The sequence below is a fragment of the Podarcis bocagei genome, assembly GCF_964188305.1.
Source record: "Podarcis bocagei genome assembly, chromosome: W".
NCBI lineage: Eukaryota > Metazoa > Chordata > Lepidosauria > Squamata > Lacertidae > Podarcis > Podarcis bocagei.
The window spans coordinates 92,359,172-92,431,260 of NC_138131.1; positions in this window are offsets into that span (position 1 = coordinate 92,359,172).

The following is a 72,089-nucleotide window of genomic DNA, read 5'->3' on the forward strand; positions in this document are numbered from 1 at the left end:
CCTGCGCCCAAGGCTCTTCGGCGACTCCGGAGGCAGCGAGCGCGCCCCCCCCCAGATGTTGCGCCCGGTGCGGCTTGCACCCCTTGCACCCCCCACGCTACGCCACTGCAACACAAGAACGGGCCTTATCTGCAGTGGCTCCCTGTTTGTGGAATGCTTGCCTGGCACCTTCATCATACACCTTTAGGCACCAGGCCAAAAAGGGAAATAGATTCAGGAGCAGTTGAGACGAATAAGGAGTACCCAGTTCCCTTTTTCTCTCTAAGCCTGACATTGTTTAAAGAAAATGTGGGGTGCATTTTACAGGCACTTACAAGAGTGATCTTGCTGAACTCAGTGGGGCTACTCAGTGAGTAAAACTGCTCAGGGTTGCACAGCTGGTCAATTAAATGTATGTGTTTTAGCTGATTGACCACTTAATTTCTTAAATTTGGCAAAAACTTGCCCCTGGGTAAAAAGTATTCTGAAAGATGCTTAAGCTTTCCTTTTTCTTGGGTACACAGGTGTACACCTGTAAACAGGTGCCCTATTGTGTTAGAGCATGTGCAAGACAGGAGCATGGTCTTGTGTGACCCACATTGTTCCCCATTGGGACCTTCAATGTGAACAGAAGAAGTTGCCTCCTATCCGGAGAGGACACTTGAAGGCACAGTGGAACCTTGGGTCTCAAATGGCTCAGTTGACGAACAAATCGGAACCCGAACGCCGCAAACCCAGAAGTTAAATGCTTTGGTTTGCAAACTTTTTTCGAAAGCCGAATGCCCGATGTGGCTGTCGGCTATTGTTTCCAGGGCGCCGGCGCCAATTGGAAGCCGCACCTTGGTTTTAGAACGTTTCGGAAGTCGAATGGACTTCCGGAACGGATTACATTCGAGAACCAATGTACCACTGTACTATCAAATTCCAAATCCACATGGGAAAAAACCCTCAGCATTCTAGCAGATTCCTTACAGGACTATAATTCCACACTGTATATATCACAATAAGAGACAGCATGCCTTCAACACATGGGCATCCCATCAGATTGTTTCTGGGACAGAGTTGATCCTTGTTCTCCTTTCCTCTTGAAAGGCTACAAAATGGTTATCCTTGGGATGAGACAATATGTACATTAAAACATATACTGCAATGCCCACCATCCCTGACCATTAGCCATGCTGGCAGAGACCATCTGTATGGCCACAGATTGCCCGTCCCTGGTATTTTATTTTTATGGGTTTTCCACACACATCTGCTCAGCTTCTGTGAGAACAGGATGCTTGAATAGTTGGGCCATTGGCCTGATCCAGCAGGCTCTTTTTATGTTCTTACGTTAGAGGTATGCTGCCTTTGTGCACGGCTGTTCCGCTTACCTCTCATGTTCAAGCCATCATAAACGAGTGAGTGCCTGAGCATGCGCAGAGTGCCACCCTCCCTCAGTGGTGAAATAAATAATCACTACTTTTACTTGAAGCCCTGATAGCCATCGCACCCAGCAGCTCTGGTATGTTTCGTGCACACAATAGAGCACCCTTGATGGATCAAGACCGATGAGACAATGCCACGTTGTGTTTCTGTTCCGTAGAAGTTGCTTCAACTTTCGTGCACGCAATTTCTGCTTTTGATGGAGACCTTGGCATTATGATAAGAGAAACAGGAACAGCACTTACGGCGCCCAAACAAAAGTGAAAGCAGAACAAGTTTGGACAAAACAGCACAGCAGTGTGTCAAAGTTCCCTGGAGTCCCAATTGCACATTTCCTCCCCTGCCAGGTAGATTTCTTCTTTTTTTTAAAGAAATAAATTTTTATTAATTTTCCAAACACATAATAAAAACAAACTATAAATAAGACAATAACAATAACATACAAACAAATAAACACGTATAATTTCTTAGCCTTATTTTCATACACCTTGCTTCCCGGACTTCCCCATACCTTCCCTTTTCTGCATCCTTGTTTCACATTTCTTCAGCAACTTCTTAAATCTAATTTAAACCAATCACTTTCATTAGATTTTTTTTCTTTAACTTATTGGTTTCAGCTGCAATTCTCTATTTCTTTGTTCCTTAACATCTTAACACTCCTCAATTTTACAACAGTTTTTAAGATATGTTTTAAATTTCTTCCAATCTTCTTCCACTGTCTCTTTCCCCTGGTCACGGATTCTGCCGGTCATCTCTGCCAGACCCATGTAGTCGATCACCTTCGTCTGCCATTCTTCCAGAGTGGGTAGTTCTTGTGTCTTCCAATACTTTGCCAGAAGAATTCTCGCTGCTGTAGTAGCGTACATAAAAAACGTCCTATCCTTCCTTGGCACCAATTGGCCGACCATGCCCAAGAGGAAAGCCTCAGGTTTTTTAGAAAAAGTCCACTTAAGGACTTTCTTGATTTCATTATAGATCATTTCCCAAAAGGCTTTGATCTTCGGGCAGGTCCACCAAAGGTGATAAAAAGTACCTTCAGTCTCATTACATTTCCAACATTTATTATTGGGCGAATGGTAAATTTTTGCAAGCTTGACTGGGGTCATGTACCACCTGTAGGTCATTTTCATTATGTTTTCTCTTAAGGCGTTACATGCCAGGTAGATTTCGGCAGTTCATAGTCTATGTTTTATGTGGATCTGCCCACATATAATTAATGGAAAGGTCCATCTCCTGTTCCCATTGCCGATTGATATAAGAGGTGTGCTCAGTTTGTTTTTAGGGCGTCCTTCTTTTTGCAGGGAATGGGGTGTAGTATTTTTTGGTATTAATTCCTATACTATTTTCATCATCATCATCATCATCATCATCATCATCATCATCATTTATTACTTATACCCCGTCCATCTGGCTGGGTTTCCCCAGCCACTCTGGGAGGCTTCCAACAAAATATTCTGGGGAATTCAAGCAAAGAACGAAGCGTCAAAACAGAGCTTTGTGGCTTGAGTATGACTTGATCTCAGTCCAGACAGATCAACCATATGTGGCCAGTTTACAAGCCCCCCTACCCCTGGTACCCTTTCTCCCTGCATTGCTGCTCCAGAACTTTTCACTGCTTAGAAATGTAGGACACAATACTGGATTGTCGCAGGGGTTGGATTCCTATTGGATCGGTTAGTCTAGGCTTAGCAGAGTGAGCAGGGCAGGCAGCCCCTAGTGCCGTATTTACATGTAAGCTAAACACGCTATAGTTTAGGGCTATAGTGCTCGGTCCCGGCTCCTGCCAAGCTAGCAGTTCGAAAGCACGTCAAAGTGCAAGTAGATAAATAGGTACCGCTCCGGCGGGAAGGTAAACGGCATTTCCGTGCGCTGCTCTGGTTCGCCAGAAGCGGCTTAGTCATGCTGGCCACATGACCCGGAAAAACTGTCTGCGGACAAATGCCGGCTCCCTCGGCCTATAGCGCGTGATGAGTGCACAACCACAGAGTTGTCCGCGACTGGACCTAACGGTCAGGGGTCCCTTTACCTTTTAGCCATCACAAATAATACTGCTTTCTCTCAAAGTTGACACCTTTCACGAAAACTGATAAGTTACCTGTTGTAGGGAATCATTTCTCCTCTTTTCTTAATCCAAACCCACACTTTTAAGCCACTTACTTAAGCAAACTTAGACAAATTCTTTTCGAAGAATAACAAGGGTTGAGAGGAGGACTAGATGTTACCTGGTTTTCAAAATCGTGATAGAGCACCAGCTAAATTTTGAGGCACTAGCTGGCTTCACAGTTTTTCCCGCATGGTGATTTTTGCATAGAGCACACACACATACTTTAAGGCTGGGCAATGTATCAATACATTTGGGGTGAGGAAATAAGTTTGAAGTCCACAGCGTGGTAACAGTGCCATAATATTAATCACAATGTGTGCGCGTGCCGTGTAAAAAACCATTATGTGGGAAAAACCGTGAAGCCAGTCATCGCTTCTCTCATGGTTCCTTCTGTCCCTGTTGCTCTGCACTAGAAAATAACAGTTGTAAGTGTGTTAAAGCTAAGTAAAAATGTATCTGTTTTAGACCCCTAAGTAGCAGCAGTTTTCAGGACCTTACCCCCTTCACCTCTACATAGAGAACCCCTAGATATGCCTCTGCGCGTAAGATGTGATTATGCTGTAGGTACAGTCGTACCTCGGAAGTCGAACGGAATCTGTTCTGGAAGTCCGTTCGTCTTCCAAAATGTTTGGGAACCAAGGCGTGGCTTCCAATCGGAAGCCTCGTAGGCCGCGTTGGACGTTCGGGTTCCAAATAACGTTCGCAAACCGGAACACTCACTTCCGGGCTTGCAGCTTTTGGGAGCCAAAACGTTCGACTTGCAAGGCGTTCGGGAGCCAAGATACGACTGTAAATTTATTAGATTGCCACATATTAAACAACTGAATCAAGCAAGAGGAACAAACCACAAGGACACATTTGGCGAAGAACAGTGAAACTTTATTGCATTTACAAACACACTGGGAAATCAAAGGCAAGCCCCAAAAGCTTGCACCAATTTATGGATTGTACTCTTTTTATTTACTGTTTGCTATATATAAAAAACATCTGCTGCTACTTTAAGTGAATGGATAGGACCACATTAGGGTGTCTCAAGAATATGGTGGATAAAATGCTAATGATTTGTGTTGCTGTACTGTAAAGGATGGGGGGCGGGATCCAACACATTTTTATATGAACAAGTTTATGCCTAAACATTAATTGTACCCTTTCATTATCTGCTTTTCAAAATCAATCTAGGGTTTCCCACTTTACTCATTTTTTGATACGGCCTTTAAAAAGAAATCCTGGAACACCTCCCCGATTTCTTTGTTATACTGTAAATTTGTAAATAGCTACTGCAATCGATTTTAGCTCATTGAAACAAGTATCATGTTATATATATTATATATGTTTTCCATTTTTAAAAACTTTGTGTCAAGCTAAAAACCCTGTGCATCAAAACCGTGGTCAGTTTAGCAGTGATACCCGAGACAAGTGACTGTCCTTGAAGGATATCAAATTACACAGTAGGCGGGTTCCATTCAAGCTGCAGCAGGTGCAGAAGTCTGCTTCAGAAGCTGCCATTTGGGATCATCTGGGAAGTGCTAATAATCAGAACAGGGTGGTTGAGGAAGTAAATCACATGGTACCTGAAAAAGAGAGGTCAATAGTGCAGTATTTAGCAACACTATCTAAATCAGCAATAGGGGCAAACAAAGGTATCTAAGGTAGAGCATGGAATACTTCCAGACCCAGTTCAGATGTCAAGTGAAACCATGGTTTAGTATGCTGGGAATGAGCCAAAGCAAGCCTTGGGCTCACACATTCCCCCCCTCCTCCCTCTACACAAGCGGTGAAGAGTTTGGAAACTACATCCTCGTTAGGCTTAACCACAGCTTGTTGCCTCACCCAAATCTGATGAACTATGCTTATTGTTAACCCTGGTTGATTGGTTTGATAAGCCATCTTTAAACCACGGCTCATCCAGCTAGCTTGTTTAAACTCTTAATCTCAGGGTCGTGGGTTGGAGCCTCACACGGGGCAAAAATAATAATCCTGCATTGCTGGGGGTCAGGCAAAATGACACTTGTGGTCCCTTCCAACTCTATAATAACTCTATAACTTTATAACGTTAACCACAGCTGAGAGTCTGGGGTGGTGTGCTAAACCAGCCTTCGCCAATCTGATTTCCTCCAGATGTTGCTGAATTCTTATGTCCCATCAACCACATGATAGTCAGGGATGATGGGACATCATCATCATCATCATCATCATCATCATAATTTATTACTTATACCCCGACCGACCGCCCAACCAGGTCTCCCCAGCCACTCTGGACGGCTTCCAACAGGAGCTTAAAAATACATTAAAACATCAGTCATTAAAAAACTTCCCTAAACATCAGATAGTTGTTTATTCCTTTGACATCTGATGGGAAGGCATTCCACAGGACGGGAGCCACTACCGAGAAGGCCCTCTGCCTGGTTCCCTGTAACTTGGCATCTCGCAGTGAGGGAACCGCCAAAAGGTCCTCGGCGCTGGACCTCGGTGTCCGGGCAGAACGATGGGGGTGGAGACTCTCCTTCAGGTCTACTGGACCGAGGCCGTTTAGGTGGCTTTCAAGGTCAGCACCAACACTTTGAATTGTGCTCGGAAATGGACTGGGAGCCAATGTAGGTCTTTCAAGTTCTGTGGTCTGGGCGGCCGCTCCCAGTCACCAGTCTAGCTGCCGCATTCTGGATAAGTTGTAGTGCAGGACCTCTGAAAGGGCCTCTGGTTCTCCATCCCTGTTATATACACTGCAGTAACAGCTTGTACATGAGGCTGATTGTGGATGTAACTGTGATATCAAAGGGAACAAGACAGATGCTTCTAATTGACTTTACCCATTTTCAGTGGTTGATGTTCTTATGACTGCGACGGTCAGTCCTTCTGCATTTAAGTCAGATCATGCCGATGCTCCAGTGTCACCGTCTGTTTCAGAAGCTGCCACTTGGGGTCCTCAGGGAAGTGCTTCTTAATAAACAGAGCGGGGCGAGTAAGGAAGTAAAACTCATCGTACCTGCAAAAGGAGAAGGCGCAATAGTCTAGTATTTCATAATAATGCCTAAATCAGCACCAGGGCCAGACAGGCAAACAGAGTGGTGATCCAGAGCAGCTGGAGGGCATCTGGTTGAGGAAGCTGCTGTGTTGCAACAATCCAGCCTCCAGAATCCCCAGATTTTACACATGTAGCCCAGAATAAGCACAACACTCCAGAACTGTTCAAAGAGGATGAATAGATGGTATCTATCCCTGCCATCAGGACACTCCATGCCCATGGCATAATAATAATAATAATAATAATAATAATAATAATAATAATAATAATAATGATGAAATATTACTTATACCCCCGCCCATCTGGCCGGGCCTCCACAGCCACTCTGCACGGAATAACACTTCAAACATGAAAAACTTCCCTAAACAGGGCTGCCTTCAGATGTCTTCTAAAAGTCAGATAGTTATTGTATTTCCTTGACATCTGATGGGAGGGCGTTCCACAGGGCGGGCGCCACTACTGAGAAGGCCTGGTTCCCTGTAACCTCACTTCTCACAGTGAGGGAACTGCCAGAAGGCCCTCAGAGCTGGACCTCAGGCTGAAGGATGGGGGTGGAGACACTCCTTCAGGTATACTGGGCCGAGGCCATTTAGGGCTTTAGAGGTCAGCACCAACACTTTGAATTGTGCTTGGAAATGTACTGGGAGCCAATGTAGGTCTTTCAGGGCCGGTGTTATATGGTCTTGGCGGCCGCTCCCAGTCACCAACCTAGCTGCAGCATTCTTATTGCACTTGCTTACATTAATCAGCCCTGCGACCATCAAATTGCAAACTCTGACAAGTGGTTCAAGCAAAACAAAACCACCTGAAAGCAAATGAAGTTAACTGTGAGAGCCAGTGTGGTGTAGTGGTTAAGAGCGGTGGACTTGTAATCTGGGGAACCGGGTTCGCTTCCATGCTCCTCCACCTGCAGCTGCTGGGTGACCTTGGGCTAGTCACACTTCTCTGAAGTCTCTCAGCCCCACTCACCTCACAGAGTGTTTGTTGTGGGGGAGGAAGGGAAAGGAGATTGTTGGCCGCTTTGAGACTCCTTAGGGTAGTGAGAAAGCGGGATATCAAATCCAAACTCTTCTTCTTCTGCTATCCCCTCAGTGTGTCCCACGCTCTGCCTGGTCTGCCTAACAGCGTACCTGAAAGTGAACTTGCTAAAAGCAGTATTCACAGAGCCACTTCCCCAGGTGCAGTCTAAGAGATGCCACCTTCCATCAATGCGGACAGCATTCCAGGCATGGTCGCTCTTCCCCTTTACGCTGCAGCTGCCTATCAAATACTGGCACTGTATCCCTGCAATACTGAGAGGGGAAGGAAGGTATTCAGGAACAGTGTTGCTACCAAGAGGACAAGTGGTTGCTTTCACCGCTTTGATAGGCTGGATTGGCCGTCCTTCATTTTGCTGGATCAGAGAAAACAGCAATCAGGTTCTCCACAGATTCTCATTTGCTCCAATTTGGCAGGAAAACACAAGTTTTCCTGGGATGAAACAACAACAACAACATTTGGACACGGACCTGGAAAGCCAGGAACTGTGCCTATAAAGCACAGAGCAAAGCTAAGTATGGATGAGGAACTAAGTCACACAGGGAAGAGACCCATTAAATTCAAGTAATTTTTAAGTCTATGGATTCCAGTGGACCTACTCAATTCAATGCAGCCCTATATATGCAAGTTTGCTTCAGGATCATTCACAGTGTGGGCATTCCTCCACTTACATGGTGGGTCATGTTCCGGAACCCCATGCACATAAGCAAAAATTGTGTAAGTAGGGTAAAGGTAAAGGACCCCTGAAAGTTAAGTCCAGTCACAGAAAACTCTGGGGTTGCGGCACTCATCTCACTTTACAGGCCGAGGGAGCCGGCGTTTGTCCGCAGACAGTTTTTCCGGGTCATGTGGCCAGCCTGACGCAACAGAACACCGAAACCAGAGCAGCGTGCGGAAACGCCGTTTACCTTCCCGCCCGAGCGGTACCTATTTATCTACTTGCACTTTTTGGCATGTTTTCGAACTGCTAGGTTGGCAGGAGCTGGGACCGAGCAACGGGAGCTCACCCCGTCATGGGGATTTGAACCGCCGACCTTCTGATCGGCAAGCCCAAGAGGCTCAGTGGTTTAGACCACAGCGCCACCCGTGTCCCTGTGTAAGTAGGGAGCACACACTAAAAAAAGCTCATTTTTTCCTGCTCTCCAGCTCTCTCTCCCCACAACACTCTTTTCAACTAGAGGTGAAGCTCTGGAGCTGGCTGGAGGACCTGTGGAAAAGCAACAGCAGCTGCCATGCTGTGACGTGTGTCAGCTACTAGGTGGGGAGGCTGAGCAGCCTAAACAAAGCCCCACTGTGCCTCCGTTCTCTTTGGGGCTTCCTCCGCTCCCACTGAAGTCCTCTTTGGGTTCTGGGGAGGGTCTCCTCATGAGCCATGAGGACTCTCCAGCTCTCTCCCGCCATTTTCTGCTTAGAATCTATTGATTTACTTATTTCCGAGGGCTGTCACGTGCGAGTTGATCACGCCTAAGCATGGAGATAGCTGCCTAGGGTAAGGGGTGGGGAACCTGTGGCTCTCCAGATCTCCTATCGCTACAGCCAAGTAACAACCACTTGCCACGATGGCTGGAGCCAACAGAAGTTACCTGCACATTTCTTGAAAGAGTCGAGCATATCCACCGCAAATAGCCTTTCCTGACTGAAGGACATCAGCTGGTTTAAATGACACCTTGTCCAGGTTATAGCAGCCTTCCACATCATATTCTGTAGAAATAAAGACAATGAGCACCCATTCTGATTTGCTTGTGGGGTGGCAACACTTTGCAACACTTTCCATCGTGTTTCTCGATATCTTTCCTGGTTGCCAAAATCTGATTGGGGGGTGGGGTGGCTTGTCTTGCAAGAGCTCCAAATGAACTTTTGATTGCACAACATGAATTTGCCCATATGTGTTTGAATCGCACCTCGAAAGAGAAAGTCTGGAAGCACTCGTAAATCTGCTTTGTGTAGACCCAGGGTCTTGTTGCCAAATAAAAATGCACACTGGTGCAAGGGTTAGGAGTCGGGAGACACCTCCTCTCCTCCCGTGCTGCGACCTTTACTTTATTTTGACAAGGTAATAAGAATAAATAAATAAGAATAAAAATGTGCACCCCACCAGCGAGACCATTCCATTGTAACTATCCAACCTCCCAAAATTTCAACACCTCTAGCGATGGTTTGACCCCTTTCCGTTGTAACAGTACAAATTCTACAGACACCCTCCATATCTCCTCAAAATCATTCCTCCTGCATATTCCCCGTCTTACCTTAATGGCACATGTTCATTTATCATTAATAGCTATATCTCCCACACCTCTTCATACCATTTTTCCATTTTATATTCTGCTTGCCCTTCCACTTGCTAGCTATCATAATTCGTGCAGCTTTCAATAAATTTGTGAGCGAGTCCTTCATAGCCTGCAAACCTTCAACCCCATCGTAAATTGATAATAATGCTACCGCGGCACTTTCAGTGAGCTTTAACCCAGTGATTTCTGTTATCAGTGAGCACCTCCTGATCCCTTCTGAGATTCATGGCTGAACAGAGATCCCAGTCAAGTTCTGTGTGAGCCAAACACCAAATCACTGATCCACACAGGTTACAATCCAGAATCCTTTGTGCAAATGGAGCTGACATGACTGGCTATGAAATGGTGAAAATGCCCGAGACAGCTGCAAAGAAGCCATGCTCGGAGTAGACCCACTAAATTTAATGTCCATGAGTTACTTACATCCTTTGATTTCAGCCGGTCTACTCTGAATATAACTTGCTTTGATATGACCTTACGTATCCATCTTCCTTGGCTGGCAATCACTGGACTGGGTGTCTGCTAAAGAACTCTGCTACAGAGCTGGATTCATGGGCGCAGGGCAGTGACAAAGGCTGATCTTTTAATACCGGAAGTTGTCAGAGGCAAGGGGACTCAAGTATGCAGAAAGGTGGTACCCCCACCTACCTATATGGTGGCAGATCCACATCCAAATGGCTCACACTTTCTCCAGGTCACTGTGGGCTTTTTGGAGCAAGACACTCACCAGGTTTTTCACGCTATTCCTGACATTCACCTGTTTCACAGAAGGTAAATAGACTTGGAAGCAGTTAATATGGACGAGGGGGTACCAGTTCCTTTCTTCTACCTAAGTCCACTTGTTTAAAGAAATTTTAGGGTGCAATCCTGCGTGCACTTACAAGAGTGTCCCTTGCTGAATTCACTGCGATTGCACAGTTAGTCGATTAAGTGTATGTGTTTTACTTGATTGATCAAAGAATTTATTATACTTGTCAAAAATGTACCCTTGGGGGGGAAGTTGTTCTGAAGGGAGACGCATGATTAACCTTTCCTTTTTCCAGGGTTCACAGGCATGTTATTTCTACAATCTTCAGCTGAAACCCAAATCCTCTTTGCTACTGTCTCCCCACAAGTGCAGAGTTCCCCCATTGCTACTGGCAGAGGAACGGGGGGGGGGAGCGCACTGCCCCCGGCACCATCGGGGAGGGGGTACCATTGCGGCTGCACCCGCGGCTGCACCCGCGCCCCCCGACCGTGCCGCACGCCACGCCCTCAGGGTGCATGTCACGCTCCCACAGGCGATGTGCCACGCCCCCAGGACACACGCCAGCCACGCCAGAGCTTCGCCACTGCCCATTGCACCTTTGGGTGGGTGGAAGTACAACTGGGGGGGCATTATGGGGGCAGGGAGGGACCAAGGCAACCCTGGATCCTGAGCCGGCCCTACTGTTGTCACTTGACAGCACTGGGGGAAACCCAGGGCTGATTACTGCACCAGTATATTAATTTTATGCCAGTTTAATTCTGGCGAGGCCCCCCAGAGATTCCTGGGAGTTGTGGTTTGGCAAGGGCACTGAGAATTTTCTGTTAATGACTGCTAGCCTTGTTCACAGAAGTACAGTACTCGGAGTTCCCTGAGGAGAGGAAATAACTACCAAATCAATTTCAGTCTGTAGTATAAATACGATCGAAAGTGAATTGTGAAAGAGAGAGGAGTCGTTCAAACCCTTTCATATTGCCTATGATTGCTAGCTCTCCTCCGAACTGACTTTGGAGCTGTCTCCTGAATTTTTAAAGCAAAGCAATGCTGCAAAATAACTAAATATGGGTGTATATACATGCATTTAATTCACGCACGCACACAGAGAGAAAGAGAATCCTGTGGTTTGTTAAGGGTTCTAGGTGCTCCACCGTGTTAGTTTTCTGGAAAACAGGAGCAGGGTCTTGTGACTCATGATGTTCCCAGTTCGGACCTTCCATCTGAACAGAAGTAATTGCCTCCTATCAGGAGAGGGCACTTGAAAGCACTCTCAAATTCCAAATGCACCTTAAAAACCTCAGCATCCTAGCAAATTCCTTGCTGCATATATCACAATAAGAGACAGCATACCTTCTGTGCATAGGCATCCAGTTCCTTAAACTTTGCCAAGTCTATTTGTATTGATTTCTGATTGGATTTATCCCATGGATAATCTAGGAACAAAAATGGAAAAGTCATTCTTGAAACAGTGGGGAAAGGGAGGGGGAGCAAAGGATGACCTATGATGTGATTTAAAGGGTTGGAATACAGGGAACCAATAGGGAATAGAGATAGGGAGCCTTTTCTGCTTCTCCCCAAGGGAAATACAGCAGCAGGGAGTAGACCAACGTTGCTCTGCTTAAAAGGACACAGACAGAAGGAAGGAGAGGGAGAATGCTGAACCAGGTAGGATTTTGATCTGATCTTGCAAGACCATTTTGAGTACAGTACACAAGGCGTATGGCATGGTTTGCACTTCCCACTGGAAGAGCCGGTACCTCCTTAGAGAAGCCCTCTTCGCACCAAACATCTGGCTTTGATAGGAATCCCTTAACCCCGGCTGCAAATTTCACTGCATCCGCCTGCAATATGCATTCAACAGAACGCCAACTGCCAGCTCATTTCAGGAACTATAATGGTAGCATAACAAGAACACAAACAGGGCTGCTTGAGGTGAGGGAGAAAATGTACCCACCCACCCACATGCCACATATTGAAGCTCCAGCCTTAGAGGAAAAAAATATAGTGCAGCTTTTCCCCCCAGCCAGAACTCACTGGAACTGAGTTCTGGCGCCTCTCAGGTTGGTGCCATTGCCATTGTAAAAGAACAAGGGAAGCGTTCGTGGTGAGTTCTGGCACCTCTTTTTCTAGAAAAATAACACTGAGCGCAGTTAATTTTTACCATTCAAGCCTTGTTCCCAGGATATCCCAAGAGGTGGGTGCAGAGATGTAGCTGGGGGGGGAGGGGGGCACTGGGTGCCACACCACAGGGGGCAGCACTTCCCGCGGGGCCAGAAGCGCGCCCGAGCCACGCATCTCTCCTGGGAGTGACGTGGTGGCTTGGGCCCCTGAGCGGCTAGCTACGCCACTGGGTGGTTGAGTGACGGGCTCATAAAATGATTTCCTAAGATACGCAGCACTACTAAGTAGTATTAATATATACAGCAGGTGTAGGGGATCTTTGGCCCTCCAGATGCTGGGGAACTACAGCTCCCATAATCCCTGGCCATGCTTGCTGGGACTAACAGGTGTTGTCACCCAACAACATCTGGAGGGCCAAAGGTTCCCTGCAGCTGACACAGAGGATCCAGATCAATAGCCATACATAAGCTTCTATTTACCATACAGATCTTCTTCCTGAGGCAGCATTGATGCTTGTACTCCTCCCATCTTGAAAGCCTACTTGAAAGGCGCTCCTTGGAGGAACAGTTAAGTGCTTCGAGCCAGGAATGAAATGCCCAACTGGATGGATGAGGGAAGAGCATGGCTTGATCTGGGTTTATCAAACCCTTGCTTGGAGACCTTGGCATTAGGAGACGAGTAGCAGGAAGAGCATCCATGAAGTCAAAACAAAGGGGGAAAGCATAAGCTGTTTGAGCAAACCAGCGCTGGAGTGTGTCAAAGTTCCCTGCATGGGGAAGCGCAGATACAGAAGGTGTCCCCATTGCTCATTTCCTCTCCCCTCCTGTGGTTTCCAGCAACTGGTATTCAGAAGCATTTCTGCCTCCAGCTGTGAAGGCAGAGCATAGCCATCAATGCTAGTAGCCATTGATAGCCCTCTCCTCCAAGGACGTGTCTAATGCTCTTTTAAAGCCATCGATGTTTCGAGGCCTTCACTGTCTCTTGTGGGAACAAGTTCCATAGTTTAACTATGTGCTCCATGAAAAAGAATATATATTTAGTAATTAGATGCTTTTTTTAGGTTAGCTATCAGGCGCATCAGCCTTGTTAGAATTTCTCTTTCGCTGCCAGGCCCCCACCCTATTTCTTGAAGCATCTAGATAGAAGCTTGTGCCAGCTTCCTCAGGTTGGCTCTCTCCAGCTAGGCTGAATAGGTGGGAAACTTTTGGACTCCGTGTGCCAGATCCTTATTGGGATCTGTATCTTGGGTCAAAACCCCTTTCACTACCAACAAAGAGGCATCAGGCCTAAAAGGGAGGAGGGAAAGAGCCTAATATCACTACAGTCTTGGAGAGTCTCCCCCTTTTAGGACTGCAGTGAGATCAGGCTTAAAGGAAGGAGGGGAAGCCTTTGGGAGCCCCCACCTCTCTCTTGGAGAGCTCAGCAAGCTTGGGCTTCACAGGGAAGGGAAGAAACCTCTCCCTCCTTTTTTAGTGCTCAGAAGGATCTGAAGGGATGGGCAATTCTACTTAGTACTGAGTATTGGCTCACCAAAGAGCTCTCTGCCAGGAGTGCCATGGCTCAGCCCAACTGAATGGGATGTTCTGCGCTGATATGAAGGGGGAGCCATCCTGCTTAGCAATGGGTCCCTGGTTTCTGCATTTCTTCAGAGGATCCTGACAACTAGTCCCATGCTTTGAGGGCTGTGCAAAGAAAGCAGCTTTGGAAAGCCATGTCCTATCAGTCAAGCCTCACCCCTTACCTGCATGTGAGAATGGCCTCATGGACCAAATGGGGAAGACTTGGGGAGGGGGCAAGATGTGCTCAGAGGTCAGACGTTCCCCACCCCAAAATTTCACCTCAGGAACTGATGGACTCTTACTTTGCCTCACAATCGTTTTGAAATGTGCCGGGTTTTCAACGTTCGGGAGCCGAAACGTTCCAAAACGCAGGCGTTCGGGAGCTGAGGTTTGACTGTAATATATTGGCGTCCGCATGAAATCCGCCCCATCCCATTGTTGTCCTGTGTCTTTAAATGCAGGGTTTCCCCATCCTTTGGAAGTCCAAAAGGGGCATGATCTTTGTACTTAGCACACGACTGAGTGCTAGCAGTAGGAGGAAGTGCAGGGGCTGAGCCCCAGAACAAAATTTCCCCCATCACTGATTCTTGTTTCTTTTCTTATCAAGGCAAAATCCTACGTGTCTTTGCTTTTCGAAAGATCTCCAAGGGTACAAGGGGATCCCTCAGCTCAATTCTAGCAGGCGGGACAGTTCTTGAGTTTTGTGGTTACACATCAATAGTCAGCCAGTCTCCTGAAAATGCCATGGGGCCTGTTATGTATTCAGTGGTCTCGAGTCTGGACTAAGGATTCTGAGCTCCTGTGTTCTGATTCGATACATGATATCCAATCACAGAACATTTCTGGATTTGGGCTCGGCCATTGGCCCTTAAACTCTGAGTCCTGATTCACAGCTTGGAAGTTTAGACAGCCAATCACGTGGGGAGTGGGAGTGGCCCAGGCCTTCAGAAATGTCTATAAGCAGTTGCTTCGACCCTGTTGTCCAGTTCAGTTACCAATCAACTCCTGTTTTTGCTTATCTTTAATCTTTTCCGAGAGACTATCTATCACACAGGATCTTAGAAAGTTGTCCCAAAACAAAGTTTGTCCTCAATACTGTCCTCTTCACATATATGGGGACATTCACCACCTGCACAGGCTCAATGTTTCCACATATTAAAGTGGCAAAAGTCCACATTAGCGGTGAATGTGAATTGCCACAAGCAATCTTGATTGCTTCTTAGCCCTCTCTAAGCAACAGGATGAGAACAGAAATCGCGCGGCGGCAGGAGACCCCATTAGCTAACGTGGTACCTCAGGTTAAGAACAGTTTCAGGGTAAGAACAGACCTCCAGAACAAATTAAGTTCTTAACCCGAGGTACCACTGTAAAAAACGTGGGCTGTCTAGTGACAAAGATGTAGACTGTCTCACCAGAGTGCTGCATGCTCTGGTTATCTCCTGCTTGGACTACTGCAATGTGCTCTATGTGGGGCTACCTTTGAAGGTGACCCGGAAACTACAACTAATCCAGAATGCGGCAGCTAGACTGGTGACTGGGAGTGGCTGCCGGGACCACATAACGCCGGTCCTGAAGGACCTACATTGGTTCCCAGTACGTTTCCGAGCACAATTCAAAGTGTTGCGTGGCTATTCCCTCCCCCCCCACAGGTGGAATAAATAAAGACAACGGACACAGCGATTTAGGTTTAATGGGCGAAATTGGCCACAACTTTATTGATTACAGGAAAGAAGGGTATTGGCTTTAGGCATTGGCCCCTAACCGACTATCCGGTCTAACCGGGAAGGGTTAAACACCAACAGGGGGAGCCACCCGAGATGCGTATCCCTAGGCGCTCCCCGAGGGGTTACCGCTCGGGGGCGCGCTTTAGGCCCTAGCCTCCGTAGGTTTCGGACGAGGCGTCGCCCCTCGGAGTCCTTTAACGAACTACCCTTCAAGCATTGGGGGAGGTGATGGCGTTCCTCCCCCCCAACCTCATCTGCATGACAATACCCCGGCCAATGCCTACCGCCAAAACCAAGGGAGTTGTGACGATTTGCTACGAGGTAGGCGAAAAAACCAAGTGGCTCACAAAACCAGCCAATTAGCCAAATGGAAAAACTCCTACCAGGCCCCTTGCGGCGACCAGCCGAAGCCCATAGCAAGATCGGTGGCAAACCTAAAGGGCGGGTGGGTGGGAAACCGCGTCGTCTCCCGGGCGAAAAGGGGCGAGCCGAGGGCTGCCCCGACCTTAAGTGGCCTTTCTAAGGCCCGCCCCTGCCGCCAGCCGATTGGCTGGCGCCAAGGGGATGTTAGTTGGGGGAATCCCGGCGGCCTCCCGCGAGGCTGGCACCAGCCTCGCGAGGGCGAGTGTGGGTGGTGTCGCGATCCCGCAACCCCCCCTCCTCCTGACGATCGGAAGGGGCATTGCGTGGCTATTCCCTCCCCCCCCACAGGTGGAATAAATAAAGACAACGGACACAGCGTTTTAGGTTAATGGGCGAAAATGGCCACAACTTTATTGATTACAGGAAAGAAGGGTATTGGCTTTAGGCATTGGCCCCTAACCGACTATCCGGTCTAACCGGGAAGGGTTAAACACCAACAGGGGGAGCCACCCGAGATGCGTATCCCTAGGCGCTCCCCGAGGGGTTACCGCTCGGGGGCGCGCTTTAGGCCCTAGCCTCCGTAGGTTTCGGACGAGGCGTCGCCCCTCGGAGTCCTTTAACGAACTACCCTTCAAGCATTGGGGGAGGTGATGGCGTTCCTCCCCCCCAACCTCATCTGCATGGCAATACCCCGGCCAATGCCTACCGCCACCGAGCCGCAAGCCGGCTCGCCGCCAATACCCTTAGACCTGTAACCAATCCCTCACACCTTGAAAAATATCCGCCAACCAAATATCATTTCCCGCATCAGATAGATGCACGCCATCCCAGCGATAAAGCATTTCCTTGTCAAACCGTATACCTGGGTGCTGAATGACCCGACCTCCCAGTGCAACCACTCTGCGCGCCACCGTGCGCTCCACAATCCTTCTAGCCTTATTCACCGCCACAGGCTTCTCTGTGTCCCGCCAGCATCGCCTTTCCAGCAAAGATGACCAAATGATTGTAATGCTTTCATGGGATGCCCTCAACAGTTCCAAGTCATTAATAATGTTCCACATCAAGTTTACCCCTTTCCTATATGCCAAGTCGTTCTCGCCCAGCTGGATGACCAAGGCATCGGGAGGGCCCTCGGCAGCGATTCTTTTGGATACCACTGGGAAAAACTCTTCCCAGCGCATACCCCGCCTAGTGATCCAAGATAATTTGACCCTGCTGGGTAGCTGAAGCTCTTTAACCCAGCCCCTTCGTTCAGCGCGCCGCTTTGCCCAATAAACGATGCTGTGGCCGAGGATCCACAGTCGAACCACACCAGTACCTGAAAAGAGAGAATCGGAGAACCGGATCAGGAGGAGTGCCCGGGGGGAAAGCTGAGGGGAATTTAGAAGGTCTACCGTATATAACCCTGGAATGCGTTGGATTTCCAGCGCCCCATGTCCATAATTCTTTCAGCCGGTAAGCCCATATGGGTGGCGGTGGTCACCGCCCCAATGCAAAAGGAGTGCGCGGCGTACTCCTCTTGGGGAAGCCCGATGGCGGCAATTGCTTTGCGCATGACCCTCGTGAACTGCTGCTTTGAGAGGGAGGAACCGTCGGAATGCAAGAAAAAGGGGCCACTAGATTCTGGTCTTACACACAGGTATTTTCTAGCATCCTTTACAGGGCAAGGGCCCGCCTTTTGAGTCGCCTGGAGGCGAACCAAGGCTCCCTTGCCAAGCTGATCAGTCTTTGAACTACGGATTCTTAACATTACATGCGCACTGCCCACAGTTACGTCCTCAAGTAGTAGCCCCCTGGACGCTGCGCGGTCCTCACAAACCACTTTGCCTATGCGTAGGGCGCCAAAAAATGCGAAAGAAAACGCTGCTGAAAATAATCTGGCTTCATATCTTGACCAACACAGGGCCCTCAGCTTCCTACGGATTTGGGTGAGTATATCTAAAGTTATTGGCCTTCTCCTGTCCCGGCCGTGAGGCCTGGACCTGCGCCAGCCCTCAAGCATCTTACACACAACGAAATGCGAACAGGGATCCACAGAAAATAAAGTTTTAGAAAAGAAGGATATAGCTGCTGAATGAATATTGAGGGTTTTGGGGGCCCGGCCAAGATCTCTAAGGTGGACCAAGTACTCTATGACTTCAGACTTGGACGGTGGCCTGCCTGGCTTGGACCGTCCCTTTTTGATGCGGAAGGATGTGAAGTCTAGCCACGCCTTATTATACGATCTCAGGGTAGAAGGCGCTAGCGCAGACAATACTCCTTTATTGCTTCTTGTTGCCAATATTCCAGAGGTGCTCCGGGAATGGTTGAGGCTGCTGCTACGCATCCAGCGCCAATGAGCGAAAGCGTTCCATCTGGAAACGAGATAGAGCATCCGCGATGTTATTATCAATACCAGGGACGAACTGGGCTGAAGCGTGAAGGTTCAACCGCAGGCAGGAGAGGACAAAGTACCGTAAAAGGGACGCTACTCTGGGTGAGCGTGACGATTGTTTATTCAAAACTGACACGACCGCTAGATTGTCCGTCCAGAAACAGACCCTATGGTTCTTGAACTGGTCTTCCCATAAGTGAATTGCAACCACGATGGGAAAGAATTCTAAGAATGTCAAGTCACGTAGTATTGGTTTACCTTGCCAGGAGGGAGGCCAGTGCTGGGCACACCACTGGCCCCTGAAGTAGACCCCAAAACCTAAGGACCCGGCCGCATCCGAATGTACTTGGAAATCAGACTGCAGCACCAAACTATCCTGCCAAAGCGATATGCCGTTGAAACCATCCAGGAATTGCAACCAAACAAGGAGGTCCGCCTTTACTGCCTTGGATAAGCGTACCCTATGATGGGGTGACCGTAAGCCCGTGGACAGCTTTGCTAGGCGGCCACAGAACGGACGACCGGGGGAAATTACACGGCAGGCGAAGTTGAGGTGCCCCAGGAGGGATTGAATTTGCCTCAAGGTGACCTTCTTTAGGGGCAGTATTTGGCCGATAAGCTCTCTTAAGGCAACCAATTTTTTAGCCGGTAATCGCGAGGTTTCGGCAACGGTGTCAAGTTCAATGCCCAGGTAGGTCATGGTAGTGACCGGGCCCTCGGTCTTCTCGCTTGCCAGAGGGACACCCAGTTCCCTAGCTAAGGACTCGAAGGCCAGGAGGAGGGACCTGCACTCCCCAGCGTCACTTGCCACCAAAATAAAATCATCGAGATAATGACCCACCCCCAGAGAGCCAGTTCTAAACTTTAGGGCCCATTCCAAGAATGTGCTGAAGGTCTCGAACGCAGCACAGGCAACAGAACAACCCATGGGCATAGCTTTGTCAATGAAGTAAGCTCCCTGGAATTTGAAACCCAACCAGCGGTAGTCTTCCGGATGAACCGGGAGTAGGCGAAATGCTGACTCGATGTCGCATTTTGCCAAAAAGGCGCCCCTGCCAAAGCTCCGCACCAACCGCACAGCTTGATCGAAAGACGAATACTTCACCGTGCACATCTCTTGGGGAATGGCGTCATTAACCGAGGATCCTTTGGGATAGGACAGGTTGTGTATCATTCTAAATTCACCGGGGGCCTTCTTTGGGACAATACCAAGGGGGGAGATATGAAGCCCTTCGATAGGCGGAGTTGCGAATGGACCGGCCACCCTGCCGGCTGTAATCTCCTTCTGTATCTTTTTAAACGCGATGTCGGGCCTTTCTAATACTGATTTCTGGTTAGGGGGGCAACTGGAATTGGGTGTGAAGGCAACCGGAATTCTAAAACCTTCAGAAAACCCTTCATCCAGTAGGTGGGCTGCACGTCTATTTGGATAGAACTTTAACAATGCTCTCAAGGGCTCCAATTTTATCGGAGAGCACGCAAGGCCTAGGGAGATGTTAGTAACGAGCCCCAGTTGGCCCTTGGGAGGGGGCTGCAGGTCCGGCGGGGCCACCCCTGTTTCCCCGGGAGAGGTGACCCCTGCCTCCCCGAAAGGGCTGCTGCCTCCCTTTGAAGCAGTTGACTGCTGGGTGGCTGCCTAGGCACCTATCGCATTCGTGCAAGTACTTTCAAGTAACGCGCTGACAGGTACCCTTGTTGAAGTCCCAGCACTGCCTACGGCGTTGGGTCTCCACCTTACCAGATTTTGGCTGTTGAGCGGCTTTCTTCTCAATATTGGGCCCCACATGTTCAAACCAGCAATTGTTGTCCTTTTGGTCCCAGCGCGTTGAAGACAGCAGCGAGGCATTCCTCCGAAAGTCTTCATCATACGCCAAAGCAGCTTCATCTCCTGCCATCTCCCGTGCCCTCCTGACGTGTGCCAGGTAGGACACGAGGTGCGCGCCCCTCTTGGGATAGCAACTTGACACCACAGCCATAAACACTTGATAGCCATTAAGCCAATTCTCGAACGTTCGCTCTACCCGGGGTACCCTGTACCTCCTTTTCCCATAGTACTTAATTTTTTTCCCTTTTCCCTTGACCTGAGCTGGGGGCAGCAAGGAAAACATATCTACATAATTGCCATTCAATATCTTATTCCTCTTCCTCTTAGAGAGGTGGTTCCCCAGAATAAAGTCAGTGGCAGCGTTGGTTGAGACTTTAACGTCTGGAACCAGAGCCCCATCCTTCCAATCAAGCGTGCCGTTAAATGTCTTCCTGTGTGAGTTTGCCCTCCGCTCATGCACCCACTGGGGTGCTCCAGTGTCCTCCCCCTCCCCCCAATATGCCTCCATTGGGGCGTCACTATCCCCATCTGATGAAGAGGTACCTGTTTCCTCCTCGGAGTCCGAAGTGTCCCTCTTCTTGCTTTTCTTCGACCGGTGTTTCTTCTTCGCCTTCCGCTTTCCGCCCCGTGGAGCGTCGTCACGGGGGGCCGGGTCGCTGGCAGCAGCCACCTGCTGAGGGGGCAGCTCCTCCTCAGAAGATGACTCCTCCGATGTGCTTGGTTGCCTAGGGTTATCCTGGAAAACACTGGGAACATCAATCACCTCCTGGCGCGGGGCTGATGTAGAGGCCACCGCCGGCCTGGCCTTTTGTCCGCTCGCCCTAGGTTTTTTAGCTGGTGCCTTGCTTTTCAGTGGACCTGACTTAGATTTTTGAGTTCTAGCAGCTTGTAGGCGCGTCCGTGGCCTGCTGGGGGCCTGCTCAACCACATTAGCTGCACTAGTGGAGGGACCATCCTGACCCTGCTGACTGGGCGGGGGGGTGTCTGGTATGCAATCTTGTGACACCTCGACAATGTTCGGAGAGGGAGTGATAGGTGCCCTGCACTGCGCGTAGAATGATTGCAGCGCGGAAAAAAGCTGGGCCAAGGCCTGAGGGTTACAAGGGCCTGTTGGCATTAGGGCATTGCCACGCTGAGATTGTTGGGGGTTGCTGCTGCCCTCCATGACCAAGCTGAAAGCAGTGCCTCGGGGGGGTGGGCGCAAGTCAAGTCAAGTTAGTAAGCAAATCGAGTGTCTATTTTATTTATTTATTGTTTACCTATTTGTTTATTTATATGTTTGCTTGTTTTTTAATTTAATTTTATTTATTTTATTATTATTATTATTATTATTATTTATTTATTTATTATTTATTTATTTATACTTGTTTTTCTATTTATTTATTTATTTATTTATGTATATATATATGTGATTACTTATTTATAATTATTTATGTAACTGGGGCTATATCACTATCAGTCTAACCTGCTAAATGAATTTCCAGGCAGAGGCGGCCTGGATAAGCAACGAAACACAGCAGGAATTGCGGTCAATGGGGTCAGGTAGCCCTTGTCAACCAAGCAAGATATTCTGTATTAATATATTAGCAACCAGTACAATTGACAACCACTTTGGGAATAGCCTTAGCATTCTAGGATCCTACTTGCCTATTTTTCTAGGATCCAAGGTTAGTACATAACAGATTGCTTCATTTCTAGGTTTTTGGGGGTTTGCACCTTTGAGTATATTAATTTTTATGAGATCTGATAATCCCCCCAAGAAAGGAAAACCACCAGAAATGAAGCAAAACCACCAGAAATGTCTAATGACCATTCCAACAATGAAGTCAACCACTAAAAACACAAGAACCTATTGAAAAGAAGCAGAAGAAACATGTAAAAGCAACATCAATGGAAACTGACAAAGAAGCCAACCAACCCCAAGCAAAGCAGATTCACCAGAAACCCCCAAAGCATTCAAAAGTATTACCACCAGAATGCAAAAACAAGAAAACTTCTCAAAGGAAGCAATAAAGCAAAAGTCCAAAAAACAAGCCAAACCAATGGAAAAGAAATGAAGCCAGCCGCAAATGAAGCACATTCACCAGAAACCCAAGACTAAGTGAAAACTACCGTATTTTTGGCCCTATAGGACGCACTTTTTCCCTTTCAAAAATGAAGGGGAAATGCGTGTGCGTCCTCTGGGGCGAATGCAGGCTTTCGCTGAAGCCTGGAGAGCGAGAGGGACGAACTGGCCGCCACAGGAGACAGGAAAGTGTTTTCTCCTCGTGTATCTTGTCGTGCCAGAAATGGGGTGGCCATGTTACACGGAAACCAAATTCCCTGCTGGGTCTGAGCCCACCCAGGGGCAGCAGCCTGTGCAGCACTAAAATCCAGCACCCTCTGCTTTGAGCATGTCCTGCTTTACAACGTCACAGAATGATAGCATTGTAGAGCTGGATGGCACACCCAGGGTCATCTACCCTGCAGGTGGGTGCTGGGAGTCAAGGAACGGCTCCAGATCCCACCAGCCCTTGTCCTTTCCTAGGAGCTGGCCCCACCAGGTGGGCGTGGCGGGGTGGCACCTTGGAACAAGGTCTGCTTGACGACCACACCCTGGGCACACCGGAGGGTGAGTGGTGCCTTGCGGCAGGTTGGACTGGATGACCCCCAGGGTTTCCAATCCAGAAGAAGATCTAACTGGAACACATCTCTTCCCTTCCCCATGGCACTACATGGTTGCCGACACCAGCACTGGCTCTCTGGTGTCAGGTCAAGCAGCGGCACTGTGGATGGGGATATACCCGCTGCTTGGGGGCACCCAATGCATCGGCTTCTGGTACTACCTGAGCTCAGGGTGGGCTGGACGGCCCACAGAGTTCCCTCTTGCCTCCAAGCTAGAGGACCCCAGTGACTTCCACCGCCCCAAGTCCTTCATCCATTCAGCTGAGAGTCCCAAATGCATTGCTGTGCTGGTGGCCCCAATCCGAAAGGAGTTGGCCGCGAATTCAGCTGGGGGTAAACCACAGGCAGCAATCGCCCTTCGCATAGCGCGCATGAACTGATGCCGTGCAAGGTAGGAGCCATCCAAATGTATGAGGAATGGGCCTGAGACGGTTGGTCTCACGTACATGAAATGTCTAGTACTCTTTACTGGGCATGGCCCATTGTGACTAGTTGCTCGGAGCCGAATAAGGGCCCCCTTTCCCTGCTGATCAGTTTTGGAACATCGGACATGCAGGACTAAATTGGATCTGGACAAGGTCAGGTCTCTCAAACTTCCCCAAGCAGCGGAATCTTGTTGGCCCTCACAAACCACTTCGCCAATGCGCAGAGCGCCAAAGGAGGCAATGGTGTAGCCTTATTAGACTTTACTGATTGGTGGGCTCTGCGTTGCTCCCGGACAGGAGGAAGGAAGTCAAATGACACCAAGGTTGGTTCAAAGAAAGAGTTTATTCTGCTCTCCAGATAGCAGAAGGCACTTGTGTGGTGAGTCCACAGCAAGTCCAAAGAAATGAGAAATTTCATGCAGTATATATATCCTCCAGGCACCCTCTCCCTCCTTCCCCAGGAATCCAACCACATCAGCCTATACACGCAGGTTGACATCACATGTGTTCCTGCTCCGGTATTCTTAACCATAAAAGGATATTCGTTCCTGTACTTCTGACCATAAAAGGGTATTCCTGTTCCTACTCTTATCTTGGAGCAAGAGGTCACCAACTCCAAGAACACACTCTGGCACTGTTCCCGGACTAGGTCTATGCGTCAGGACGTAAGATAAGACCTAGACATTGTTGGGATACTGCCAGGGAGAAAAAGGCCATGATGACCCCACGTCGATTCCGGACGATCCATCGATCTCCTGTAGACATGCAGTATCATTCAATTAGTGACACGAGTTCCAGAAATAGCTTGCCACATTCCAGAGCTGGTGCACGCTCTATCAGCAGAATTTGCACAGCGAAAGATGCACGCAGGAGAGCATTATTTACAACTTTATTCAGTGTTGGTCAGAACAAAGAAAACATGACTGCCTGTGTTGATGTCTCGGGCACGAGAGAACGAAAGCAATAGACAAACAGAAACTTCCTGTGAGCAGGAAATACATAGGCTGTGACTCACAACAGCCTGTCCCCTTCTTAAGGTGGAACGGAAATATCCTAACACCCTCCCCCTTTCCGTGTAACCTGTAGTACCTGTGGTTCAACCCAACTGCAACCTCTGTACATAAACCTTAGGTTGTTCTCTGTTAACAACCTTAGACAACAGATCAGCAGGAATTTCATTTCCTGGCATGTAGGACACCTAAAGGAGTCCTTTCTGAATACACTCTCTTGCACGATGTAGCTTAATCTGCAAGTACCATATTTTTTGCTCTATAGGACGCACTTTTTCCCCTTCAAAAATGAAGGGGAAATGTGTGTGCGTCCTATGGAGCGAAGACGCCATAGCCCCGCGACCCTCTCCCGGCTGGAGAGGTGATGCGCGGCTATGGCAGGAACCTCTACAGCCCCGTGTCACCTCTCCAGCCGGGAGAGCACGCGCGGGCGGGGCTAAAGAAGCACCCCGCGACCCGCTCCCGGCTGGAGAGGTGACACGCGGCTATGGCAGGAGCCTCTATAGCCACGCGTCACCTCTCCAGCCGGGAGAGCACGCGCGGGACTAAAGCAGCCCCCCGTGACCCTCTCCCGGCTGGAGAGGTGACGCGCAGCTATGGCAGGAGCCTCTATAGCCGCGCGTCAACTCTGCAGCCGGGAGAGCACTCGCAGGGCTAAAGAAGCCATAGCCCTGCGACCCTCTCCCGGCTGGAGAGGTGACGCGCGGCTATGACAGGAGCCTCTCCCTGCGCCTTTCCGTTGCTCCCTGACCTGCTCTTTGGGACTGGTGGTGGGCTTCCCCGCACCAGCCCCAAAGAGCAGGTCAAAAGGAACCTGAAGCCTGGAGAGCGAGAGGGGTCAGTGCACACCGACCCCTCTCCCTCTCCAGGCTTCCAAGGTAGCCGCCTGAACGCACCTTAAATGGCACCTTGTTTTAGAGCGGGAAAACAAGAGGGGGAAAGTTCTCCCCCTCTCTGTGCAGCGCCTCCTGCCGCTTCACTGAAGGGGCGCTGGGCAGAGAGGGGGAGAATTTTTTTTTCTTGTTCTCCCCCCTCTAAAACAAAGTGCGTCCTATTGTCTGGTGTGTCCTATGGTGAGAAAAATACGGTACTTGGTTCTTTGCTTGCAACTCTGAGTTCACCAAAACCAAACAGGATCTATTGTCTTGATACACTTGTATAGGACATTTCACAGAAACTCTGATGTCCTTAAACAGTTGCATCAACCATTCACAATCCATGAGTGAAAATGACAGAGCATTGAGTTCTGCTTCACAGGAACTTAGGCTCACTGTTGTCTGCTGCTTGCACAGCCAGTCAAACAGACAGTGGTTGTACATGTAGCATACTCCAGAAGTGCTTGTACCATCTGTGGTGTCACTTCCAAAACTAGCATCTGCAAAGATTTCAAGACCTCCAGTCTTCTGACTGGTGAACCTCAGCCTGTAGTGCAAAGTCCCTTTCAAATAGCAGGCTATGCGTTTCAGAGCTTTCCAATCCTGAACAGTAGGATTGTTGGCATGTCTGCTAAGCAGGTTACAGCTTACAGCTATGTCAGGTCTTGAACATCTAGCAATGAAATTCAGCTTGCCTAGAATGCATCTGTACAGCGTAGTGTCAGAAAACGCTTCAGCAGTACTATCTACCTGGTAACCTGTCACCATCGGTGTGCCTGCTGGGTTTGCATCAACCAAATTCAACCTAGTTAATACATCAGCAATTTTCTGTGTTTGGTGTACCAGAAAATTACCTGCTTGGTCCCTCTCCACCTGCAGAGAAAGATAGTTGGATACCTCACCAAGATCCTTCATGTCAAAGTGCTCCTTCAGCTGAGCTAGGGTGCTTTGGTACAAAGCCTGATTCTTCCAAAACATCAGAAGATCATCAACAAAACATAAACAATACAGTTTGTTTTGCCCCTCCTCCTTGACAAACACACATGGATCAGCTTTGCCCTGGTGAAAACCTAGAGAAAGCAATGTCTCAGTGAGTTTTGTGTTCCAACACCTGGCACTCTGCTTGAGACCATATAAGGATTTCCGAAGTTTACAGACCATTCCCTTCTGTATCTGCATCCTGTCAGGTGGAAGCATAAACAGCTCCTCCCCCAAAACCCCGTACAAAAAAGCTGTATTAATGTCGTGATGGGAAACATGCAGTTTCTCCTCTGCAGCAATCTTGAGCATTAGCCGAATGCTCTCATACGTGACGGTGGGTGAGTAGGTCTCGTGGTAATCCTGTCCTGGTACCTGTGAAAAACCTCTGGCGACCAGTCTGGCTTTGTGTCTGACAACCTTGCCATTCTGGTCTGTCTTGGCCTTGAAGACCCATTTGCTGCCAACCAGTCTCATTCCTGGGACTACTGGTACCAGCTCCCAAGTTTGGTTCCTGTTCAAGGAATCAACTTCAGCCTTCATGGCATTAAGCCAAGGCTCAGCATCTTTAGAGGTTAACTCCTGAACCTCTTTGAAGCTTGAAGGTTCCCACACCTTCTCTGAGCTACTAAGAATAGCAGTTGCTATCTTAGCAAACTCATCAGCAAATCTCTTTGGAGCTTTGCCTTTCGTGGCCCTTTCAGATCTGCGTACTAGACGCAAGTCTTCTGCACTCACCTCCTCCTTCTTAGGAGAAAAGTGACCAATGGTGAACAGTGGTTCTTCCAGTTCATTGTCAGACGCATCAGATGGCCTGACTGAGGCCTTTGCGCTCTTGTAGTCTGCTGTGTCATCACTGTCGCTGACATCAGCAGCAGCGCTGCCCACTGAGCTGGAATCCGAACTCTGATCATCATCATCATCCTCAGCTTCCTCTTCTACCTCAACATTATCTGCTTTTTTCACATCACCTTCATCTTCCTCTGGGTAACTCTGGAAAATCCCCACATTCCCCCCCCCACTTAGGATTGTACGCAACACTCTTTGTGAACTTAATGGACTTAGAATCAGTCATCCATACCCTGTATGCACCTTTTTCTTACCCCATGAACAAACCATGTGCCCCACGCTTCCCAAGCTTGTTGCTCTGTGGGGTGTGTACCCACATGTCAGAACCAAAGATTCTCATGTGTTTGACGTAAGGTTTCTTACCAAACATCTTTTCATAGGGAGTACAACCAATAGGTGATGACAGTCTCCTGTTATAGGAATAAACCAACGTTGATAAAGCCTCCCCCCAATACTTCCCAGGGAGATTGGCATCATGCAACAAGGTTTTTAGGCCTTGAAGCAATGTCTGGTTTGCTCGCTCCACAAGTCCATTCATCCATGGCGATCTAAACATTTACAAGTCATGCTGTATTCCCTTCTCAGTCAGGAAAGCTTCAAACTGCTGAGAAGTGAATTCCCCGCCCTGATCAGTAAAGAGACAGCCAATACGTTTACTGTGAACATTCTCCAACCAAGCACAGAATGCCTTGAACCTAGGAAACGCTTCCGATTTCTGCTGCAGCATAAACACATGAATGTACCTGGAAAAAGAATCAATTAGAACCATGAAGTACCTTGCTCCACCCAAAGAGGGCGCAAGTGGACCAACCAGGTCTGCGTGGACTAGCTGGTAGGGTTTGGAAGCCTGCCTGCTAGACTCCTTGCCTTTTGGAGCAACCTTCACCTTGTTCTCTGCACAAGATACACATTTCATGTGATACTTACAGGGCTTGATGTTCAAACCCTGAACCAACTCCGGCATCTTGGCCAGTGCCTGCCAAGACATGTGAGCAAACCTTCTGTGTGCCTTGTGAATGCATCCTGCATGAAGAACTTTGTTAGTTTGTGCAACACAACAAGAATCAACATTTGACACAGCAGCACCATTGTCATCATAAGTTATACAGAATAAGCCATCCATAAACTTTGCATGCAAAATGTCCTATTTGCCTTTCCTGATGACACAGATGCTCCTCTTGAAGGAAATCTCAAAGCCACACCCAGTCAGCTGTGGGACACTGAGCAAATTGTCTGCAGCACCTGGAACATAAAGTACATCTTTGATGGTAGTGTGCAGACTTGCAAGTCTCACAGTCCCTTCTCCTGCGATTCACAACGTCTTTCCATCAGCCTGGTGGATCTCTCCGTCTTGAGGTGTGAAGGAGATAAACAGATGCTTATCTTTTGCCAGATGGTGGGTGCATCCCGAATCAACAATAAATCTGGCTTTGGCCTTTGGAGCAGCTTTTACAGCAAGCAAAACCTTGTTTTCCACCGGCGTGGGCTTTTGCTGCTTGCCCCCCTGCTCCTGGCCATCAAACAGGCATCTGTCTCTGTTTACTTCTGGCCTTCTGGCCTCTGCAAAGACGATGACCTTGGCTCTCATGGGAATCAGAGCTCTCAGCTGCCGACTCCTTGGCTCCCCCTGGAGGCTGGAATGCTGCCTGGGATGACATCACAGTCAGCTCCCCTTGCAGCTTGCAACCGGTGCCCTCAGCATCCCTGCATTCACTCGCATTCTGGGAAACAGCCAGGACCTCCGATGCAGTCAAACTCTGGGCTGGGATGACTGGCAGATGAGCTACTTTCAAAGCATTCCACATCTGACGTGCTGTCGTATTGCCAGCTAGCGTAGCAATTTCCTCCAGAGAGACGGACAAGACAATTACGTCTATGGCCCTTGAATCTTGGGCCCTCCATCTATCTGTCAGAGGAACTAGTGGGGCTTCACACACAGTATGCCACACTCCAAACTGACGAAGTAGACTCTCACAGCAACTTGCCCAAGTCTCATAATTGTGCCTGTAACTTTGGGCACTCAGTGCCTTCAGAGGCTTGGAAAAACTCCATTCCAGGCTTTTACTTGAGCCGTGAGCCTTTATGCCTTCAAAAACTTCTTATCTCGGCAGCTCATAAATCACGAAGCGCGGCTCCCAGGTCAATTAAGCCAGCCGGACATCAAAGTCACTCTGCCTCGGCAATTTTTCCACATAACTCACAGCAGTCTGTCGCAGTCTTACTCTCCTGTAAGTGCTGTGAATCTGGGACCATAACCTGTTGTTGAGATACTGCCAGGGAGACAAAGGCCATCATGACCCAACGTCGATTCCGGACGATCCATCGATCTCCCGTAGACACGCAGTATCATTCAATTAGCAACACGAGCTCCAGAAATAGCTTGCCACATTCCAGAGCTGGTGCACGCTCTATCAGCAGAATTTGCACAGCGAAAGATGCACGCAGGAGAGCATTATTTACAACTTTATTCAGCATTGGTCAGAACAAAGAAAACATGACTGCCTGCGTTGATGTCTCGGGCACATAGAGAGAAACGAAAGCAATAGACAAACAGAAACTTCCTGTGAGCAGGAAATACGTAGGTTGTGAATCACAACAGCCTGTCCCCTTTTTAAGGTGGAACGGAAATATCCTAACAGACATCGTCAGGCAATACCAATGAGACGGAAACATGGAAGGTGCCTAAAGAAGCCAGGGTGGCTATCTAAAGAACTTTTAACTGAATTAAGATTAAAAAAGGATGTGTACAAAAAATGGAAAAGGGGGGAAACCACCAAAGAGGAATTCAAACAAATAGCCAGCACGTGTAGACACAAAGTCAGAAAAGCTAAAGCACAGAATGAACTCAGGCTTGCTAGAGAGGTTAAAAGCAACAAAAAAGGCTTTTATGGGTATGTTCGTAGCAAAAGGAAGAACAAAGAAACAGTGGGGTCACTCAGAGGAGAAGATGGTGAAATGCAAACAGGGGACACAGAAAGGGCTGAACTCCTCAATGCCTTCTTTGCCTCAGTCTTCTCCGATAAAGAAAACAATGCCCGACCTGAAGAATTTGGAGCAAATGATTCAGCAAAGGAAACACAGCCCAGAATAACTAAGGAGACAGTACAAGAATATTTGGCTAGTTTAGATGTATTCAAGTCTCCAGGGCCAGATGAACTGCATCCAAGAGTATTAAAAGAACTGGCAGATGTGATCTCAGAACCACTGGCAGTCATCTTCGAGAAATCCTGGAGAACAGGCGAAGTCCCGGCAGACTGGAGGAGGGCAAATGTTGTCCCTATTTTCAAAAAGGGGAAAAGAGAGGACCCAAATAATTACCGCCCAGTCAGTCTGACATCAATAGCAGGGAAGATTCTGGAGCAGATCATTAAGCAAACAGTCTGTGAGCACCTAGAAAGGAATGCTGTGATCACCAATAGTCAGCATGGATTTCTGAAAAATAAGTCATGTCAGACTAACCTGATCTCATTTTTTGACAGAATTACAAGCCTGGTAGATGAAGGGAACTCAGTGGATATAGCCTACCTTGATTTCAGTAAGGCATTTGACAAGGTGCCCCATGATATTCTTGTAAAGAAGCTGGTAAAATGCGGTCTTGACTCTGCTACCACTCAGTGGATTTGTAACTGGCTGACTGACCGAACCCAAAGGGTGCTCATCAATGGTTCCTCTTCATCCTGGAGAAGAGTGACTAGTGGGGTGCCACAGGGTTCTGTCTTGGGCCCGGTCTTATTTAACATCTTTATCAACGACTTGGATGATGGACTCAAGGGCATCCTGATCAAATTTGCAGATGACACCAAACTGGGAGGGGTGGCTAACACCCCAGAGGACAGGATCACACTTCAAAACGACCTTGACAGATTAGAGAACTGGGCAAAAACAAACAAAATGAATTTTAACAGGGAGAAATGTAAAGTATTGCACTTGGGCAAAAAAAATGAGAGGCACAAATACAAGATGGGGGACACCTGGCTTGAGAGCAGTACATGTGAAAAGGATCTAGGAGTCTTGGTTGACCACAAACTTGACATGAGCCAACAGTGTGACGCGGCAGCTAAAAAAGCCAATGCAATTCTGGGCTGCATCAATAGGAGTATAGCATCTAGATCAAGGGAAGTAATAGTGCCACTGTATTCTGCTCTGGTCAGACCACACCTGGAGTACTGTGTCCAGTTCTGGGCACCACAATTCAAGAAGGACACTGACAAACTGGAACGTGTCCAGAGGAGGGCAACCAAAATGGTCAAAGGCCTGGAAACGATGCCTTATGAGGAACGGCTAAGGGAGCTGGGCATGTTTAGCCTGGAGAAGAGGAGGTTAAGGGGTGATATGATAGCCATGTTCAAATATATAAAAGGATGTCACATAGAGGAGGGAGAAAGGTTGTTTTCTGCTGCTCCAGAGAAGCGGACACGGAGCAATGGATCCAAACTACAAGAAAGAAGATTCCACCTAAACATTAGGAAGAACTTCCTGACAGTAAGAGCTGTTCGACAGTGGAATTTGCTGCCAAGGAGTGTGGTGGAGTCTCCTACTTTGGAGGTCTTTAAACAGAGGCTTGACAACCATATGTCAGGAGTGCTCTGATGGTGTTTCCTGCTTGGCAGGGGGTTGGACTCGATGGCCCTGGTGGTCTCTTCCAACTCTATGATTCTATGATTCTATGACATGTCATCCCTACTCCACTAGAACAGCCATGGTCATCCTTGCCGTCACAAACTGATAAAGGAGAGGGCTCTGAGCACTTGTTTATACAGCTGGGTTTTGGCTCAAGAGCTCAAGTTAAAGCATTCTAGAAATGCTCCCTTGGAAACAGAAAAAAGTGGATTTTGGGTCCCTGCACAGAAACCCATTCCTTCAATGGCGTATGCAGCCGAAAAATAACCGGGCCTTGTACTTGGACCAACAGATACTTCTTAACTTTTATTTTTGTTGTTGTTGTTGTTTGGATTTGGCATAGAATGTCATATGTTATGGGCCTTCTACCATCACTGCTGGGAGGCAGCAGCCTGCGCCAGCCCCCCAGTGCCCTTCACACTAAGAAATCTGCACAAGGGTCTATGGAGTAAATAGCCTTACAGAAGGAGGAGATTGCAGCTGACTGGATGTTATAGAGTCTTTGCTGCGCGACCCAGCTCCCTAAAATGTACCAAGTATTGCAGAACCTCAGCCTTGGTAGGGGGTGTGTCAAGCCTAGCATTTTTTAATTTGCCTTGAAACTCCATAAAGTCCAACCAAGCCTTTTTATGATGTCTAAGCGTGGATGGGACTACTAAAGCCAATACTCACTTCAGGACATCATGTTCCAAAGGTGCTCCAGGAATGGCTGTGGCAATTGCTGCGCCTCTGGTGCTAATGAGCGGAAACAGTCCATCTGAAAACGAGACAGAGCATGCGCGATGTCATTGTTAACCCTAGGTGTAAATTTGGCAGAGAAATAGGTGATTAATTCTAAGCACAAAAGGACAAAGCACCGGAGCACGTTTGCCACCCTAGGAGAGTGTGATGATTGTTTAGACAGGACACTGACAACCGCTTGATTGTCAGTCCAGAAGCATACCTGGTGATTCCTGAACTCATCAGCCCACAAGTGCACCAGAACTACGATAGGAAAATTCTAAGAAGGTGAGGTCACGCGTGATAGGTTTTCCTTGCCAGCTGGTAGGCCAACGCTGAGCACACCAGCATCCCCTAAAGTAGACACCAAACCCCAGGGAACCAACTGCATCAGACTGTACCTGAAAGTCTGAACGCAGCATCAAATTGTCCTGCCACAAAGAATTCCCCTGTACTTATCCAGGAACTTTAACCAAACCTCCAGGCCTTACTTGATCACTTTAGAGAGGCGCACTCTGTGTTGAGGAGCATGCAGTCCCGCTGACAGCTAGCCAATTTCCTACAAAAGGGGCAGCCAGGGGGCACTACCCGGCATGCAAAGTTGAGGTGACCCAAGAGTGATCGACTCTGCCTAAGGGTGACCTTCTTGAGAGGAAGAAGTTACAGAATTAATTCCTTAAGTGCTGCTAGCTTCTCCCTTGGTAGGCTGATGTCTGTGCGATTGTGTCCAATTCAATACCCAAAATAGGTTATGGTCGAAACTGGACCCTCTGTTTTGTCTGCCACCAAAGGTACCCCAAGCTCCTCAGCCAGGGAGGTGAAAGCCTCTAAAGAGAAGCGCAATCAGGGCTATTACTAGTGATGAGAGAAAAGTTATCGAGGTAATGGGTCACCCTTTCAGAACCAGTTCTAAAGCAAAGGGCCCAGTCTAAAATTGTACTAAATGACTCAAAAGCTGCACAAGCTACTGAGCACCCTATTGGCATAAATTTGTCTATGAATAAGCCCTAAACCTAAAACCTAGGCACAGAAAGTCCTCTGGGTGAATTGGCAGGAGGCAAAAGGCTGACTCAATGACACACTTAGCCAAGAGTGCTCCCCTGCTGAACCTGCGAATAAGCTTTTATAGCCTGATCAAAGGAGGCATATTTCACAGAACAAGGCTCCTGTGGTATTGCATCATTGACTGAGCCACCTCTAGGGTAGGATGGGTTGTGGCTCATACGATACTCTCCTGGAGACTTTTTAGGGACGATGCCTAAAGGTGAAATGTGTAAAGCCAGTATAGGCGGCTCCCTGAAGGGGCCAGCCACCCTCCCAGCCAGAATTTATTTGTTTATTTTCTTTTTGCAATAGCTAGCATTTCCCTAACTGGTTTGTTTGTTTTTTGTTTGTTTGGTTTAGGGGGTCCCCTGAGTTAGGAGGGATCTAAGAGGTGAGAGCTTAACAGAAGAGAACGCCAAAACCATGGGCCAAATTAATACCGGTTTGCGGCTGAATTAATACCGGTTTGTGGCTGTTCTTTGGGCTGGTCTGTGAGCATTTCAAGACCCCTGGTGGAAATGCCCCCTACCGCCCAGAAAGGGCTGTTTACCTTTAAAACATGAGGACGCCGGGTAGTTACCTAGGCACTTTTCACATTCATGTGCATACTTACAATTTGGCCCCTGGCACACACCCAGCAAACCTCACGGTGAGGGACTCGCTTAGCTTTGGAATTTCCAAACTTAGAGGGATCTGGCTGCTTCTTTTCCACATAGGGACCCACGTGCTCCATCCTGTAATTCTGGTAGCTCAGGTCCCAGCAGGTGGTGGGCAGCAGGGAAGCATTTCTGAATTGTCCTCGGAATCAGAAGGCTTACTTCTCTTGCTCTTCTTGGCCGAATGCTTCTTCTTACTTAGACTTCTTTCTCCCTTGCCCATCATTGGAGACTGGTGCTGTTCTGCAGCCGCTGACACTTCCTGTTGCCCCTGCATCTCTTCCTCCGATGATGTTTCGGAGCCCCCTTCCGTAGTAAGGTTGTGAATCCTGTAGAATACTGGGAAAGTCTGGGGTATAATGAGAGGCAGAAAGGTTATAATTGGTGGGTTTCTGGATGAAAAATCGGCTCTGGATCCATTCCAGTCCGGCTTCCGCGCTGGTCATGGGACCGAGACGCCTCTGGTCGCCCTAACAGATGATCTCCGCAGGCAGCTGGATCGAGGCGGCTCGGGGCTGCTGATTCTTCTAGACCTGTCAGCAGCCTTCGACATGGTCGATCACGAACTTCTGGACCACCGCCTTGCCGACGTGGGGGTCCAGGGCACAGTCCTTCAATGGCTGCGCTCATTTCCCTCCGGTCGGGGACAGAGGGTGGCGCTTGGGGGGGAATTGTCATCGCGCCACTCCTTGGTGTGTGGAGTGCCTCAGGGTGCGATTCTCTCCCCGATGCTTTTAAACATCTTTATGCGCCCCCTCGCCCAGCTTGTCCGGAGTTTTGGGCTGGGCTGCCATCAGTATGCTGATGACACCCAACTCTATCTGTTGATGGATGGCCATCCTGACTCGGCCCCAGACACACTGATCAGATGTTTGGAAGCTGTGGCTGGATGGTTACGTGGGAGCCGGTTGAAGTTAAATCCTTCGAAGACAGAGGTCCTCTGGCTGGGACGGAGCGATATGGGATTGAGGGGGCAACTCCCATCTCTTGCGGGGGTGCAATTAGTGCCAGCACCGTCCGTTAAGAGTTTGGGTGTAATCTTTGACACCTCCCTTTCCATGGAGGTCAGATTGCATAACAAAGGCGGCATTTTTTCATCTCCGGCAAGCTAAGCAGTTGGCTCCTTACCTCTCTCGCCCTGACCTAGCCACTGTGATCCACACAACGGTCACCTCCAGACTGGATTATTGTAACTCACTCTACATGGGGCTCTGGTCCATGGGGTCACGAAGAGTCGGACACGACTAAACGACTAAACAACAACAAGCACAACTGGGAAAGGAAACATCTATGCTCCTATCATGTACTAAGGAAGAGGAAAATAAAAGTACCCAACTTTACACAGAACCCTTTTAGCAGATCTTGAGATAGTTTGAGTGAGTTTGCTTCCTTAGACTAAAGAATGCAAGTTCCTAGAGAAATGATCTTTAAAGGAAAATTGAAGTGAACAGTTTTTTCCTAAGATAGGGAGAGGATCTTTTATTAAGCATAGTTAATTCAATTGACATAATCACTCACAAATGATTAAAAGAGCCATAGAATTAATCAATTAAAATAAAATTAAAATTAAAAGGAATACAAAAGTGAACATTTTTTCTGAACTTGCCTAGGAACAGTAAGCCTAATTAAGATTTTTTAAAACAACCACACATAGGAAAGTGAGATTCAAGGTACCTTTAGAAAAGATTGCCCCCCCTCCCCGTAGTTTCCTTTTAAAGGAATCTTACTCAGGAGTAAATTTACCTGGCACAGAAGTAAGAAGGGGGAAAAAACTGAAAGAGACTGATACAAGGGGGGGGGGCATTTTCCAAGAAAAGAGGCCAGGAAGTCTTATAGAGGCTGGTATCAGGGCTCAGATAGACAATTGCTGGCTATGGAAGCTTCTCCCTTTTAATAACAATTTTCTTAGAAGGAACACCATATTTTCATAGGCATATGCTTAATGAAATACGTACACTGCATATTAGCTTGAGAGAGCAGTTGGCTCAACTAGGCTTTTGCAGCAGAAACATTAGTTTCTTCACAGCACATTTCAAAATACTGGAAAAAAAGACTGGAACACGGATGTAGGCTCACAAACTCAAAAGTTGCAACAAAACATCATTTACCGTCAACTTAAAATCATAATCCTCACTTAAGCTACTCGGAGGAAGACTCTTTGGAGCCTCTCTCAAATAACAAACATTTGCACGCTTCATTCTCATTTTTGTCCTGTTTAAGATTGCTAAGGCCCTTATATTTAAAAATTTTGAAGCAAGCTTGCAATTTTAAAACTATGTGCATTTAAGAACAGTCTGTGGATGCCAAAGCCAATGTAAACACAAACCCTTTAAATATTTCTAAATCTTTGAGTACATCTCTTATTCATTTTTTTTAGAGAAACTAAGATCTCTAATGCGTGGGCTCTCAGGCTGGGCTGTTATTATATCTACTGCCTTCTGAGCACCATTAAGTTTACGGTTTCACATTCTAGCTTTAGGTTATAGTTTATAGTTTAACAACACAAATTTGATGTGTTCAGCTCTCCCTAAGGGTTCACACCCTGATTTTGTTGAAGGATCTCTGAGGTGGCCGCTGTGCCCTGGGTTCCAGGTGGTGGGCCTAAGCCACCCACTAAAAGTTACAACGGTCTCGCAATTTGTACTTGGAAAGACCATTTTGCCCCTTTATTTTATTTCATTTTATTTTTCCCAGTTGCAGATGACAAACTGGAGGGGCGTATCAGAATCCTCTCTGGGGCAAAAAGGCTTCATGGAAGCTTTGTTGCCAGGAGGAGTCCAGCTAGGGTGTTTAGAAGAGTGAGCTCCCATTTTCCCTCTAATACTGAGGGGGGGTTGCTCAGTAGATTACACTAGGAGATAGAAAAACAAGCACAAGAAAGGGACAGAGAAGGGGGGGGTAGAGAGAAGAATATTCTATCAGTACTTGATTTTTTTTTCTTCAACTAAAAGGCAATCCCTGCCTACCAGAAAACCACAGGCACTAGCCTGGAAACCACGGGTCTCTCTAACCCGGTAAAAACCACGGATTCGGAATTTATTCAGCGCTGCTTACAAGACTAATACTCCGAGGGAAGACGTGGGGGAAAGAGGAAAGGAGACTTTCCACGGTTTCCCCGGTCAGGCTCCGAGAGGGAAATCGGGAAAGAGAAAAGGAGAGAAAGAGTTTAGGACGTTTCTGGGCGACTCCGAGGAAAAACGTCAGAAAAACAGTAAAAGTTCCGCGGTTTCCCCGGTCCGAGAGGGAAATCGGGGGAGGGAAGGATAGAGTTTAGGACGCTTCCAGGCGACTCCGAGGGAAGACGTCAGAGATGGAAAGAAGAAAAGCCCAGCTGTCGTGGAGACGTTACTTTCCCACCCCCTCCCAATGTATTAACTTCAAACCATACTCACATTCGTAGATGTCCCTCGTGGATCCCGGGATCCTTTCTCTTTAGCCAGCTTGACCTTGCCTTTGCTCCCCCTGGCTGGGCTTTTGGTGACGATTGATTACCGCCCGCAAAGAGGAGGTAGGGAGAGGAAAAAGGGATCCCTGGGCTAAGGTTGCCCAGTGGCACCCGATCCCCTCCATCTCCCCCCTCACCTTCACAGGAGGACCAAGTGTCCCTGAGCATGGTCGCCAAACTGTTACCGGAAAAATCTGAGGGCTCCCTTGGACAAAACAAAGACACCAACCAGGATAACTTGGAGCAAAACAGCAGCCTGTAGGGTTGGCCTTTATTGAACTGTTGCAACAGGGTGTTCCCCTCACTTGCAAGAGAGAGAAAAGACACAGAAAAATGGTGTGCAAGGCCTTATAAAAACTTTTGAAATTCTCATCCTGTAGGTCAAGCCCACCCCCAGAAACATCATGCATACATCACAGAAAGGAGGGGTTGAGGGAGGGGTGGTGGTGGTAACCTGAGTGTCCTGTCACCTGGCTGGTTCCCTTCTCCCCCTCCCCATGAGTCATTTTCCAGGTGACAGAGGGGACTTTGCAGTTTCCTGCCCCCAGAGGGAAGAGCTGATTATTGTCCTTTGTTCCAGTCTGTGCCAAATCCACTCCCATATGCAAGTTCTTGTGATCCTGATTGTCTTCTGTCTGGGACCATCAGGTTTATAGAATCATAGAATCATAGAGCTGGAAGAGACCACAAGGGCCATCGAGTCCAACCCCCTGCCAAGCAGGAAACACCATCAGAGCACTCCTGACATATGGTTGTCAAGCCTCTGCTTAAAGACCTCCAAAGAAGGAGACTCCACCACACTCCTTGGAAGCAAATTCCACTGTCGAACAGCTCTTACTGTCAGGAAGTTCTTCCTAATGTTTAGGTGGAATCTTCTTTCTTGTAGTTTGGATCCATTGCTCTGTATCCGCTTCTCTGGAGCAGCAGAAAACAACCTTTCTCCCTCCTCTATGTGACATCCTTTTATATATTTGAATATGGCTATCATATCACCCCTTTACCTCCTCTTCTCCAGGCTAAACATGCCCAGCTCCCTTAGCCGTTCCTCATAAGGCATCGTTTCCAGGCCTTTGACCATTTTGGTTGCCCTCCTCTGGACACGTTCCAGTTTGTCAGTGTCCTTCTTGAATTGTGGTGCCCAGAACTGGACACAGTACTCCAGGTGAGGTCTGACCAGAGCAGAATACAGTGGCACTATTACTTCCCTTGATCTAGATGCTATACTCCTATTGATGCAGCCCAGAATTGCATTGGCTTTTTTAGCTGCCGTGTCACACTGTTGGCTCATGTCAAGTTTATGGTCAACCAAGAATCCTAGATCCTTTTCACATGTACTGCTCTCAAGCCAGGTGTCCCTCATCTTGTATTTGTGCCTCTCATTTTTTTTGCCCAAGTGCAATACTTTACATTTCTCCCTGTTAAAATTCATTTTGTTTGTTTTTGCCCAGTTCTCTAATCTGTCAAGATCGTTTTGAAGTGTGATCCTGTCCTCTGGGGTGTTAGCCACCCCTCCCACTTTGGTGTCATCTGCAAATTTGATCAGGATGCCCTTGAGTCCATCATCCAAGTCGTTGATAAAGATGTTGAATAAGACCAGGCCCAAGACAGAACCCTGTGGCACCCCACTAGTCACTCTTCTCCAGGATGAAGAGGAACCATTGATGAGCACCCTTTGGGTTCGGTCAGTCAGCCAGTTACAAATCCACTGAGTGGTAGCATAGTCAAGACCGCATTTTACCAGCTTCTTTACAAGAATATCATGGGGCACCTTGTCGAATGCCTTGCTGAAATCAAGGTAGGCTACATCCACTGCGTTCCCTTCATCTACCAGGCTTGTAATTCTGTCAAAAAACGAGATCAGGTTAGTCTGACATGACTTATTTTTCAGAAATCCATGCTGACGATTGGTGATCACAGCATTCCTTTCTAGGTGCTCACAGACTGTTTGCTTCATGATCTGCTCCAGAATCTTCCCAGGTATTGATGTCAGACTGACTGGGCGGTAATTATTTGGGTCCTCTCTTTTCCCCTTTTTGAAAATAGGGACAACATTTGCCCTCCTCCAGTCTGCCGGGACTTCGCCTGTTCTCCAGGAATTCTCAAAGATGACTGCCAGTGGTTCTGAGATCACATCTGCCAGTTCTTTTAATACTCTTGGATGCAGTTCATCTGGCCCTGGAGACTTGAATACATCTAAACTAGCCAAGTATTCTTGTACTATCTCCTTAGTTATTCTGGGCTGTGTTTCCTTTGCTGAATCATTTGCTCCAAATTCTTCAGGTTGGGCATTGTTTTCTTTATCGGAGAAGACTGAGGCAAAGAAGGCATTGAGGAGTTCAGCCCTTTCTGTGTCCCCTGTTTGCATTTCACCATCTTCTCCTCTGAGTGGCCCCACTGTTTCTTTGTTCTTCCTTTTGCTACGAACATACCCATAAAAGCCTTTTTTGTTGCTTTTAACCTCTCTAGCCAGCCTGAGTTCATTCTGTGCTTTAGCTTTTCTGACTTTGTGTCTACACGTGCTGGCTATTTGTTTGAATTCCTCTTTGGTGGTTTCCCCCCTTTTCCATTTTTTGTACACATCCTTTTTTAATCTTAACTCAGTTAAAAGTTCTTTAGATAGCCACCCTGGCTTCTTTAGGCACCTTCCATGTTTCCGTCTCATTGGTATTGCCTGACGTTGTGCTTTTACTATCTCCCTCTTAACAAACTCCCAGCCATCATGAACTCCCTTTCCTTTTAGTATTGTTGTCCATGGGATCTCACCCAGCACTTCCCTAAGTTTTATGAAGTCGGCTTTCTTAAAGTCAAGAAATTGAGTCCTAGTATGCTTGGCTGCTCCTTTCCGCTGTATAGTAAACTTCAGAAGAGCATGATCACTCGCGCCTAATGATCCTTCCACTTCTACCCCACTAACCAGGTCATCAACATTGGTTAGGACCAGATCTAAAATGGTTGTTCCTCTTGTTGCTTCTCCCACTTTCTGGACAATGAAGTTGTCTGCAAGGCCAGTGAGGAATCTGTTGACCTTATGCTCTTGGCTGAGTTTGACATCCAACAAATATCCGGGTAATTGAAGTCCCCCATTACTACTATCTCCCTTCCTTTTGCATGCTTGGCCATCTGTTCCAGGAAGGCATCATCTATGTCCTCCGTTTGGCTTGGGGATCTATAGTAAACTCCCACAATGAGATCTCTGTTATTCTTCTCTCCCTTAATTTTGACCCAAATGCTCTCACTTTGGCTTTGAGGTTCTAAATCTTGGATCTCTTCACAGGTATACACATCCCTGACATATAACGCCACTCCTCCTCCTTTCTTGTCTGGTCTGTTTCTCTGAAATAGATTGTATCCCCCCATTATTACATTCCAATCGTGGGACTTATCCCACCAGGTTTCAGTGATGCCTATTATGTCATATTTAGTTTGCTGTACCAAGAGCTCAAGCTCATCTTGTTTATTTCCCATGCTTTGCGCATTAGTGTACAGACATTGAAGTCCATTAATCATTCCCCCGTGTCTCTTATTTAAGGATTTTTTCCTCCCACCACTAGGTCTGCATGCTGTTTGCTCCATTTGGTCTATGACATTTGGATGATCATCTTCATCAATTGATAGACTCCTACCTTCAGGAGCACTGTCTCCCTCCCCCACATTAGTCAGTTTAAAGCCCTCCTGATGAGGTTTCTGAGATTTTTGGCAAAAACATTTCTCCCAACCGTTGTGAGGTGCAGCCCATCGCTTGCCAGAAGTCCATCTTCAAGAAACTGCAGTCCGTGATCTAAGAATCCAAACCGTTCCTGTTTTCACCATTTGCGAAGCCAGCTGTTCACTTCCACGATTTTTCCCTCTCTCCCTGGGCCACGTCGTTCAACTGGGAGGACAGATGAGATGACAATTTGTGCATTTAGTTGCTTCAATTTCCTGCCGAGAGCCTCGTAGTCTCTTTTGATCTTCTGGAGGCTATTGCTTGCAGTGTCATTGGTTCCCACATGAACCAAGAGGAAGGGGTATTCGTCAGTGGGTTTTATAATTCCTTGCAGTCGTTCAGTTACATCTTGGATCTTAGCCCCGGGGAGACAGCACACTTCCCGAGACATCTTGTCAGGCCCACAGATCACTGCTTCTGTTCCCCTCAGTAGGGAATCCCCTATCACCACTACACGCCTCCTCTTAGGTTTGGTCGTGGTTCTTCCGTGAGCTGTCCGTTCCAAGGTCGCCTGCACATTCCCTGAGGACTGACTTTGCTGCTCGTCTTCATATACCTGATCGACTGTAATGAGGGAGAGATCCTCAAATGGAGTCTGCTCTTCGTCTTCCATGCTAGGGGAGAGGACTAGGGGAGAAATATGCCTCGATGCCGGAATTGGAGGCTTCCATTATTCTAAGCCCAATACGCAATCAAGATCCACAGCTTTTGTCAAATTTTGACCCGCTAGCAGTACCGACGCAAGATGCAGCTGTTGACCTGCTACCTGTACAGCCTATACGGGTCTGCAAAACCCTTGCTCTGCAAAAACCAGCTGAACATCATGATACATCAGCTGAACAACATGATATTTGTAACAGTGTCATCAAAGATCCTCTGGGCCAAATCAACCTATTGGCCCCTTAGTTAAAGCTATCACACCTACCTAGGGACCAGCGACCTCAAACCTGGAACCACCAAGCAGGGCAGAAAGAGGAGGAGCCCAGCTCAGGAGCCTCAAACCACCGGAAAAGAGATTGACTGCCACTATTTCCACCATCACCCTATTTCCACATCCTTTCTTGGAATGTGGCGGGATGGCTATCTAAGCAGGGTGATGTCGACCTTCTGGATTTCCTTACAAAATTTCAGATTATATGTCTACAGGAGACATGGTGTCTAGATCTCCATGTCCCTTCTTTACAGGGATACGAAGCCTTTGCTACCCCTGCGATAAAACCAAATTCCCGAGGCCGACCTAGTGGTGGTTTAGTCACTTTTGTTTCTACCAAGCTAAAGTGCAAGGGCCGGCAACAGCAGTGGGTGAAGAGCAACAATTTACAAATCTTACTTATTTCTAGCAGTGAAGGAGGAGATTTCCTTTGCTTTAATATATATATCCCTCCCATAGGCACCCCTCCCCAGTCGTTACAAATCTGGGAAGATTTAGAGCTATGTTTGGAGAAGGCTGAATTAGAATTCCCTGGTGTCAGGGGTTCAGAGACAGAGGCACAGGTGAGGGGGGAGACGGAGAGCGATGGGAAAGAATCCCAGGACAGTGAGGAAGAGGATGACAATGACTTGAGGTCTTCCATGAGTCTCTCAAGTGAATCGGAGGATTCCCAGAAGGGGGCGCCCCTAGTCAGGCCAAGGGGGGTCACAGGGGGGACCTGCCAGGAGCAGGGAAGCAGCAGGGAAACCCCGAGTGGGAGTGGGAGATCGGGGCCGGCTTCCCAGCAGGAACGAAGTGAAGAGAGTGGAGTTCCCAGTGTGACACACGGAGCGGAGCAGGAAGGAGACAGGGGAAGGAGATCGGGGCAGGACGTCCTGCCGGAAGAGGCGGAGAGTAGTACAGGGAGTAGTGTAAGTGTCAAGAGGAAGGTCAGGGGTAGCGAACGCACGCCAAGTTCAAATGTGGAGGCGCGCGGAAATGGAGAGAGCCCGGAGGAGGAGCCTGGCCCCAAAGCATGAAGGAGGGGGGAACAGGCATCTGAGGAATCCGCTTCAGGAGAGAGCAGGAGGGAAGGAACCCAGGGGGGCAGAAAGACCCTGCGGAAAAGGAAAGACAGGAAGAGGTGGACTAGCACAAGCCTCTTAAGCTGGTGTAGAGGCGGGACCGATTCAGAGGGGACTTCAAACGTCTAGGCTAAGAGACGCGGGGCTGCGCGCCTCGGTTGTGGAACCAATAATGAACTGCAATAAACATCCTTGTATATAAGAAGAACCTGGCGTTGGTCTTTTGTGAGCTGAGACCTGAGGCAGCCCTGACAGTAAGTCCCCTCCCAAAGATACGCAAAATTTTTTTTTGCAAAGCTCACGAAGTTTGGCAGCCATGAGTATGGAGCAGCAGATAGCTGAGCTACGCAACGCAGTCTCCCAGCTTACCACTGAGGTAGCGATCTCCCAGAAGAGGGGGGAAGAGGCGGAAAAGCGGTGCCAAGATCTGCAAGCCAGGTGGGATCATGCATGCCAGGTGGGGTTCCCGGCGGCCAAAGCTGCTGGAGTAGCACTGGGCAGAAGAGGAGGCAACTTGGTAGCCCACTTCGATGGGAACCTGAAGCAGTACCCCAGTTTTAGAGCAGACGTAGAATATGCGTTGCATTTGCTTCGCGACGACTTTAAAGATGAGGAGGAGAAAGTGGGTTTCATTGTGTCCCACTTGCATGGGGAAGCGAGGGCTTGGCTGCGCAATCTGTGGCGCGAGGATTGCCCTGCTCGAAGGGACTCTGATGAATTTATCAAATGCATGGACGCTTGCTTCCAGTCTAGCGTGGATGTGGATGTAGCACGCCAGCAGATGCATGGTTTAAGGCAAGGCAAGGCTTCAGTACGTCAGTACCATGCTCGCTTTTTCGCCTTGCTGAATGTGCTGCGATGGGAGAAAGATTCTCTGGCAGTCAGAGACTTGTTTTGGGAGGGGCTCTCTGGCCCTGTGAAAGACGAACTGGCAAGGGGGGACAGACCTAAAACCCTGGCAGACGTGGTGCAGCGGGCGCTTGCCATTGGAGTACGCCATGAAGAACGCCCTTGGCGCAATGAGGGGGGTAGCCAGCTTCACACACCGTCTAGAGTGCCTCCTTTCTTTCCCAGAGATCCAGGACGTACGCGTCCCTCACCTCAGCTGCAGGCAGGGGAGGAACCGATGGAACTGGGGAGTGCAAAGGCTCAGTCAGCGGCCGGAGACCCAGCGTCCGGAGCAGTCAAGACAAAGCCTCCTAGAGGGAACAGGAAGTGTTACATCTGTGACAGTGGGACGCACATGGCCAAAGAGGCTCCGGCAGCACACTGCAGCCTTAGCAACAGTAACTGCAGCAGCACAACATGAAGAGCAGTTTCAGGGAAACGACAATGCCTGGCTGGAAGCAGAAATGCTGGGGCACAGCCAGGCGAGCCAGTAGGGCAGTCCCCAGCGCTTTTGCAGCCTACAGACCCCCTGCCACCTAAGCCAGTGGTGCAGCTCACTGCAACTCTCCAACTACCTAATGGACGCACCCTAGAAGTCCCCATTACAATTGACAGTGGGAGCAACGCAGACTTCGTGGGGGTGCACTTCGTCAAGCAGCATTGCATAGAGCTCCTACCAGCCACGCTGCCTTTGAACGTCGTCACGGTGGATGGCAGGAAGTTGCTGGGTGGGCAGGTGGTGCAACAGACGCCACCCATGGTGATGCAGATTGGCAATCACCGAGAAATCATCAGTTTCAACGTCACCCGCCTGTCAGACACGCCTATAGTGTTAGGCATGAGTTGGCTGGATAGGCACAGCCCAACCATGGCGTGGTACCAGCGGCAGCTCACCTTCGGCTCGTCCTACTGCGTGCAGCATTGCATCCAGACCTGTCAAGAGGAGGAGGGCCCAGAGGAAGGGCAGCAGCTGAGGCTCAGCATGGCGCAAGCTGTACCCCTCAAGTACAAGGGGTTTTTGGAGGTTTTCTGCGAGAAGGAGGCTGACCAGTTGCCACCCCACCGGCCCTACGACTGCGCAATTGACCTCTTGCCAGGGACAATGCTACCGACTGCGAAGCTGTATTCCATGTCCGAGGACGAGCTGCAGGAGCTCAAGGAGTTCATAGCTCACAACCTGCAGCGGGGATTCATCCGAGAATCGAAGGCTGTAGGGGGCAGTCCTGTGTTTTTCGTGAAGAAGAAGGACACGCCCCAAAAAAGGCTGATCGTGGACTATCGCTTCATAAACTCGAAAACAAATCCTGCAGCCTTCCCCATGCCCAAGATTGACGACCTGCTCGGGACGGTGCGGAAAGGAAAGATCTTCACCAAGTTGGATCTCCGCGGCGCATACAATCTCATACGCGTGCGAGAGGGTGATGAGTGGAAGACGGCCATGTTCACACCGTTGGGCACCTACGAATACAGAGTTATGCCGTTTGGTCTCCAAAATGGCTCCCACTTCTTCCAAGCTTTTATGCATCACGTGCTAGCGGGACTCCTCTACAAGAAGTGCGTATGTTTCCTCGACGACATTCTTATCTTCTCGGAATCGCCGGAGGCTCACGAGAGCGACGTTAAGGAAGTCCTGCAGAGGCTACGGGAGCACAGGCTCTACGCCAAACTGGAGAAGTGCCAATTCGACGTGACGGAGGTGGATTTTCTGGGCTATAGGCTGTCCGACAGGGGACTAGCCATGGACAGCGCCAAGGTCCGCGCGGTGTTGGACTGGAAGAGCCCGCGAACGCGGAAGGAGGTCCAGAGGTTCGTCGGTTTCGCCAACTTTTACCGCAAGTTCATCAGGGGTTTCGCCAGGGAGACGGCAGCTATCACGGACACTCTCAGCTCCAAGAAGAAGAAGTTCACCTGGACGGACCAGGCGGAGCAGTCCTTCAGAAGACTTAAGAGTCTCTTTGCGTCCGAAGAACAGCTGTTACACGTGAATCCCGGCAGGCCCATGAGGGTGGAGACTGACGCATCTGACAGAGCGGTGGGGGCCGTCCTCTTGCAGGAAGACCCGCAGGGGTACTGGAGGCCCTGTGCTTTCTACTCCCGGAAGCTCAGCAAGTCGGAACAGAACTACACCATCTGGGACAGGGAGCTGCTGGCCATCCACGCAGCTTTCAAGGCATGGAGGCACTTTCTCATCGGAGCCAAGCACACCGTGCAGGTCTGCACGGACCACAAGAACCTAGAGTACTGGCGCACGGCGAAGCTACAGAGCCAGAGGCACATACGCTGGGCGGAGTTCTTTGCGGATTTCGATTTCAGGATAGAGTACATCCCAGGCGACAACAATGTCATAGCAGATGCGCTCTCCAGGAAACCGCAGTATCTCGAGGAAGCGGCACCGGCGGCAGCCAGGCACATTTTTGCACCACAGGCGTGGGCGTGCGCTTCAGCCGCCGTGGACCTGGAGGCGGTGCGGCGCGCGTTGCAGGCGGATCCGTTCGCACAGTCCAAAATGGAAGAGGTGCGGAGAGGCACGGCGAAGGACGACGAGTTCCAGATACGCGACGGCCTGCTGACCCGTAAAGGTGCTCTCTACGTTCCGGGAGATGATCTCCGCGCGAAGGTTCTGCAGCAGTTGCACGACGCACCCAGCGCTGGCCACTTCGGCAAGGAAAAGACGACGGAATTAGTGGCCAGAGACTTTTGGTGGCCCCAGATGCGAGGGGAGGTCGCGGAGTACGTCGCCAGGTGTGACACATGCCAAAGGTCCAAGCCAGTGCACCAGAAGCCAGCGGGACTGCTGGAACCGCTGGAGACGCCACTGCAACCGTGGGAGAGGGTGGCGCTGGACTTTGTCACTGATCTGCCCAGTTCGCGAGGCAAGACGGCGGTGCTTGTGGTTGTAGACCTGTTCACCAAGATGGCGCATTTCATTCCTTGCGCGAAGGTGGCGACAGCGGAGCAGACCGCCAAACTGTTCATCGACCACGTGTTCAAGGTGCATGGCTTGCCACGGTCCATTCTGTCCGACAGGGGGCGCCAGTTTGTGTCCAGCTTCTGGCAGAAGCTCCTAGGGATTCTGCACGTCAAAATCAAGCTGTCGTCGGCGAGACATCCGCAGACCAACGGCCAAGCGGAGAGGGTCAACGCGATCATGCAGCAGTACCTGAGATGTTACGCCAATCAGCGACCCGCGGCTTGGGTGGATTACCTGCCGATGGCTGAGTTTGCCTACAACAACACGAAGCACGCGTCGACGGGGGTGACGCCGTTCTTCGCTAACAATGGACGGCATCCCAGAACCTTCCCGGGGCTCGTAACGACGGGGGAGGGGGCACCACAGGAAGCCGACCATTTCGCAGCAGAATTGCAAGAGGTCCACGACGAGCTACGGAGACATTTGGAACTAGCCAAACAGGCCTATAAGGTGCAGGCAGACAAACACAGGAGGGAGGGGGAAGACATCCAGGTGGGAGACTGGGTATGGTTAGCGGCCCAAGCAATGCCGGCCAAGTCGTTAGCTAAAAAGAAGCTAGGACACAGGCAACTAGGGCCGTATCAAGTTGAGGCCAGGATCAATCCCGTAGCGTTTCGACTGGCCCTCCCCGAAGGTTCCAGAATGCACCCGGTCTTTCATAGGTCGGTGCTCACCCCTTACAGGGCCCCACACAGATTTCAGGAGTCAGGGACGGCACCAGAACCGAGCAGAGAGTCGCCCAAGAGGGGGAGGTCACCTAGGGACAAACCAATCAACGAGGTCACAGAGATTCTGGACTCGAGATGGGGGGAAGAGGGAGTAGAATATTTTCTCGCCAGGGAGGGCGCCCCGGCCAGCGCCAACAGTTGGGTGCCGGACTACGCTTTGGACGAACCCCTCCTCAAGGACGAGTTCCATGCCCTTTTCCCACACAGGCCCATGCCAGCACAGTTTTTCGACGATTGGCTTTTTACGCCCACACTTTCCGCCAGCACCTTCCGAGGGTTCTCCTCCGCAGAGGAGACGACGCCAGAGTCGAGCCCTCCAAGGGGATCGTGTTCGGGGGTGGACACCGACCCTTCTTACTGGTGGGACGACCAACCAGAAGAAGACTGGCGCACGAGGTGGCGGATGGGTCCTTGGCAAGCAGACCCCACCCAGGCAACAGGGGGAGGGGAGGACGTGAACATGTTGGGAGAGGACCATGGGTTCGAGCACACAAACAATGAACTGGAAGCAGAGGAGATCGACGTCGACGACCTGTGTCCGGCAGCGACCTCCGCAACGACGGAGCCCCCGGAACCTGCGCCCGAGCAGCGGGAGGGGGGAAGGGGGGCTTCGAGGGGGGATGGATGTCAGGGGTTCAGGGACAGAGGCACAGGTGAGGGGGGAGACGGAGAGCGATGGGGAAGAATCCCAGGACAGTGAGGAAGAGGATGACAATGACTTGAGGTCTTCCATGAGTCTCTCAAGTGAATCGGAGGATTCCCAGAAGGGGGCGCCCCTAGTCAGGCCAAGGGGGGTCACAGGGGGGACCTGCCAGGAGCAGGGAAGCAGCAGGGAAACCCCGAGTGGGAGTGGGAGATCGGGGCCGGCTTCCCAGCAGGAACGAAGTGAAGAGAGTGGAGTTCCCAGTGTGACACACGGAGCGGAGCAGGAAGGAGACAGGGGAAGGAGATCGGGGCAGGACGTCCTGCCGGAAGAGGCGGAGAGTAGTACAGGGAGTAGTGTAAGTGTCAAGAGGAAGGTCAGGGGTAGCGAACGCGCGCCAAGTTCAAATGTGGAGGCGCGCGGAAATGGAGAGAGCCCGGAGGAGGAGCCTGGCCCCAAAGCACGAAGGAGGGGGGAACAGGCATCTGAGGAATCCGCTTCAGGAGAGAGCAGGAGGGAAGGAACCCAGGGGGGCAGAAAGACCCTGCGGAAAAGGAAAGACAGGAAGAGGTGGACTAGCACAAGCCTCTTAAGCTGGTGTAGGGGCGGGACCGATTCAGAGGGGACTTCAAACGTCTAGGCTAAGAGACGCGGGGCTGCGCGCCTCGGTTGTGGAACCAATAATGAACTGCAATAAACATCCTTGTATATAAGAAGAACCTGGCGTTGGTCTTTTGTGAGCTGAGACCTGAGGCAGCCCTGACACCTGGCATGGATATCCTGCTGGCAGGTGATTTCAACGCCAGGATAGGAAATGACATTAATACGTACTGCTCTAAATCCCAGTTCCTGCCAGAGGCAGATTGGTTTATTCCCTGGTCCTCTGTCAATAAGGTCTTGAATAAGGCAGGCATTACATTAATGGAGACTGCCTTCAAACATAATTTGTATAATTTGCATGGTACCCATATGGACAGGTCAGGGGGTTTCTTTTCTTTTCTTGGACCTAGAGGTGCGAGCGTTATTGATTATATCCTAGTCTCCCCAAAACTCTTGGAGAGGTCACAGGGCTTCAGGACTTTCAATAGAATTGAGAGTGATCATCTTCCTATATCAGTTTCACTAATTCCCCGTGGTTTGGAGGATCCGCAATACCGCAATCACTGTGCAGACCCACCTCCAACTCTGGCCCTTCGTAGGCGTAAATGGAACAGCGACCTGGAATCTAAAATCAAACTACACCTGCATTCATCAGACTTACTGGCCTTGAGAGACCAGTGTATCTCATCTAATTCTGACCCCTTTTCAACATTTCAGCAGGTCTCAGAGTCGCTCTTCCCACTACTCACGAATTCCAACCCTCCCAAACAACAAAACAACTCGAGGGCCTGGTTCAACAAAGACTGTAGGAATCTAAGATCTTTGCTTAGGAAATTACAAAATAAGGTAAAACAGGAAGGGACCCTGTCCTCAGTGGAAAACCTGCACAGGTGGCGTTCTCATTATAAAAATACTCTAAAATTTAAGAAATCCCTCTACAGAAAGGAACAATGGGAGGCACTTGACAAAGCGATCAAATTGTGGGACGACAAAAAGTTCTGGGAAATAATTGCTCAGGGAGTTTCACCCAAAGGGAAAATTGTAACCAACAGTATTTCATCTAACTTATGGTACCAACATTTTTCCCGGCTATATACAGCTCCAAACATTGCTAAACCGAGCCAGTTTCCTCCTCTTAAAAACGATCTATTAATGGGCTGGGATCCTGTTACCAAATCAGAATGTTTACAGCTAATTAAAGCACTCAAGAATGGCAAAGCTCCCGGTGAAGATATGATTCCTCCTGAGGTGCTTAAATTAAATGCCTAGTGGTGGGCTGCTATTTTGGCCCAACTTTTTACAGCAATAAATGATACATGCAAAATCCCAGAAAACTGGAAACTGAGCCTGGTAGCCCCCATCTATAAGAAGGGAGACCCCCAAGACCCCTCAAACTATCGCCCCATAAGTCTCCCGGACATTGTGTATAAACTTTATACTCGATACCTGCTAAATAAACTGGTTGACTGGGCTGACCACTCTAACTTGCTTAATCCGGAACAGGCAGGGTTTAGAAAGGGCCATAGTACAACAGGCCATTGTTTGGTACTACAGACAATGATAGATAAGTATACAAAGGTACATAAGAGCAAACTTTTTGTGGCTTTTGTAGATCTCACATCCGCTTTAGATTCAATCTGTAGGGACAAATTATGGCAAAAACTATATGAAACAGATATTGATAGACGACTTCTTATCAGAGTTTGCAGGGCAGCGGCGCGCGAAGTTATACGCATCTTTTAGAATTAGGGGAGCTAGTCTCAAACGTTTGTTGGGGGAGACCTAGGGTTTTTTTGTGGGGGAAGTTATTTGTCCTGTCTTCAAGCTTTTTATGATGGAGGACCTCTGTAGCCACCCCCAACGACACGATCTCAAGATGGAAGGGGAGGGAACAGCTGCAGTCACCTGCGATTCCTGCGCAATGTTTGCCATCTTGCCAAAGGTTGCAGAGGACAGGGTCACACTTCAAAACGACCTTGACAGATTAGAGAACTGGGCAAAAACAAACAAAATGAATTTTAACAGGGAGAAATGTAAAGTATTGCACTTGGGCAAAAAAAATGAGAGGCACAAATACAAGATGGGTGACACCTGGCTTGAGAGCAGTACATGTGAAAAGGATCTAGGAGTCTTGGTTGACCACAAACTTGACATGAGCCAACAGTGTGACGCGGCAGCTAAAAAAGCCAATGCAATTCTGGGCTGCATCAATAGGAGTATAGCATCTAGATCAAGGGAAGTAATAGTGCCACTGTATTCTGCTCTGGTCAGACCACACCTGGAGTACTGTGTCCAGTTCTGGGCACCACAATTCAAGAAGGACACTGACAAACTGGAACGTGTCCAGAGGAGGGCAACCAAAATGGTCAAAGGCCTGGAAACGATGCCTTATGAGGAACGGCTAAGGGAGCTGGGCATGTTTAGCCTGGAGAAGAGGAGGTTAAGGGGTGATATGATAGCCATGTTCAAATATATAAAAGGATGTCACATAGAGGAGGGAGAAAGGTTGTTTACTGCTGCTCCGAGAAGCGGACACGGAGCAATGGATCCAAACTACAAGAAAGAAGATTCCACCTAAACATTAGGAAGAACTTCCTGACAGTAAGAGCTGTTCGACAGTGGAATTTGCTGCCAAGGAGTGTGGTGGAGTCTCCTACTTTGGAGGTCTTTAAGCAGAGGCTTGACAACCATATGTCAGGAGTGCTCTGATGGTGTTTCCTGCTTGGCAGGGGGTTGGACTCGATGGCCCTTGTGGTCTCTTCCAACTCTATGATTCTATGATTCTATGATTCTATGATTCTATGATTCTATGATTCTCAAAATACTTAGAGAGTTACATTCAGACACCACAGTTAAAATCAGAACTGGGATGTCAGGCAACTATACTGACCCATGTGGTAGCGGTTTTTGTGATGAAGGCCATGAAAGCCAGGGAAAGATTTATGGATGACAATGTAAAGACCCCTTCATCGTCTGTTTAACTCATTGCTGGTTTTCCCTCTCTTTCTATTTTGTGGGATGAAGGTTTTGTTGGCATAGTATGTAATGAATTTTAATATTTTTAACTATTGTTGTGTTGATGTTTGTGTACAGGCATGGTCCTCACAATAAACGGATTTGTTGTTGTTGTTGTTGGTTTAGGGTTACGGTTAGGATTATGGTTAGGGTTAGGGTTTGGGTTGGGGTTAGCATTAGGGTTAGGGTTAGGGTTGGGGTTGGGGTGAATGACCACCGAAAGAACAATCCAAGCTTATTCGTCCTCTTCCTATTCAGATGGAACCCAAACACCTATGCTTGATTTGGGCTGATAAAAAACATTTCACTCTGCGATTTTTGAGTGAATGTGCATTCTAACCCCCAAAACAGCAATTTGAAATAAGCCCAATCAGGCCTTTCTCATCTTCTTTTTATGCAGATGGAACCCAAAGCACCTTTTTGCTGTGGTTGGGGGTGATTCTGGTCCACACCCCAAAAACACCATGCGAATTGAAATAAGACCAATCAAAGCTTATTCGTCTTCTGTATACACATATGGAAGCCAGGAGACTGTGTTGTTTTATTTTGGTCTCATTACACACACTTTGCGATTTCAGGGTCAATGTGCATTAACACCAAAGAACACGACATGAAATAAGCAAAATCCAAGATTCTTCTTTCTATGTAGCTGGAACCCAAAACAACCTGTTTGGCATTGTTTAGGCTTATTTTACTTCGCTTTGCTATTGTTAGTGTTAGTGTTAGTGTTAGTGTTAGGGTTAGGGTTAGGGTTAGGGTTAGGGTTAGGGTTAGGGTTAGGGTTAGGGTTAGGGTTAGGGTTAGGGTTAGGGTTAGGGTCAGGGTGAATGACCACTGAAAGAACAATCCAAGCTTATTTGTCCTCCTTCAATAGAGATGGAACCAAAACACCTATCCTTGATTTCCGCTGATAAGAAACATGTCATTCTGCGATCTTTGGGTGAATGTGCATTCTAAACCAAAAAAAACCCCAATTTGAAATAACCCAATCACAGCTTTATCATCTTCTTTTTATGTAGATGGAACCCAAAGGACCTTTTTGTTTTGGTTGGGGGTGATTCTGGTGCACACCCAAAAAACACCATGCGAATTGAAATAAGACCAATCAAAGCTTATTCGTCTTCTCTCTACGCATATTGAAGCAAAAAGACGGTGTTGTGTTATTTTGGTTTCATTACACACACTTTGCGATTTCTGGGTCAATGTGCATTAACACCAAAGAAAACGACTTGAAATAAGCGAAATCCAAGATTCTTCTTTCTATGTAGTTGGAACACAAAACAACCTGTTTGGCTTTGTTTAGGCTTATTACACTTCGCTTTGCTAGGGTTAATGTTAGTGTTAGTGTTAGGGTTACGTTTAGGTTTAGGGTTGGGGTTGGGGTTGGGGTTGGGGTTGGGGTTGGGGTTGGGGTTGGGGTTGGGGTTAGGGTTAGGGTTAGGGTTAGGGTTAGGGTTAGGGTTAGGGTTAGGGTTAGGGTTAGGGTTAGGGTTAGGGTTAGGGTTAGGGTTAGGGTTAGGGTTAGGGTGAATGACCACCGAAAGAACAATCCAAGTTTATTCGTCCTCCTTCTATTGAGATAGAACCGAAACACCTATGGTTGATTTCGGCTGATAACAAACATGTCACTCTGCGATTTTTGAGTGAATGTGCATTCTAACCCTAAAAACACCAATTTGAAATAAGCCCAATAAGGACTTTATCATCTTCTTTTTATGTAGGTGGAACCCAAAACACCTTTTTGCTTTGGTTGGGGGTGATTCTGGTGCACACCCAAAAAACACCATGTGAATTGTAATAAGCCCAATCAAAGCTTATTCGTCTTCTCTCTACGCATAGTGAAGCAAAAAGACGGTGTTGTGTTATTTTGGGCTCATTACACGCACTTTGCGATTTCTAGGTAAATGTGCAGTAACACCAAAGAAAACGCCTTGAAATAAGCGAAATCCAAGATTCTTCTTTCTATGTAGGTGTAACACATAACAACCTGTTTCGCTTTGTTTAGGCTTATTACACTTCGCTTTGCTAGGGTTAGTGTTAGTGTTAGTGTTAGGGTTACGTTTAGGTTTAGGGTTGGGGTTGGGGTTGGGGTTGGGGTTGGGGTTGGGGTTGGGGTTGGGGTTGGGGTTGGGGTTGGGGTTGGGGTTGGGGTTAGGGTTAGGGTTAGGGTTAGGGTTAGGGTTAGGGTTAGGGTTAGGGTTAGGGTTAGGGTTAGGGTTAGGTTCGGGGTGAATGACCACCGAAAGAACAATCCAAGCTTATTCGTCCTCTTTCTGTTCAGATGGAACCAAAACACCTATACTTGATTTGGGCTGATAAAAAACATGTCACTCTGCAATTTTTGGGTGAATGTGCATTCCAACCCCAAAAACACCAATTTGAAATAAGCCCAATCAGAGCTATATCATCTTCTTTTTATGTAGATTGAACCCAAAACACCTTTTAGCTTTGGTCGGGGGTGATTCTGGTACACACCCAAAAAACACCATGCGAATTGAAATAAGCCCAATCAAAGCTTATTCGTCTTCTTAATACGCATATGGAAGCGGAAAGACGGTGTTGTGTTATTTTGGTCTCATTACACACACTTTGCGATTTCTGGGTCAATGTGCATTAACACCAAAGAACACGACTCGAAATAACCGAATTCCAATATTATTCTTTCTATGTAGCTGGAACCCAAAACAACCTGTTTGGCTTTTTTTGCCTTATTGATAAAGCTCTGATTGGGCTAATTTCAAATCCAAGATTCTTCTTTCTATGTAGCTGGAACCCAAAACAACCTGTTTGGCTTTGTTTAGCCTTATTACATTTCTCTTTGCTAGGGTTGGGGTTATGCTTAGGGTTAGGGTTACTGTTAGGGTTAGGGTTAAGGTTAAGGTTAAGGTTAAGGTTAAGGTTAAGGTTAAGGTTAAGGTTAAGGTTAAGGTTAAGGTTAAGGTTCGGGTTCGGGTTCGGGTTCGGGTGAATAACCACCGAAAGAACAATCCAAGTTTATTCGTCCTCCTTCTTTTTTATATATATAAATTTTTTATTGGTTTTACAAAATTTTTCAAACAATACAAACAAATAAAAAGACATACAAACATGTATAATTTCATAGCCCTTTTTTCATATCCCTTACTTCTGGGACTCCCCCATACCTCCCCTTCGTGCATCCCAATGTCCAAATTTCTTTCAGCAACTTCTAAATAATTTTATCAAATATATGTCTTGCTAATCTTTTCTTCAACTTAATCTTATGTCGCTGTAAAGAAAGGAGGAGGTGTGGCGTTATATGTCAGGGATGTGTATACCTGTGAAGAGATCCAAGATTTAGAACCTCAAAGCCAAAGTGAGAGCATTTGGGTCAAAATTAAGGGAGAGAAGAATAACAGAGACCTCATTGTGGGAGTTTACTATAGATCCCCAAGCCAAACGGAGGACATAGATGATGCCTTCCTGGAACAGATGGCCAAGCATGCAAAAGGAAGGGAGATAGTAGTAATGGGGGACTTCAATTACCCGGATATTTGTTGGACGTCAAACTCAGCCAAGAGCATAAGGTCAAACAGATTCCTCACTGGCCTTGCAGACAACTTCATTGTCCAGAAAGTGGGAGAAGCAACAAGAGGAACAGTCATTTTAGATCTGGTCCTAACCAATGTTGATGACCTGGTTAGTGGGGTAGATGTGGATGGATCATTAGGCGCGAGTGATCATGCTCTTCTGAAGTTTACTATACAGCGGAAAGGAGCAGCCAACCATACTAGGACTCAATTTCTTGACTTTAAGAAAGCCGACTTCATAAAACTTAGGGAAGTGCTGAGTGAGATCCCATGGACAGCAATACTAAAAAGAAAGGGAGTTCATGGTGGCTGGGAGTTTGTTAAGAGGGAGATAGTAAAAGCACAACGTCAGGCAATACCAATGAGACGGAAACATGGAAGGTGCCTAAAGAAGCCAGGGTGGCTATCTAAAGAACTTTTAACTGAATTAAGATTAAAAAAGGATGTGTACAAAAAATGGAAAAGGGGGGAAACCACCAAAGAGGAATTCAAACAAATAGCCAGCACGTGTAGACACAAAGTCAGAAAAGCTAAAGCACAGAATGAACTCAGGCTTGCTAGAGAGGTTAAAAGCAACAAAAAAGGCTTTTATGGGTATGTTCGTAGCAAAAGGAAGAACAAAGAAACAGTGGGGTCACTCAGAGGAGAAGATGGTGAAATGCAAACAGGGGACACAGAAAGGGCTGAACTCCTCAATGCCTTCTTTGCCTCAGTCTTCTCCGATAAAGAAAACAATGCCCAACCTGAAGAATTTGAAGCAAATGATTCAGCAAAGGAAACACAGCCCAGAATAACTAAGGAGATAGTACAAGAATACTTGGCTAGTTTAGATGTATTCAAGTCTCCAGGGCCAGATGAACTGCATCCAAGAGTATTAAAAGAACTGGCAGATGTGATCTCAGAACCACTGGCAGTCATCTTTGAGAATTCCTGGAGAACAGGCGAAGTCCCGGCAGACTGGAGGAGGGCAAATGTTGTCCCTATTTTCAAAAAGGGGAAAAGAGAGGACCCAAATAATTACCGCCCAGTCAGTCTGACATCAATAGCAGGGAAGATTCTGGAGCAGATCATTAAGCAAACAGTCTGTGAGCACCTAGAAAGGAATGCTGTGATCACCAATAGTCAGCATGGATTTCTGAAAAATAAGTCATGTCAGACTAACCTGATCTCATTTTTTGACAGAATTACAAGCCTGGTAGATGAAGGGAACGCAGTGGATGTAGCCTACCTTGATTTCAGCAAGGCATTTGACAAGGTGCCCCATGATATTCTTGTAAAGAAGCTGGTAAAATGCGGTCTTGACTATGCTACCACTCAGTGGATTTGTAACTGGCTGACTGACCAAACCCAAAGGGTTCTCATCAATGGTTCCTCTTCATCCTGGAGAAGAGTGACTAGTGGGGTGCCACAGGGTTCTGTCTTGGGCCCGGTCTTATTCAACATCTTTATCAACGACTTGGATGATGGACTCAAGGGCATCCTGATCAAATTTGCAGATGACACCAAACTGGGAGGGGTGGCTAACACCCCAGAGGACAGGATCACACTTCAAAACGACCTTGACAGATTAGAGAACTGGGCCAAAACAAACAAGATGAACTTTAACAGGGAGAAATGTAAAGTATTGCACTTGGGCAAAAAAAATGAGAGGCACAAATACAAGATGGGTGACACCTGGCTTGAGAGCAGTACATGTGAAAAGGATCTAGGAGTCTTGGTTGACCACAAACTTGACAAGAGCCAACAGTGTGACGCGGCAGCTAAAAAAGCCAATGCAATTCTGGGCTGCATCAATAGGAGTATAGCATCTAGATCAAGGGAAGTAATAGTGCCACTGTATTCTGCTCTGGTCAGACCACACCTGGAGTACTGTGTCCAGTTCTGGGCACCACAATTCAAGAAGGACACTGACAAACTGGAACGTGTCCAGAGGAGGGAAACCAAAATGGTCAAAGGCCTGGAAACGATGCCTTATGAGGAACGGCTAAGGGAGCTGGGCATGTTTAGCCTGGAGAAGAGGAGGTTAAGGGGTGATATGATAGCCATGTTCAAATATATAAAAGGATGTCACATAGAGGAGGGAGAAAGGTTGTTTACTGCTGCTCCGAGAAGCGGACACGGAGCAATGGATCCAAACTACAAGAAAGAAGATTCCACCTAAACATTAGGAAGAACTTCCTGACAGTAAGAGCTGTTCGACAGTGGAATTTGCTGCCAAGGAGTGTGGTGGAGTCTCCTACTTTGGAGGTCTTTAAGCAGAGGCTTGACAACCATATGTCAGGAGTGCTCTGATGGTGTTTCCTGCTTGGCAGGGGGTTGGACTCGATGGCCCTTGTGGTCTCTTCCAACTCTATGATTCTATGATTCTATGATTCTATGATTCTATGATTCTATGATTCTATGATTCTATGATTCTATGATTCTCAAAATACTTAGAGAGTTACATTCAGACACCACAGTTAAAATCAGAACTGGGATGTCAGGCAACTATACTGACCCATGTGGTAGCGGTTTTTGTGATGAAGGCCATGAAAGCCAGGGAAAGATTTATGGATGACAATGTAAAGACCCCTTCATCGTCTGTTTAACTCATTGCTGGTTTTCCCTCTCTTTCTATTTTGTGGGATGAAGGTTTTGTTGGCATAGTATGTAATGAATTTTAATATTTTTAACTATTGTTGTGTTGATGTTTGTGTACAGGCATGGTCCTCACAATAAACGGATTTGTTGTTGTTGTTGTTGGTTTAGGGTTACGGTTAGGATTATGGTTAGGGTTAGGGTTTGGGTTGGGGTTAGCATTAGGGTTAGGGTTAGGGTTGGGGTTGGGGTGAATGACCACCGAAAGAACAATCCAAGCTTATTCGTCCTCTTCCTATTCAGATGGAACCCAAACACCTATGCTTGATTTGGGCTGATAAAAAACATTTCACTCTGCGATTTTTGAGTGAATGTGCATTCTAACCCCCAAAACAGCAATTTGAAATAAGCCCAATCAGGCCTTTCTCATCTTCTTTTTATGCAGATGGAACCCAAAGCACCTTTTTGCTGTGGTTGGGGGTGATTCTGGTCCACACCCCAAAAACACCATGCGAATTGAAATAAGACCAATCAAAGCTTATTCGTCTTCTGTATACACATATGGAAGCCAGGAGACTGTGTTGTTTTATTTTGGTCTCATTACACACACTTTGCGATTTCAGGGTCAATGTGCATTAACACCAAAGAACACGACATGAAATAAGCAAAATCCAAGATTCTTCTTTCTATGTAGCTGGAACCCAAAACAACCTGTTTGGCATTGTTTAGGCTTATTTTACTTCGCTTTGCTATTGTTAGTGTTAGTGTTAGTGTTAGTGTTAGGGTTAGGGTTAGGGTTAGGGTTAGGGTTAGGGTTAGGGTTAGGGTTAGGGTTAGGGTTAGGGTTAGGGTCAGGGTGAATGACCACTGAAAGAACAATCCAAGCTTATTTGTCCTCCTTCAATAGAGATGGAACCAAAACACCTATCCTTGATTTCCGCTGATAAGAAACATGTCATTCTGCGATCTTTGGGTGAATGTGCATTCTAAACCAAAAAAAACCCCCAATTTGAAATAACCCAATCACAGCTTTATCATCTTCTTTTTATGTAGATGGAACCCAAAGGACCTTTTTGTTTTGGTTGGGGGTGATTCTGGTGCACACCCAAAAAACACCATGCGAATTGAAATAAGACCAATCAAAGCTTATTCGTCTTCTCTCTACGCATATTGAAGCAAAAAGACGGTGTTGTGTTATTTTGGTTTCATTACACACACTTTGCGATTTCTGGGTCAATGTGCATTAACACCAAAGAAAACGACTTGAAATAAGCGAAATCCAAGATTCTTCTTTCTATGTAGTTGGAACACAAAACAACCTGTTTGGCTTTGTTTAGGCTTATTACACTTCGCTTTGCTAGGGTTAATGTTAGTGTTAGTGTTAGGGTTACGTTTAGGTTTAGGGTTGGGGTTGGGGTTGGGGTTGGGGTTGGGGTTGGGGTTAGGGTTAGGGTTAGGGTTAGGGTTAGGGTTAGGGTTAGGGTTAGGGTTAGGGTTAGGGTTAGGGTGAATGACCACCGAAAGAACAATCCAAGTTTATTCGTCCTCCTTCTATTGAGATAGAACCGAAACACCTATGGTTGATTTCGGCTGATAACAAACATGTCACTCTGCGATTTTTGAGTGAATGTGCATTCTAACCCTAAAAACACCAATTTGAAATAAGCCCAATAAGGACTTTATCATCTTCTTTTTATGTAGGTGGAACCCAAAACACCTTTTTGCTTTGGTTGGGGGTGATTCTGGTGCACACCCAAAAAACACCATGTGAATTGTAATAAGCCCAATCAAAGCTTATTCGTCTTCTCTCTACGCATAGTGAAGCAAAAAGACGGTGTTGTGTTATTTTGGGCTCATTACACGCACTTTGCGATTTCTAGGTAAATGTGCAGTAACACCAAAGAAAACGCCTTGAAATAAGCGAAATCCAAGATTCTTCTTTCTATGTAGGTGTAACACATAACAACCTGTTTCGCTTTGTTTAGGCTTATTACACTTCGCTTTGCTAGGGTTAGTGTTAGTGTTAGTGTTAGGGTTACGTTTAGGTTTAGGGTTGGGGTTGGGGTTGGGGTTGGGGTTGGGGTTGGGGTTGGGGTTGGGGTTGGGGTTGGGGTTGGGGTTGGGGTTGGGGTTAGGGTTAGGGTTAGGGTTAGGGTTAGGGTTAGGGTTAGGGTTAGGGTTAGGGTTAGGGTTAGGGTTAGGTTCGGGGTGAATGACCACCGAAAGAACAATCCAAGCTTATTCGTCCTCTTTCTGTTCAGATGGAACCAAAACACCTATACTTGATTTGGGCTGATAAAAAACATGTCACTCTGCAATTTTTGGGTGAATGTGCATTCCAACCCCAAAAACACCAATTTGAAATAAGCCCAATCAGAGCTATATCATCTTCTTTTTATGTAGATTGAACCCAAAACACCTTTTAGCTTTGGTCGGGGGTGATTCTGGTACACACCCAAAAAACACCATGCGAATTGAAATAAGCCCAATCAAAGCTTATTCGTCTTCTTAATACGCATATGGAAGCGGAAAGACGGTGTTGTGTTATTTTGGTCTCATTACACACACTTTGCGATTTCTGGGTCAATGTGCATTAACACCAAAGAACACGACTCGAAATAACCGAATTCCAATATTATTCTTTCTATGTAGCTGGAACCCAAAACAACCTGTTTGGCTTTTTTTGCCTTATTGATAAAGCTCTGATTGGGCTAATTTCAAATCCAAGATTCTTCTTTCTATGTAGCTGGAACCCAAAACAACCTGTTTGGCTTTGTTTAGCCTTATTACATTTCTCTTTGCTAGGGTTGGGGTTATGCTTAGGGTTAGGGTTACTGTTAGGGTTAGGGTTAAGGTTAAGGTTAAGGTTAAGGTTAAGGTTAAGGTTAAGGTTAAGGTTAAGGTTCGGGTTCGGGTTCGGGTTCGGGTGAATAACCACCGAAAGAACAATCCAAGTTTATTCGTCCTCCTTCTTTTTTATATATATAAATTTTTTATTGGTTTTACAAAATTTTTCAAACAATACAAACAAATAAAAAGACATACAAACATGTATAATTTCATAGCCCTTTTTTCATATCCCTTACTTCTGGGACTCCCCCATACCTCCCCTTCGTGCATCCCAATGTCCAAATTTCTTTCAGCAACTTCTAAATAATTTTATCAAATATATGTCTTGCTAATCTTTTCTTCAACTTAATCTTATGTCGCTGTAAAGAAAGGAGGAGGTGTGGCGTTATATGTCAGGGATGTGTATACCTGTGAAGAGATCCAAGATTTAGAACCTCAAAGCCAAAGTGAGAGCATTTGGGTCAAAATTAAGGGAGAGAAGAATAACAGAGACCTCATTGTGGGAGTTTACTATAGATCCCCAAGCCAAACGGAGGACATAGATGATGCCTTCCTGGAACAGATGGCCAAGCATGCAAAAGGAAGGGAGATAGTAGTAATGGGGGACTTCAATTACCCGGATATTTGTTGGACGTCAAACTCAGCCAAGAGCATAAGGTCAAACAGATTCCTCACTGGCCTTGCAGACAACTTCATTGTCCAGAAAGTGGGAGAAGCAACAAGAGGAACAGTCATTTTAGATCTGGTCCTAACCAATGTTGATGACCTGGTTAGTGGGGTAGATGTGGATGGATCATTAGGCGCGAGTGATCATGCTCTTCTGAAGTTTACTATACAGCGGAAAGGAGCAGCCAACCATACTAGGACTCAATTTCTTGACTTTAAGAAAGCCGACTTCATAAAACTTAGGGAAGTGCTGAGTGAGATCCCATGGACAGCAATACTAAAAAGAAAGGGAGTTCATGGTGGCTGGGAGTTTGTTAAGAGGGAGATAGTAAAAGCACAACGTCAGGCAATACCAATGAGACGGAAACATGGAAGGTGCCTAAAGAAGCCAGGGTGGCTATCTAAAGAACTTTTAACTGAGTTAAGATTAAAAAAGGATGTGTACAAAAAATGGAAAAGGGGGGAAACCACCAAAGAGGAATTCAAACAAATAGCCAGCACGTGTAGACACAAAGTCAGAAAAGCTAAAGCACAGAATGAACTCAGGCTTGCTAGAGAGGTTAAAAGCAACAAAAAAGGCTTTTATGGGTATGTTCGTAGCAAAAGGAAGAACAAAGAAACAGTGGGGTCACTCAGAGGAGAAGATGGTGAAATGCAAACAGGGGACACAGAAAGGGCTGAACTCCTCAATGCCTTCTTTGCCTCAGTCTTCTCCGATAAAGAAAACAATGCCCAACCTGAAGAATTTGAAGCAAATGATTCAGCAAAGGAAACACAGCCCAGAATAACTAAGGAGATAGTACAAGAATACTTGGCTAGTTTAGATGTATTCAAGTCTCCAGGGCCAGATGAACTGCATCCAAGAGTATTAAAAGAACTGGCAGATGTGATCTCAGAACCACTGGCAGTCATCTTTGAGAATTCCTGGAGAACAGGCGAAGTCCCGGCAGACTGGAGGAGGGCAAATGTTGTCCCTATTTTCAAAAAGGGGAAAAGAGAGGACCCAAATAATTACCGCCCAGTCAGTCTGACATCAATAGCAGGGAAGATTCTGGAGCAGATCATTAAGCAAACAGTCTGTGAGCACCTAGAAAGGAATGCTGTGATCACCAATAGTCAGCATGGATTTCTGAAAAATAAGTCATGTCAGACTAACCTGATCTCATTTTTTGACAGAATTACAAGCCTGGTAGATGAAGGGAACGCAGTGGATGTAGCCTACCTTGATTTCAGCAAGGCATTTGACAAGGTGCCCCATGATATTCTTGTAAAGAAGCTGGTAAAATGCGGTCTTGACTATGCTACCACTCAGTGGATTTGTAACTGGCTGACTGACCAAACCCAAAGGGTTCTCATCAATGGTTCCTCTTCATCCTGGAGAAGAGTGACTAGTGGGGTGCCACAGGGTTCTGTCTTGGGCCCGGTCTTATTCAACATCTTTATCAACGACTTGGATGATGGACTCAAGGGCATCCTGATCAAATTTGCAGATGACACCAAACTGGGAGGGGTGGCTAACACCCCAGAGGACAGGATCACACTTCAAAACGACCTTGACAGATTAGAGAACTGGGCCAAAACAAACAAGATGAACTTTAACAGGGAGAAATGTAAAGTATTGCACTTGGGCAAAAAAAATGAGAGGCACAAATACAAGATGGGTGACACCTGGCTTGAGAGCAGTACATGTGAAAAGGATCTAGGAGTCTTGGTTGACCACAAACTTGACATGAGCCAACAGTGTGACGCGGCAGCTAAAAAAGCCAATGCAATTCTGGGCTGCATCAATAGGAGTATAGCATCTAGATCAAGGGAAGTAATAGTGCCACTGTATTCTGCTCTGGTCAGACCACACCTGGAGTACTGTGTCCAGTTCTGGGCACCACAATTCAAGAAGGACACTGACAAACTGGAATGTGTCCAGAGGAGGGCAACCAAAATAGTCAAAGGCCTGGAAACGATGCCTTATGAGGAACGGCTAAGGGAGCTGGGCATGTTTAGCCTGGAGAAGAGGAGGTTAAGGGGTGATATGATAGCCATGTTCAAATATATAAAAGGATGTCACATAGAGGAGGGAGAAAGGTTGTTTTCTGCTGCTCCAGAGAAGTGGACACGGAGCAATGGATCCAAACTACAAGAAAGAAGATTCCACCTAAACATTAGGAAGAACTTCCTGACAGTAAGAGCTGTTCGACAGTGGAATTTGCTGCCAAGGAGTGTGGTGGAGTCTCCTACTTTGGAGGTCTTTAAACAGAGGCTTGACAACCATATGTCAGGAGTGCTCTGATGGTGTTTCCTGCTTGGCAGGGGGTTGGACTCGATGGCCCTTGTGGTCTCTTCCAACTCTATGATTCTATGATTCTTTTTCTTTCTCAAAGCCTCGCCATTTTAGCATTCATCTATTTTATAATAGTTCTTAAGATAGATTTTAAATTTCTTCCAATCCTTTTCCGCAGTCTCTTTCCCCTGGTCACGGATTCTGCCAGCCATCTCAGCCAGTGTCATGTAGTCCATCACTTTCATCTGCCATTCTTCCAGAGTGGGTAGATCTTGTGTCTTCCAATACTTTGCGATGAGTATTCTTGCTGCTGTCGTAGCATACATAAAGAAAGTTCTATCTTTTTTTAACACCAATTGGCCGACAATGCCCAAGAGAAAGGCCTCTGGTTTCTTAGGGAAGGTACATTTAAGTACCTTTTTCATTTCGTTATATATCATCTCCCAAAAGGCCTTAATCTTCGGGCACGTCCACCAAAGGTGATAGAAAGTACCTTCAGTTTCTTTACATTTCCAACACTTATTATCAGGCAAATGGTAAATTTTTGCTAGCTTGACTGGGGTCGTGTACCACCTGTAAATCATTTTCATAATATTTTCCTTTAAGGCATTACATGCCGTGAATTTTATCCCGGTGTTCCACAACCATTCCCAGCCAGCAAACATAATGTTATAACCAATGTCCTGTGGCCACTTAATCATAGCTGATTTTACTGTTTCATCTTGTGTATTCCATTTCAGCAGCAAATTATACATTCTTGACAGATTCTTAGTATTGGGTTCTAACAGTTCAATTTCTAATTTTGATTTCTCCACCTGGAAGCCAATTTTCCTGTCTTGTTTATACACCTCCATTATTTGATAATAATGGAGCCAGTCTCGTACTTTGGGTTTCAATTTCTCGTGACTCTGTAACTTCAACTTATCTCCATCTTGTTCCAAAATTTCCCAATACTTTGGCCATTCCGCTTCCATATTAAGTTTTTTCAACGCCTTAGCCTCCAAGGGTGACAACCATCTAGGGGTTTTGTTTTCCAACAGATCTTTATATCTTATCCAAACATTATATAAAGCTTTTCTGACAATATGATTTTTAAAGGCCTTATGCACCTTAATTTTATCATACCATAGATATGCGTGCCAACCAAATGCATTATTAAAACCTTCCAAATCCAGGGACTTCCGGTCGGTGCCAGCGCTTAATGGCGGTCCTGCCTCCGAGCTCCGGAGAAGGACTGCTTCGCAAGTTCGGGTCTTACCCGCTACGGCGAGCGGGGGACCCCTAAAATCTCAGGCGCTGAAGCCTGAGAACAAGGAGACTCGGTGGGCACCTTTGCGCCCCCCGGTACCGTGAAAGAGCCTTTTTAAAGGCTACGGATCGACATCGGGAGTGAGCGCGGTGCTGAGAGTCGTCACCCAGCCTGCGAAGTGAAGCCGCGTCACCATAAGCGGAGAGCGCCGATTCCTTCCTGAAAAGAAAATTTGGACGGAATTCCCGTGAGTAGGAGCTGAAAAACAATCGGGACCCTTTAAATTTTGAAAATTGAGCTAAAAGCGGGGAGATTAAATCAAGGAAGTCTGCCTCCCCCGACTGCATGAAAGTGAAAGCAACGGTACTTTAAACTTGCATCCGCTGAAACCCGCTCTCTTTAATTAACCAAACCGGGCACTTAGACCTTAGATCTCCCCTCCAGCTAGCAGGGCAGAGGGGAGGTGAATGAGACTTCTATAACTGCATGATTCACCTGAAGTAAAAAAGCCTCTGCTGTCTTATTTATTGAAAGTACAAAACGGTCTGCCTCTTTAGAACAATAGGTCACTGAACTGACTTTTGCCTGCAGAGTGATACTGTGATACAAAGTTTACACAGTGACTGGCTACAGTATATTACAAGAATAAACAGCATAAACTGGGAAACTGTGGCAATTTGTACCTATAAGCTTTTAGCAACATTGACTTTGACTGCGTTAATCTCTCTTTTTTATATCTTTGGACATTCTCCTTTGTTCTCGTACTTGGATACTTTATTTTATGGCCATTTTGATTTGCTCCCCCTAGAGGGTAAAGTAAAGTTCGGCACGGCCTAGGACAGTGGAATTTTCCAACGAGAAACAGCTCCCGTGGGAAGTGACCTTGACATGAGTGGCGCACAAGAAGAGATTGTCACAAGAGCCAAAATTAGGCAACAACAACAACAGCTGCAACAGCAACAGACAAAGAAAAGAGGCTCAATTTCAGCTGCAACTCCAGGACCAGCAGGAACAACAGAACAAGAAAAAGGTGCAGCTGCTTCTATGGAAGCTGTGACAGACGCTCTGCTTAAGATAAATCAAACTCTGGAGTCTTTGACAAAACAGACTTCAGAAAATACACAAAAATTAACAGAAATATCAGTAAGATTAAACCAGAACACAGAATCTATAAATAAATTGGTGGAGGAAAACGCTACTACACGTCAAATTGCCGAAGATGCTAAAGCTGTTGCTGGAGAAACGCAAGAGAAATTAGAGCCGATTGCTAAGAAGGTTTATGAGCATGATGCAACTTTGGCCTTGTGGGAGTTACAGAGAAAAGAGAGAAATTTGAAATTAAGATCGATTCCGGAGAATGAGAGAGACAACCTTGCGGAATATCTGACACGGGAGTTTGTGGACTGTTGGGAGCTGGAAGAAGACGAATTTAAAATTACAACAGCTTTTAGACTGGGCAAAAAGCAGGACAGAAAGACTCCGAGAGATTGCCTGATCACATTTAGATCCAAGGAGGAAAGAGACAAAATATTAGGACTACATTTTGAAAAGGCCCTGCAAATTGGCAACTCAACTGTACAGATCTTTAAAGACATCCCAAAATATATTCTGGATCTAAGAAACTTCTACAAGGACCTGGTTCTTTTGTTAAAGAAAAATTCCATCCGCTTTAGGTGGGAATTTCCACAAGGACTGTCATTCGACTATAAGGCAAAGAAGGTGAAAATAAAGACAATTCAAGACAAAGACAAATTTTTGGCAAGAAATCAGGAGGACCTGCAGAAGGGGACAGTGGACGTACTTGCAGAACAGAGGAGAGCACTAGAGATTCTGAATCTCTCGATTGGACCAAAACTACCGTTATCAGAAGAAGAGCAACAACTTGGAGCTGTTGGAGGAGCTTCAGGAAAATAACAAGATGGCTCTGCAATTCCTCAGTTGGAATTGTAATGGGCTCAATGGGCCTTTGAAGAGAAGACAAGTATTTCATATATTGAATAGAGAACAGCTGGATTTGATATGCCTACAAGAAACTCATATAACTAGAGCCCACAGGAGACTACTTACAAACAAAAGACTAGGACAAGAATTCGTTTCTTCAGACAAAGTCAAGAAAAGAGGAGTTGTAATATATGTGAAAGAGAAATGGGCTCCAAAAATGATATTTAAAGATGAACAAGGGAGATATTTGGCAGTGGAGATACAAGTACAAGGAGAAAAACTTTTAGTTGTTGGAATCTATGCACCAAATGAAGGCAAATCTGACTTCTTTAAGAGACTTCATGAAACCTTGATGGACTATCTGGATTACAATATGATAATTATGGGAGACATGAATGGCGTGGTCTCCACTAATATGGACAAGGCACAAAGACAAACAATTAGTAAGGAAGGGAGACTTCCTAAGACTTTTTTTGAAATGACTGAAAATATGGACTTGATAGATATATGGAGAACAAGGAACCCCCTGGAGAGGGAGGGAACCTTTTTCTCCCAAGCAATGATGACCTGGACCAGAATTGATCAAATCTGGATTACTAGTGGTATGGCTCCAAAGATTAAGAAGGTAGAAATCTGCCCAAAAACTTGCTCCGACCATAATGCAGTGAAGATGGAAATGAAACTTACAACAACTGGTCAATTTAGATGGAGAATGAATGACACCCTCTTTCGAGACAAGGAGATCCTTATGAAGGCCCAAAAAACTTTAAAAGACTATTTTGAAATAAATTTGAGGGCTGACGTCGAGAAAAGAGTGATCTGGGACGCAAGCAAAGCGGTGATGCGAGGCTTCTTGATTCAACAAAACTCAATAAAGAGGAAAAAACAAAATGAGAAAAAAGAAAAGATTTTGGAAAAGATAAAGGAAGGAGAGAAAAAATTAAGAACAAAACCAAAGTCCCAGGAGATTTTAAGAGAGATTAAGTTATATCAAACACAATATATGGAATTGATGAACCTAGAGATTGAATGGAAGATAAAGCAGATGAAGCAAAAGACATTTGAATCAGCAAATAAATGTGGCAAACTTCTGGCATGGCAACTGAAGAAAAGGCAGAAACTAAATACAGTGACAAGCCTAGAAGTGGAAGGAAAGAATATATCTAAACCCAATGAAATTAGAAATTGCTTCCTGAGCTATTTTAAAAAACTTTATACTCAAGGCCCGCAAAATGAAGAAGATATAGACAAATTCCTTGATAAGTATGGATTACAAGAAATCTCTCATCAAAGTAAGATGGATTTGAACCAGAGAATAACAGAACAAGAGATAGAGGCTGCCATTCAGAATATGCAACTGGGCAAATCTCCAGGACCAGATGGATTGACTTCAAGATACTACAAATCGCTGAAGGAATGGCTGATTCAACCACTAAAAGAAGTCTGTAATGAGATCCTTGAGGGAAAGAAGACACCTGAATCGTGGAAAGAAGCATATATCTCACTCATACCAAAGACAGAGACTGAAAAGACTCAACTGAAGAACTACCGCCCAATATCACTACTTAATGTGGATTACAAAATCTTTGCAGACATTTTGGCAAAAAGATTTAAAAAGGTGTTGATGGAGAAGATTCATAGGGATCAAGCAGGCTTTCTCCCTAAAAGACACCTAGCAGACAATGTAAGGAATGTGATAGACATTTTGGAAAAGCTAGAGGTGAACATAAACACTAAAGCAGTGTTGATCTTTGTGGACGCGGAGAAAGCCTTTGATAATATTTCTTGGAGTTTTATGATAAAGAATCTCCATGGGATGGGGGTAGGTCAAGGTTTTGAGAATGGTATGGCTGCAATATACTCTGAACAAAAAGCTAAATTGATTGTAAATAATGTAGTGACGGAGGAACTTAAGATAGAAAAAGGAACACGACAGGGGTGCCCAATTTCCCCATTACTTTTTATTTCAGTTCTGGAGGTGCTGCTGAACATGATAAGGGAAGACCAGCAGGTTAAAGGAGTGCAGGTCGGAGCTAAACATTACAAGTTAAGAGCGTTTGCAGATGACTTAGTATTGACCCTACAAGAGCCAAACACTAGTACGAAAAAGGTTCTAGAAATAATACAACAGTTTGGCCAGGTAGCTGGATTTAAGTTGAATAAACAAAAAACTAAAGTCTTAGGAAAAAATTTAACAGATACAGAAAAGGAGAAGTTTCAAGAGGAGACAGGGTTGACACTGGTTAAGAAGGTGAAATACCTAGGGGTTTATTTGACATCTAAGAATGTGAATTTGTATAAAGACAATTATGAAAAATGTTGGTCAGAAATCAAAAAAGATCTAGAAATATGGTCAAATTCGAAATTGTCAATGTTAGGCCGAATTGCTGTGATTAAAATGAATGCATTGCCTAGAATGTTATTTCTGTTCCAGACCTTGCAGATTCTGGATAAGATGGAATGTTTTAAGAGGTGGCAGAAAGATATTTCGAAATTTGTCTGGCAGGGCAAAAAGCCCAGAATTAAATTCAAAATATTGACAGATGCTAAAGAAAGAGGGGGTTTTGCCCTGCCGGACTTGAAATTGTACTATGAGGCAGCAGCATTTTGCTGGCTGAAAGAATGGATGCTCCTCGAAAATACAGACATCTTAGATCTGGAAGGTTTTAATAATGCTTTTGGTTGGCATGCATATCTATGGTATGATAAAGTCAATAGTGTCTTTAAGAATCACATTGTTAGAAAGGCATTGTTTAATGTTTGGATAAGATACAAAGATCTGTTGGAAAATAAAACCCCTAGATGGGTCTCACCAGTGGAGGCCAAGGCAGTGAAGAAACTCAATATGGAGGTCGGATGGCCGAAGTATTGGGAAATCTTGGAACAAGATGGAGATAAGTTCAAATTGCAAAGTTACGAGAAACTGAAGCACAAGGTACAAAATTGGTTTCAATACCATCAAATAATGGAATTTTTCAAACAGGACAGGAAAATTGGTTTCCAGAGGGAAAAATCAAAATTAGAAACTGAATTGTTAGAACCCAGTATTAAGAATTTATCTAGAATGTATAACTTATTGCTGAAATGGAATACACAGGATGAAACAGTTAAATCAGCTATGATTAAGTGGGCACAGGATGTCGGTCACAACATCATGTCAGATGACTGGGAATGGTTATGGAACACCGGTACCAAATTTACGGCGTGTAATGCCTTAAAGGAAAATATTATGAAAATGGTATACAGGTGGTACATGACCCCAGTCAAGCTGGCAAAAATTTATCATCTGCCCGACAACAAATGTTGGAAATGTAAAGAGACTGAAGGTACCTTCTATCACCTTTGGTGGACATGCCCGAAGATAAAGGCTTTCTGGGAAATGATCTATAATGAAATGAAAAAGGTACTTAAATGTACTTTTCCTAAAAAACCAGAGGCCTTTCTCTTGGGCATTGTCGGCCAATTGGTGCCAAAGAGGGACAGAACTTTTTTTATGTACGCTACAACAGCAGCAAGAATACTCATCGCAAAATACTGGAAGACACAAGATCTACCCACTCTGGAAGAATGGCAGATGAAAATGATGGACTATATGACATTGGCCGAAATGACAGGCAGAATCCGTGATCAGGGGAAAGAGACGGCGGAAGAAGAATGGAGAAAATTTAAAAGTTATTGTCAGAGCTGCTTCAAGATCCTAGCTCACAGAGGATCACGCTAGCCAGCGATCATTAAGTAAAAGTCTTTATTGAGTTACAGTTTCCATTCTCAAGCTGCTACTTGCAACTCTACGTCTAATGGCTAGATCGGCGAAGCTCCGTCTGAGTCTCCGCCCCTTGTGCACCAACTTAATATCCTAGCCCTGCTCCACCTTTTCCGCCTGACTGTCCTCCTCTGGGTCCCTCTACCCCCCGGGGTTTCTTCCTTCCTGGATTCTTCTGACGCTGACCCGGACCCTCCTGCCTCCTTGCGCCGGGCTTTAGGACCTGGTTCCCTTTCCGGGCTGCTTACTGCGCCGCCTTCCTCTGCATTTGAACTTGGCGCGCGCGCCCAGCCTTCCACTTTCCTCTTAACCGTTTCTTCGCTCCCCGATGGAGGTGTGGCCACTCCTGACTCATGCCCTCCCTCCTGTGGTGAGCTGCCAGCGCTTGCCCCCTGGCTCCCTCCTTCTTCCCTGCTCCCTGGCGGTGACGCTGGTCCCGATTTCCAACTGCTCTCCCCTGAGTCCCCTCTGGCTCTATCTTCCTGGGGTGCCCCCCTAGACTCCCCCCTTGCCCTGGCCACTGGTGCTCCTTTCTGTGAATCCTCTGATTCACTGGAAAGACTAGGAGATCTCGGGTCGTCGTCATCACTCATCTTTTCTTCTGCCTCCTCCCCTTCGCTCTCTGTTTCCTCCCTTGGCCTTGCCTCTGCTCCTAAACCCCTGACATCCATCCCCCCCTCGAAGCCCCCCATTCCCCCCTCCCCTCCTTCCGGTGCTGGAGCTGGGTGCTGCTGTTGCAAAGGGACGAACGTCGGATATCGTTCGCTTCCCGTGGCGGGCCTCCATCTGAAGTCTCTCGGGTCTTCCTCCCTGCTCTCGTC